Source organism: Papaver somniferum, chromosome 10 (assembly GCF_003573695.1).
Source record: "Papaver somniferum cultivar HN1 chromosome 10, ASM357369v1, whole genome shotgun sequence".
NCBI classification, from domain to species: domain Eukaryota; kingdom Viridiplantae; phylum Streptophyta; class Magnoliopsida; order Ranunculales; family Papaveraceae; genus Papaver; species Papaver somniferum.
In genome coordinates, this window is record NC_039367.1 from 122,702,195 (window position 1) to 122,774,283 (window position 72,089).

General features: G+C 37.7%; 4 protein-coding genes and 1 pseudogene across 6 annotated transcripts; 2 read left to right on the forward strand and 3 right to left on the reverse strand.

Annotated features, from left to right (window-relative positions):
• Nucleotides 1–19,124: 19,124 nt before the first annotated feature.
• Nucleotides 19,125–20,807, reverse strand: LOC113317374 (annotated as a pseudogene).
• A 7,089-nt stretch (nt 20,808–27,896) lies between these two features.
• LOC113315266 (photosynthetic NDH subunit of subcomplex B 5, chloroplastic-like) lies at nt 27,897–29,626 on the reverse strand. Its single transcript, XM_026563571.1, has 5 exons — nt 29,292–29,626; nt 29,131–29,194; nt 28,661–28,723; nt 28,508–28,566; nt 27,897–28,367 (listed from the first exon to the last, which is right to left on the reverse strand). The coding sequence occupies exons 1-5, from the start codon at nt 29,541–29,543 to the stop codon at nt 28,134–28,136; spliced, it is 672 nt and encodes a 223-aa protein (XP_026419356.1). The 5' UTR covers nt 29,544–29,626; the 3' UTR covers nt 27,897–28,133.
• A 521-nt stretch (nt 29,627–30,147) lies between these two features.
• LOC113315267 (sec-independent protein translocase protein TATA, chloroplastic-like) lies at nt 30,148–34,978 on the reverse strand. The gene is made up of 2 exons (XM_026563572.1): nt 34,609–34,978; nt 30,148–30,472 (listed from the first exon to the last, which is right to left on the reverse strand). Exons 1-2 carry the CDS (start codon nt 34,933–34,935, stop codon nt 30,323–30,325), a joined length of 477 nt encoding a protein of 158 aa, XP_026419357.1. The 5' UTR covers nt 34,936–34,978; the 3' UTR covers nt 30,148–30,322.
• Nucleotides 34,979–35,194: 216 nt separating this feature from the next.
• LOC113318688 (tryptophan synthase alpha chain, chloroplastic-like) lies at nt 35,195–38,201 on the forward strand. Of its 3 annotated transcripts, none has more exons than XM_026566905.1 (10): nt 35,195–35,332; nt 35,418–35,543; nt 36,081–36,227; nt 36,325–36,390; nt 36,510–36,618; nt 36,813–36,889; nt 37,042–37,119; nt 37,401–37,478; nt 37,757–37,816; nt 37,925–38,201. In XM_026566905.1, exons 2-10 carry the CDS (start codon nt 35,466–35,468, stop codon nt 38,057–38,059), a joined length of 828 nt encoding a protein of 275 aa, XP_026422690.1. In that variant the 5' UTR covers nt 35,195–35,332; nt 35,418–35,465; the 3' UTR covers nt 38,060–38,201. The 3 variants fall into 3 exon arrangements, with proteins under 3 accessions (XP_026422690.1, XP_026422689.1, XP_026422691.1); XM_026566906.1 differs by having other exon boundaries at nt 35,309–35,327; XM_026566904.1 differs by having other exon boundaries at nt 35,269–35,543.
• Nucleotides 38,202–70,258: 32,057 nt separating this feature from the next.
• LOC113315224 lies at nt 70,259–71,720 on the forward strand. Its single transcript, XM_026563530.1, has 3 exons — nt 70,259–70,447; nt 70,587–70,940; nt 71,315–71,720. The coding sequence occupies exons 2-3, from the start codon at nt 70,697–70,699 to the stop codon at nt 71,515–71,517; spliced, it is 447 nt and encodes a 148-aa protein (XP_026419315.1). The 5' UTR covers nt 70,259–70,447; nt 70,587–70,696; the 3' UTR covers nt 71,518–71,720.
• The last annotated feature ends 369 nt before the right edge of the window (nt 71,721–72,089 follow it).

Below are 72,089 nucleotides of genomic sequence, written 5' to 3' on the forward strand. Positions count from 1 at the left end.
GAGTTGCTAGGAAATCAGCATGCCTATTGTTAGTCCGTCCAGTATGGACGATCGTTGCGTCAGCAAAATAGGTCAACAGTCGCTGAGCTTCGGTTCTGAATGGAGCAAGTGTGATTTCTTTGAGATAATACGTTCCATTCATCTGGTTTACCAATAATTTTGAATCTCCCCTTATCTCGAGGTGTGTTGCTCCTGCTTGCTTGGCCAAAGATAATCCTAACAGGAAGGCTTCATATTCCGCTGAGTTGTTGGTGCAGTGGAAATCCAACTTGAACGAATGTGAGAAAACTTCACCAGATGGAGACACCAGCACTACGCCCGCTCCTTCGGTGTCACTATTAGGGGTGGCAGATCCATCAAAGTATAGAAGCCATGTTTCTTACTTGATGACCAAGATGTATGGGAATTCGCCGGGCACTTCTTCATGTAGTGTTGTTGTGTCTTTCCCTGGAAAAGCAGCGAGCAAGTCTGCGACCGCTTGACCTTTGATGGATTTAGGTGGCGTGCAAGCTATGTCAAATTCTGACATCTGGCGTAGCCACTTCACTGGTCTCCCTATCAAGGCTGGTTTTGATAGCAAGAACTTTATGGGATCAGCTTTGGAGATGAGTACGACCCTGTCGGATAGCAAGTAATGCCTGAACGTCTGTATTCCATGTACCAATGCCAGGCATTCCCTTTTGTCTTTTGGATATCGGAGTTGAGCATCTCTCATTGTGCGGCTGAAGTAGTAAATTGGTCGTTCGACGACTTCGTCGTCTTCCTGAGCGAGGAGTGCGTCGATGACGACGTCACTGGAGGCTGTGTAAAGAATCATGGGTCGTCCCTGCACTGGAGACCTCATGACGGACGGTGACAATAATATCTGTTGTATTTTATGGAAAGCTTCTTGTTGAACAACTGTCCAGGTGAAGCTTGCTCCTTTCTTCAGCAGAGGTGTGAACGAAGCAATGAGTTGAGCTAATCCAAGAATGAAGCGTCGAATATAATTTACCTTACCCATAAAGCTCTGTAGTTCCTTCACGGTACGTGGAGGAGGCATGGTGGTAATAGCTTTTGACTTGTCTGGGTCGATTTTGATCCCTTCAGCCGTGACCAGGAATCCTAAGAATTTTCCGGAAGAAACTCCGAATGCGCACTTTAAAGGATTCATTTTTAATTTGTATTCTCTGCATCTTTCAAACACCTTCCTTAGAACTTCGAGATGAGATGCTCGAGTCTTCGATTTTACCACCACATCATCAATATAGTCTTCTACTTGCTTGTGCATCATGTCGTGGAATATGGCAGTCATGGCTCGTTGATAGGTGGCACCAACATTCTTTAATCCTAAGGGCATCACAGTGTAGTGAAAATTCCCAATGGGAGTACGGAACCCAGTCTTGTCGGCGTCATGTTCATACATCTTGATCTAGTTGTACCCACTATAGCCGTCCATGAATGAGAACATACCGTGACCACTGGTTGGATCGACGAGCATGTCAATGTTGGGTAGAGGAAAATCATCCTTTGGACAACATTTATTCAAGTTCCTGAAGTCGACACAACATCTGATTTGACCATTTTTCTTCTTAACAGGTACCACATTTGCTAGCCACGTTGGATGAAGAATAGGCTTGATGAACCCTGTTGCCAACAGTTTCTGGATTTCGACCTTGATTTGCTCCTCCACTTCGTGTCTAAATTGTCTGGGCGGTTGTTTGACAGCTTTGGAACCAGGGACGATGTGCAGGTGATGGGTGATGAGTTTGTCATCCAGACCCGGCATTTCTTCGTACGTCCAGGCGAAGACATCTTGATATTCTTTCAACAATTTTACCAGCTCGGTCCGCTCCTCTGATGATAGCGCTGAACTGATCAGGATTGACCTTGGATCGTCTTCAGTCAAAATGTTGATTATTTCAAGATCGTCAGCGGTAGAGTCAGTGTCGTCCTGTAGTTGTCGTGGGGCATCTTGGACTTCTTATTCAAGTGATATCTCATTCTGACACGATTCTTCATGGTGGGGAGACTTTTCATCGTTCTCCCCGATTAATTGCTAATCTTTCCGTAGGCGATAAATGACTCTTCCTTCTATGTCTCGATCGGTCGTGAAGTTTGTCCCTGGAGTTGAGACTTGATCATTATGGCGTTTAGTCGGTGTAATAGGTGACTTGATCACTTTAGCAGCTGAGGATGACGGATCGTTATCAGCCTTCTCGATAGTCTTCCATCTTGGAAGTATTATACTGCGAATCCTGTTTGGAGGTTCCGGGACGTCTTTTTGAGATTCAAGGAACTCAGTATCATAGAAGGGAGCATAAGGAGATGATGAAGCTGGAATGCGAACAATCTTGTTGTCGAGAAGGGCCTTCATGCATTGATGGTATGTTGAAGGAACCACCTTGTTATCATGGAGCCATGGGCGTCCCAGTATTATGTGGTAGTTAGGTTCTTGCTCGATCACATGAAACTTTGCTTTCGATCGAATCGGCCCCACCCTCAAATCTATGTATGCGTATCCATATGTATGGCTTTGACTTCCTTCAAATCCTGTCATTAGGATGGGATAGCGAACGATTTTACCTTGTGGGAATCTGGCCATCCTGAGAGTCTTCATAGTGACAATGTTGGTGGAAGCACCGGTGTCAACAAGAGCTCTTCTAAATTCGGTGCCTTTGATGAAACTAGTGACATACAATGCTCGGTTGTGTCCCTCATCCGTCATGCGATCTTCTTCTCCAAAAGAGATGTTGTCGATCAAATACCCATGCACTAGGGAGACTTCTTCAACTGATGGTGTTGGTGGCGTTATTTGCACGCTGGATGATATCTGGTTGAGTGCTGAAAATGTGTCTGTGCGCTGATCCCTGGAGAAGTGCAGGAGTTCACATAGATTTTCAATCAAATGTGTGACCTCTTGTTCCACCGGCTTCTCGTATGTGGTGAAGCTATTTATTTGAGGGCCAGATGACGCTTCAGTCCCCGGTGTTGAGGCTTCTGGAGCGGAGATACCGCCTAACTCGGACGTTAATCTGATGAGAAAGTCGAGGATGTGATTTATCGTCTCCTTCATCAGGTCCATGTTCCTGGTATGAACCTCTAGGATTTGAGCCAACTCTGCCAAAGTCGGGATCCCTCTTCTTTCCATGCCGCCAGGTGTAACATGAGGAATATTGTCGTTTGAAATATTCTGATCTGAATTAGTTGAATTAGTTCTGAGACCAACCATCTTGTGAGACTGTTAGATTGCAACTGAGAGAATGATCTCCCACAGTGGTCGCCAATCTGTAGATGGGAAAAAACGATTTGCTGGTTTTTAAGGAATTGAGGAGACGAACGTACGGAGGAGACTCCTCGAACCGAGCTAAATGTTAAACCTCACACAGATGCACCGCTGCAAAGGGGGTGCTTTAGATTCGAGAGATCAATCTGTAGTGCTTCGGCCAAAATCAAGACAATGACCGTTCCAGAGTAAATTCGGTCACAAGAGAGGATGGGTTGATCTGTAGGAGGGAAGCTGAGAAATATGTGGAATCAATGGTAATCAAAGATTGTGGGTGTGTGAATTCTGAATACGATAAGCTCTGAGTGATAGAAATTGCTTAATTGAGAGTAGTTGCTCAATTGATGAGTTGATGATCTCGTGTTGTCGGTTTGACGTGAGATTGATGATACTGATGATGATGCCGATGATTCAATCATGATTCAGAGACTTATTTATATTGTTGGAATTTTAGACACCATGATTCCATGATGTGTGACAGTTGATGGAATTAAGGAGTGGGGAAGTGGAGATCGTGTTTGAAACCAGTTGCTCAACGTGTGGAGACTTGGTCGATTTTCCACCCACTACCTCGTGAATTCCTTCAAATGATTGCACAACTTTCTCACATTCCATCGTGTGTTTGAACACACGTGCCGTAGACCGCCAGACCAAAACCCTAAGTGATATCCCCCCAAACTGACATGATTGACGTCTCGTGGTATGTTAGTCAATTGATGACTTCGTGGTTTGATGGGACGATGAGTCCATGTAGTTGCTGAGTTGAACATGTCATGAGACAGAGGTATAGTTCTTACGATGAAGTGAGCAAGTATTGCTCATTCAGTGGATCGTTGAATATTGATTTTTGAACCAATATTCCTTGGTTTGAGAAAATATTTATCATCTGAGCAAGTGTTTCTCATGTGATGAATTGTTGAATATTTGATCGTCTGAGCATGTGTTGCTCGTCTGATGGATTATTGGCAGCGTACCAAAAATATTAATTAGAATACTGGTCGTTGAACCGAGCATAATTAATAAAATTAATGACCATGAGGTCGTCGTAAAATTATTAAGGTTAGAATCTGGAATGATGATCCTTGGATTCAGAAACCCTGATTTGATCAATTGATGATCAATTCATGGTTCGTCAGAATTTCAACCATGGGACGAAGGAGGGAGCGACTACATGGGACCGTGGATAAACCATGTAGTGTCCATATGCTCATGTGAGAAAATACGAAGAAATCCTAAAGAGTTGACGATTTATTGGTGGAAGAATGATTAAATGCTGGCTTAATCATTTATTCAAAAATGCTCGTCTGAGCCTTAGGTGAGAAAACCTAATTAATTATGACGAGGAGAGGGACCGACCATAGGAGTCATGAAACCGGCCCTGGGTTGTCCCGGGACCGCCTGACGATCACTTCATGAAAATCCAAAGTGTTTGGGAGAGTTTTGGACCTAATACGAGCAATTGTGCAAATTAGGTCAAAACTGTGAAAATTGATGGGACCGGCTTCCGTGAGCCAAAGAGCCAATCTTGGTCGGTCAAGATAGCGTGCTCGTGTCCCCAAGGCGTCCGCGTCTCGGTTCTGAGAATTTTGATATTTTCTGGCGTGCAATTGAGCATCTATTCGAGAAAATATGCCAAAATTAGGGTTTCGACGAAACTGAGGAAAACACCATGAGATGATGAAAAATAATTATAAAATAAGGAATGAGGAGGCGTGGGACCGCCGTGGTCAAGGCATGGTCGGCTGGTCGTGACCACGGTCCCGTGGTGCCTTTTCATTAATTTTATAATATTTTGATGATTTTATGAAAAATTCATGAATTTTGAGAAATTTGATGAATTTAGGGAGTTTCCATGAATTCAAGGAGTTTTCATGAGTTCAAGGAAGCAAAAAATATTAAAATAATAAAAACAAGGGCGTGTGGGATCGTGGAAGGCATGGCCAGCCGGCTTGGGCCGGTCCCACGAGTTTCCATAATTTTTGTGTATTTTTCATGTATTTTTGATGAATTGAGGGAATTTTTCCTAATTTGAGAGAAATACCATGAAATCAAGGAATTTGATGAATTCAAGGAAAACTAATAATAAAATAATAAAACAAAGGGGCGTGTGGGACCGGCTAGGGCATGGCCGGCCGGCCAAGGCCCGGTCCCACAAGTTTTCATAATTTATTTTATTATTATTTGATGATTTGTGCAAAAAAAACCATGAAATCAAGGAGTTTTTTCATGAAATTAGATAAATAATAATAATAATAATAAAATAATAAGGAACCATGGGGTGTGGGGCCGGTTGGGACCAAGGCATGGCCGGTTGGCCAATGGTCACGCCCCACACTCCTTTCCTTAATTTTATATTATTTTTTATGGATTTATGGAAGTACCATGAAACCGAGGAGTTTCCTCGAGACGAAGGAGATTTGATAAAATGAGAGAATTTTCATCAAATCATGGAAAATAATAACAATGCATTAAAAATATAAAACTGGCGTGAGATTGACCACGACACGGTCGGTCGGTCGTGTGTCCGTGCTCCCAGCACCCTGATCAATATTTTTAATTATTTATTATTTTCCTCTCTATTTTGCTTAGGTTCATCGTTTCGTTGTATTTTTGAAATACTCGTTCGTGCGGTGACTGTTAGTGTATCCTCGTTGAATACACCTTCACCATTTGAATTGGGGCTTACTTAGAGGTAGCTCAGACGCCCAGTTGTTGATTGTTTATTACTAATGTGGAATTCGGTGGAGAATAATTCACAAAACTAAGTAATAAGATGTTTATTATTAATTCATAAGATCAGCTGAGGATTCGACTACGAATTCATAATAATAAAGTGAGCATTACCATTCCATGGGATCGTAGATTCGACCATATAATCAGAGTAATTAAGATTTATCTATTACCATTTATGAGACCAGTTGTGGATTCGATCATGAAATCGGAGTAATGAGATAATATAGTTATTGCTATTCTATGAGATCAAGCCGTGGATTCGATCATAGAATCATAACAATTGTTATTGCCATTCCATGGGACCAGTCGTGGATTCGACCAAGGAATAGGAGCAATTGTTATTGCCATTCCATGGGACCAGTCGTGGATTCGACCATGGAATAAGAGCAATTGTAATTAGGAATAATTAACTTTGTGGCTCTATACTAGCAGAGCAAGCTGTCTAGGAGCATTAATTATCCCGATATGAGCTTGTCGGTAAGTCATATCCTTTATATAGTCAGGGTAAACTCGTTGTTTGTTCCTGAAGACGTTATCTCTCTATACTAGCAGAGCAAGCTGTCTAGGAGCCGTCCATATCGTGATACTATATAGAAATAATCACTGAAAGTATTCAGTATTCATGAGATATGCCGTTGTCCAGTCGTGAGATTACATATCTACATGTACTCTGAGAGAAAGTACTCTCCGTTGAGAATTCGATGAGAGACCCATGTCTCGATACTCACGTCTGATTGTTGGATCAGAGCTTCTATAATTATGAGTTTACGATTTTAGCGTTTGTTGAAAATCCACCATCTACAATGTTCTTCAGATATGCAGCAACAGAAAAGAATTTTCCTGCAACTTGATTTTTCGACTCTGTGATGCTCTGTAATCTCCCAAAATCTCTGTCCCATTCCTAAAACTCCTCAGCGCTATATATATCCTCTCGTGTACAAGAAATATCCTCCATAACTCCAAATAATTCTCCATTACTCGGCAGTAAAGAGGAAATAATATTCGGATATTTTCTTCCCTGAATTAACAATTCACGCGTTGGCATGATGCATAAACACTCCAAACATGATAGTACACGCTGTAGGATTGATTCAACACGCTTCAGACACAAATAATCTTTCCAAAACAACAAGAAATCCCGTGAATATCTCTCGCCTGAACGTGTTACCCTGTTTTCTTCTCGCGGAATATCCAGCCAAACTGGATCGAACCGAAGGCCTTTACCAAGCCTGTTAGGCTAGTTCAAGCCATCCCAATGAATATCAGCCATTGAATCTCCTTCTAGCATGCTAAAAAGTCCAACCCTAATTCTGCCTGCGTCTGAATTATTTTCCCGCCAAATTTGAAATTCAAAATGTAGATGATGACCTCCCCGTAACAGAGACGGGGGTGCGAATAGCAGTTGGCCAACTGAGGTGCCCCTTAGTAATTGAGGTACCCCTTAACCAAAATGAGAGTCCGCATAGCACCTGTCCTCCGGGGGTGCTCCGCATAATTTTTCGAGCCGAATTTTCCAACAATATTTATTTCCAAAAAATACCTACAAACACACAAAACACCATAATAAGGACGAAAACGAGTACTAACAACCGAAACATTGAGGACAAATTAGACACATAAATGCGTCCATCAGCAATGTCTCGAGATGATTTATATGAAACTCGTACATGTTTGCCTTTTTGACAAGCTCCACAAACACCACCGATATTAGAATTGATTTTGGGTACACCTCTAACAAGTTCTTTGTTAATGATCTTGCCAAGGAGGCGAAAATTGATGTGACTAAAACGCTCATGCCAAAGATGTGTAGTTTCCACCTTTGTCAGATTGCAACAAAGATTAGACTGTATATCTAAAAGATAACAATTATTCTTACCACGTATTCCTCGAAAAATTACTTTTCCGGATTTATCCTCAATATCACATCTTTCAGCACTGAAGATAACTTTATGGCCTTTGTCGCAAATTTGACTAACAGAAAGAAGATTTGCATTCATACCTTTGACGTAAACAACATCATGGATTTCAGGTACACCTGGCAGCTTGATCGTTCACTTTTTGCTAATGTAGCAACAACTTCCGTCTCCGAATGTCATGGGACCTCCATCAAAGTCGCTCGAGTTCACGAACCACGAAATCGCCTGTCATATGCCGGCTACATCCACTGTCAAGAAACCACTAAAATAGTGAGGATGACTTCAAAGCGAAAGCTCCCATACTAACACCATTTTTCCCAGAGGAATAATTTGTTAGTTTTTTAGAACTCATAAAATTAGAGAAAAGTTTTCTAGCTTTCTTATTAAGATTACTAGCAACCTTTAATTTCTTTCTAAAGAGTTTAAAAGTATGTTGATAATGATTGAAAGCACCACAAAATATACATGAGCCTATAGCCGTTGTGGCAACACCATTAGATTCTTTTAAAATATTCTGAATCGTAATGTTTTTATTGAAGCCCAACCCTCGTTTATCGCCATACTGACGACAATTCATGAGACATGAATTAATAGAATTTCTCACATCCATAGATAGATTGGGAGATTTTTCAACAAAGTTCATTATCCCAAGAGTTTTGTTGACTGAGGAGATAGAATGTCATGCACCTACAACTTTCTCTTTATTAATTTGAATCTTTTCATCCAATTATCTTGGAGAGTCTTTTCCCTTTCAGATCATTCTCGAAGATCAGAATCTTTGGTGTAGATATCACAGTGAAATCCATCGATAACCCTTTTCAATCAGTGTTTCTCATGACAAAGTTTATCGATCATCTTCTTTAGATCAGTACCAAAATCAGCATCGATGGTTTCTAGAACACACCCGTGTTTTGGCATGATCTGTGCTGGTGATATGTTTTTTGAGATTTCATCTCTATCCATAAAATCATACTGCTTCAAACAAATACTTATTAGGTCTTAACGTGTTTGCCTGCTCTGATACCAACTGAAAACACTTGGGCTACCAGAATACACCATCAACTTTTCCGTAAGCAATCTGTATGGACAAACTCAACACAAATTTGAGAGTAAAAACTCAATCAAGGAAAATGTCTAGAGTTATATCTCTCTTTATCTCTTGTTGTTAGAACGTCTACAGAATTGAACCCGTGAACCTAACTAAAAAGAGAGTTCTTATCCAACAAACTAGGTCGGACCTATCTACTGTTATTGATCAATACACAACCTGTGATATTTAAATTATAAAGATAAATAATATAATACAGAAAAAGAAATAACACAAACACCAGAAATTTTGTTAACGAGGAAACCGCAAATGCAGAAAACCCCCCGGACCTAGTCCAGATTGAACACCAAACTGTATTAAGCCGCTACAGACACTAGCCTACTACCAATTAACTTCGGTCTGGAATGTCCTTGAGCCCTAACTCAGTCTCCCACTGATTCAGGTACAGTCGCGCTCCTTACGCCTCTTGAATCCCAGCAAGACTCTACGCAATTGATTCCCTTAGAAGGATTTCCACCAACTAAGAATTGCTTCAACTAAATTGAAGACTTTAAACTAAACCTGGCTTCCACAAATTAAGCCTATAATTGATTTCCTGATTTACGATCGAAACGGATGATCAGATCAAACGTAGGATCAAGGTGATGAAAATCGATAACAACTTGACAGAAGTATGCCTATCCTCAAAATCCGGACTTATGCAACCCGAAGTGCAGCCTAGATTATTATTCACCTCAAAAGTATAAAACTTGCGGAATCACAAAGCTTGAGACGAAGAGAACTTTGTGATTTCTACCTATCTTGTTCAAGTGATAAATCAACAATCGAACAATTTTAGGCTACTCAAGTTATTGATAAGTGCTTAATTTACATGATTTTAGTGCTCATTCCATACTTGTTGTAGCTATATTTCTTGCATTTTATGTTGTATTGCTCTTCTTTTCTTTCTTATTTGTTTATTTAGGTGAATCATCCAAAAGAAGTGGAAATTGCTACGAAAGTGCTAAGGAATGGAGTTTTCAAATGAAGACCATAATAAATGCGTTTAAATCCAAACTTTTTCACCTCTATCTTGAATAGAATTCAATTACGAAAAGAACGCAAAAATAATGAGGTCATTCCGACATCGGATGAAGAAGTTGTGGGCAAAACAAGATTAGAAGATTTGAAGTTACAGAGAAAGGTTCGGCTGATAACTTCATCAGCTCGAGTCAGCCGAACCTAGAGCCTAAAAATTTAAGTGTTTGGAAGATTTTAATGAGTAATGTGCGGCTATAATATGATCCAATGACCTAAGAAGAACCTACAAATGAGTTTTGAACAAAGTATTCAGGAGAATGTTCGGCTAATAAAAGAAACCAAGAAGTGAGCCGAACTTTGGAGCAATTTTTGGACGAAAATACAAGAAGTTACAGGAGATTGTTCGGCTGATAAACTTCCACCACATTTGAGCCGAACCTGACACTCATATGGAGCAAAATTAACTTCTCAGGTTCGTCCGAAGAAGTCCATACGCGTTTGAGCCGAACCTGACAACTTCCAGGGATACCTTTGACGCGTTTTTGACCCCATTTTCGATAATACACGGGCCCAGAAGGATTTTTAAGACCTAATTCCGTGAGCACTTTATAAAGACACCTCCCAAATATTAAGAAGACATCTTTGACATTTCTTCGCAAGCTTGGAGAGGAGAAACAACAACGGAGGCAAAAGCTAGGGTTTCAGAGCTGTTCTCATCAATCGTAATGATATCTCTTTACTTTCCTATATGTTTAACATGGATGCTTCTACATCCATGAGTAGCTAAACTCATACTTGATTGAGGATGAATTCTAAGTACTATATATGATTTGATTTAGTATATGAATCTGTTTTGATTTCTTCATATGATTATTGTTTGTGTTTATTATTAAGAATGAATATGATTGATTAATAGATTGTTTAGGCGGCCAACTGAATGTATTTGTTAACTCAATCTAATGCTATTAAGGGTTAGGATATCCGTAATTGTTGAGTAATTCCTTACACAAGTAGAGAACGTGAGACCTTGCGGAGGGATTCCGTAAAGCAATCGCATGTAAACACAACACTAGCAAGTAGACCGAGTGCACTGAGTCTAACTACTAGGATTAAACCTAAATTCACAGATCATAAAGCATTCGACTGAATTACATCTTGTAAGCGTACCTCGAGGTGGTTCAGACGGATAGACTCTGGCAACTAAGCGTACCCATTGTTCAATGGCTTAAGGGATTTTGTAGATAGCTAAGCGTACTTGTTATCTTACGGTTGGTGATAATATATGATTAATGATGAATGGATGAATATGATACTTTTATGAGTATTTATTTACGAACAAGGAGTCCTGGATCATCTCTTTCTCTATTGCTTACAACTTAATCTTTCAATTGCTTTGTTTATTTACTTTAAAATCTAAAACCAAACCCCCCCTTTTGTGACCATTTTGACAACTAAAACTCCCTGTTCTTCGTGGGAACGACCTTGACTTCCATTATATTATTTATAATTGAGTGGGAATAAGATCACTAATTTGATTTCACACACGACACGCATCAGTTATCAAGATAAAAGATAATTGGACCTGGCTTCACGAATCCCAAAGAAGTCTTTGATAGTCGCTAAACCCTAAAAGGGTTTCTGGAAAGGACGACTCTAGATACAACTAGGACATACCAAAAAGTAGTGTCGGGATTCAAAGATCCCAGTTTCCAAAATTTCCCTTATATAGACATTCAAAACATAGGTTGCTTTAGGTTTAAGCTAAGATAACTTTGGAACCAAGCAAACAATATTCACAGTTAGATGAAAATTTTGAGTCTTATTCACATAAACAAGATATACACTCTGGTTAGGTAAAACGTCACCGAACCGTGTATAAATACTATGTACAACATGGTTGAACGAAACTAGCCGATTTGAAATTATAGGCTTAACACTCATTTTCATGAACACGAAGACATTGATCTTGCGTCACAATTATGTAATCAAATAAGTCTAGTATATTTGTAGAGAATTGATCAAATGCAGATCATCTCATAAAAATAATTTAATCGCAATTGAATCATAATCGACATAGTTGGTAAATGCACAAAGTACAAATACTTGATTCGTTCGTGAGACGGCTGAGTCAAGGTACGCGAACCGGTTTGCAAACTTATAAAAAAAACGAGTTCCGGAGTTGACATAACTTTTTCAGTTCACGTACCGGTTTGCAAACTTAGGTGCAACACGAAGTTTCGGAATCGACAGAACTTCTTCAGTTCATGTACAGGTTTGCAAGCTTAAGACTTTTACCGGTTCCAGAGTTCACAGAACTTTTTCAGTTTGCATGTCGGTTTGGGTACTAAACTGGTTCTAGAACATAGAACTGTATTGGCTCGCATACCTGTTTGAATACTTTAACCCGGTTCCCTTACCGCAGTTCCAAAATGGTTTGCATAAGAATATGCATACCTATTCGGATCACGAAACAAACAGATTTTCCCATGATGTGCATACGAGTATGCGTATCACACAAATCTAAAAGTCGATATATATCTACTCCGCTACGTGTAAGTACATGTAATACGGCTTCAAACATATATCAGTTTTCTCAGTTTGTAAGACTGATAATACTGTCTTGTATTCTGAATATAGTAGTTCTATATTTTTCTAAATCAATTCAAAACATTCCTAGATAACATCAATGACACATATCACTGTTCGAGGCTATTTTTGAATGATAAACTTGAATCATGATTTGGTTCCGGACAATAAATTGTTCTCCACTGAAATTGATCAAGTATGAACAAATGTTCATTAAGCTTAGTCATTATATTTTTAGAAATTCGTAAACTAAATAATTAGTTATCGACTCGAATTTCTTGTCTATGCAAGCTAGTCTAATTAGTTATGCAACAAACTTCTCATGGATAAAAAGGTAAATATAACTTGAGAAATAGGTGGTCCAGTCTTCACTTACCTTTTGTTGATGAAGTTCTCCAAAAGCTTCGATTGATCTTCGCCTTCAAACGGTAGAACGAAAATGATGACTGACTCGTTTCTCAACTACCCTTATCATAGACCGAGACTTACCCAATTGTAGACTAGAAATCAAGATATAGTTTTGACAACTAAACTTGACAACAAACTCAATATAACAACATTTGTGAGTTCGACCGATCAATGCTCTAATAGAAAGTTTATGTAATTACCTTGAGAAGAAGATACAAGACACACTTTGGATCTTGCATCAGATCTGATTGTATCATTGCATTTAGAAATGATGATTTCTTTACTTAAAAGAAGACTGCGAGGGTCACCAAAAGAGACTGGGGGAGATCTAATCCTGATTGGTACTGCAAAAGCATGATAATCTGGTCCAAGCCCACCAAGAATTGTAACTAAAAAGGTCATCGTCAAAAATTCTCGATCCACACTTAGCTAATTGATTTGAGATTTTCTCAATATCATAAATATAGGTAAATACCTTGGAGGATCACATTTTCATGTTTTTTAGGTGAGTTTTCAATTGAATGGTGTGAGCTGAAGAAGAAGCACCAAATCTATTCTTTAAATTATCCCATAATTCCTTAGAGGTTGTGGAATCCGAGACAAAAACAACGAACTAGCAGAAATTGAAGCATTGAGAAGTAAAAGAACACTTGCATCTTCATTTTGACAGATAGAATGATTTAGATTCACTGTTGGAGCATATCTGGTTCCAGTTGCAATGAATTGAGCAGGACATGGATTTGATCCATCAACATAACCAAGAACATAAAATTTACGAAGAACTGGAGTAGGTAAAGACTTCCACCTTAAGTAATTATCCTCCCGAAGTTTAATAGGAATAATAATATGAAGGGGGGACTAAAGTAATTAAAAACTTTGTAGATTCAATACGACGAGACATTGTTGTTGAAGATCAATAACAAATGAAAATTAACAAGGTTTGAATTTGTGAAAGGTAAAAAACTTGATCAACGGAAGAAAATTAAAACTTGAAAACCAGAAATTAGGTTTTCATCCTGATAATTGTGGTGGGAGAATCAAATCAATTTCATTAAGCAGTAAAGATGAGTTACAATTATTTTTAATACTATAACGTTGAGAGAGACAAAGATAACAATATTATCAGCTGTCATACACTCACTGGACAAAGACAGAAGCCCAGTACACACTAAACACGTGGACTCTATCAGTTACATTTAACTAACTGACTCAGGTAAACATAGTGTAAGAAAAAAAAAGTGAAGTTTCTATTACAACATTATCTCCATTGGCATGAAGCTTGTTCCATACTAAGGATGTAAGTACCCTCTTATATAACTTACACCTCATCACCCGTAATAAATTTTATTATGTAAACAATTATGAATAATTTGTTTCTTTCTAATGAGTCCATGTTAAATGTTTCTTTTTTTTTCCTTTTTTTCATGAAAGCCTACATAAGTGACGAAGTACCATCATATCGATGGGACTCATGCCCAAAGTTTCCTGGCGTCGTTAGGGGAGACCATGAAAGAATTAGGGGCGACTAATAAGACAAAATAGGGTCATCCAAACCTAAAATGAAGCTATCCCTTTATCTCCAATTTTTTGAAATGCCAAATATACCATCCACGATCGGTAGATAATACAACAATCGATAGTTTAATTTTTTAATCGGTAGATGTTATAGGATAATCGTAGGGTATTGTGTACATATGTGGTTTGAAAGTTTTGTTATTTTGAAGAAAAAACTACAATCGGAGGGTATTTATTTACCATGTCTCCCGATTATGAAGTTGCCCCAAAATTGATATTTGAAAAAATCTCAAGTTTTTCGAATTTGGGAACTACCATAATCGGTAGACTTGGAGTTAACATGTCTCCCGATTATGAAGTTGCCCCAAATATGAAACTTGAAAAAATCCCAAGTCTTTCGAATTTGGGAACTACCATAATCGGTAGCTTATGAAGTTCACCTAATCTACCGATTTTGAACCCCACGTTAATCGATAGACAATGAGAAAAATATTGTGTCCGATCATAAGGTTTTTTGGTTCAGAAGAACTGTAAAAATGAAACCACGATAATCGGTAGAAATGGTTAATATTTTTACTTCCGATTGTGGACCTGTCTGACAAATTTTTGGAAAAGCCACCAGAATCGGTAGTTAAGGTTGATAACATTACTACTGATTCTGCACATATCTGACAATTTTTTGAAAATCTACCAGAATCGGTAGGTAAGGTTGATATTTATCCTCCGATTGTTGTGAAAAATTCAGCAGTTTCAGACAATCAAGTAATAAACATAACTCAAAATACATTCATAAACCATAAACTTAAGAACATATAATCCAAAACAAGTATTTAAAACACCATAATCCGAAAGAAACTGTTAAAACAACATAATCCATAACATCAAACAACACATGATCACCTAGTTTTCTTCCTAGTATTGTTAGCTAAAGTTTTAGAACGTTTAACACGACCCGAACGACCCGCATTATCACCAACATCACCTTCATCTCCCTCAATATTTCCTTCAGCAAGATAGCTTGATGAATCCTGAGATCTTTTGTTCGTCTTTGATGTTTTTTCTTGGGAGGGTTCTTCGTCACTTTCTCCCCAAACTCAGCTGCATAATATTCATTATCAACATTATCAATCATCTCCCTGTGCTTTTTTTATTTTCTCAATTGGCACAGGCTGTCCAGCCGTTATGCAATCAGCGCACCATTTGGACAAAAACTTGAACCTATTCACCTGTTTTTTGAATTGACAAAACATCAAATGGAGTTTACCTAAAAAATTGAATCGTAATATTAAAGGGAAAAGTCATAACCATACGCACCAGTATATCATAACCTGGGGGTTTTTCTTTGACGATACATCTGTAAATGGAAGCCGCCAAGGTCATCTTTGCTTTAAGTTCACGGATTACACGAAGATGTGAATGCTCCTGGTACCACTCCATATAGCCTGAAGAATTTTCATCACCTCGGTTGACAACTATCCCAGTGTTCACCAAGTGGTACAGCCTATTATCACAATGTTCAGTAACATATGGTGTACCCGAGTAAACTACCTTGATGGTGTCCTTGTTAGACTCGCTATGCTCCACGTCCGACTTAAACTTTCCATTTATGTGATGCCATGGTACTGTTTGGCAATAACCATGTTGTCGCATCACCCTAGAGCCATTGTACATCACATAACATGTGGGGTGTCACAACGGTCCAAAATAATGGGACAACTCGAAACGACCCCTATATGTCCACTAGCTCGGTCTTCCTTGTATGGATCGAAGCATATCTCTGAGGCCTTGATTGAGTCTAATTTCTCCCTCAAGCTAACCAACTGATGCTCATTTGTCCTTGAACGATTCTTTGTGAACTTGTATTTGTTCCTCTCGGTGTACCTTTCACCCAATCCGGGTTTTCTAATGCCAATTTCAGACTAGGGTAGTGGTCATAGATCCATGTCTATATAGATATGAAACCAAGTATTAGAAATTGATTCTTAAATTAAGAAAGAAAAACATAACGATCAATGGATTAATAGAGTTGAGAAAATACCTGGAATAAACTCACATTCCCGGCAATTTGTCTACTCGGTTGCCACTGCATTGGGGAATATGATACATCCCAATACACACAAGAATAGGCGGCGACCGTGACATCCACTTCGGCATCACTTAATAGTCCTTGCTTTTCTTTCTCGGCAGTGCCTTTGAACATCTTGATCAACTGACTCATGTTAAACTGTCTAGTTTTGTAAGAGAAGCACATGTTGAACTCAATGTCTGATGTCTCTTTATCCCAACCAAATTTTTTTTTACACAAATCATAAAGTTTTTCCTAAGTTAACTGCTTTGTGTACTCATACTTGACAGCTACACCATGGTCATTGAGATTAAGAATCTGCTTCGCATCATCTGGAGTAATGGTCATCTCCCCAAAGGGCATATGAAAGGTGTCAGTCTCGGGATACTTTCTCTCCACAAAATCCAATATCGCGACCCGATCATGTTTCAACATTGTGTTCTCGACAGAGTAGATAATCCCAAGTTGGCTATAGTTGTCTTGAACCTTTCACATTCACCGGATAAAGGCCAATCTTTCAATACTTTTGATGTTGCGGCAGTGGGTTTGAGTATATGAATCACATCAGAATGATACTATTAAATACACAACACATTAGAAAATTAATAGAGTATTATTACGAATAAAACGACAATACGTTAGTAAAAAAGAATATGATTATTACCTCGGTTTCGTAGATTCTCTGACCCAGGAGTCTTTGTAGCCAAATGACAATGCTCCTCCATCTCTAGGCAGCCCCAGGATTTCTTCTTCAAAATCCGTCTTCTTCAACTCAATGGGGACAAGGTGTGATGCTTTCTTCGCGATTGTCTTCCTTGTAACTACTCTTTCTCCTTGTGTACCACTTGGTTGTCCTTTTTCTTGAGTGATTTCTGGAACACTTTGTCCAACTTCATCTTGAGTGATTTCTGGAGCCTTGGTTGTACTTATTTTTGAGTTCCTTGTAGAGTCCTTGGTTCTACTTCTTTTCGACTCCTTTCTCTCTGCGCACTAGCGCTTAGTTTCTTACCCCCTTTTTGACGAGGCCCTGTAACAGTTGTACCTTGGTCTTTCTTACCTCGCCTGTCCCTAAACAATAAAATTGGTTCGTAAGAATTACACCACAAACTACACAATTGGAAGTCATAATTAAAATATAAACTTCCGATTATGAACAATCGAAGCACGGGTAAAAGATTTTCTTCCCGATTACACACAATCGAAAGTCATATTCTAGTTTTATCTCCTGAATATGCATCAATTTGGGTTCAGAAATTGATAATGTCATGAGACATATATAATCGGAACAAAACAATCTAACATATCCACCGATTGCGTATACTCGGAAGTAAAGAATAGCCTTTGGCTTCCGATTAAAATGTAACCCCGAAATTGGATTTTGCCAAAATCCAAAAATTTTCAAATTTTACAACTTACATAATCGGTAGTGGGTTGAATTCGTCTAACCTACGATTACACACAATCGGAAGAAAATACTATATAGTATCTTCCGATTCTGGGTACCAATTGTGTGTCCATACATGTTCTACTTCTCTGTTAAAATCGCAAGGCAACATATAACCTAGCTACCGATTATGTCAATTTTAGGGTTCAGTGGCAAACAACTATGTATAATCGAAGTAAGCTATAAAAATTAACTCCCGATTCTGGTCGATGTAACCGAAAACCCTAGAAAATGGACACAATCGGGGTGATAAAATGAAGATCTAACTACCGATTCTGGGAAAAACCGAAAACCCTAGAACTTATTTTCATGGATCGTCAAATTGAAGCAACATAAACACATAAAACGATAGAAACTTACCTAATTGGGGCCATTTGCTGGAGAGTTGATTATCAGAATCACCACCACCACCACCTACATGAGCGGCGTCATCTTCTTCATGTTCTTCGTGTTCGTCGTCTTCTTCGTCGTTTGCAGCAGTTACAATCACTTTGTTCTTTAATTTTTCTCCAATTTTTGGATCGTCACCACGGTAGACGTTTTTTACTCGACCTCTCGTGGGTTTTATATATCAGTCATCGTTGTATAGATGAATCGACGATGTTTTTGATTCGGCGATGAACGACGATGATGAATTGAAGTTTGAAAGGAGGGAATATTGTTTTTACTCTCCACAATCGGAAGGAAGAAAGATGAGAAGAAGAGTTGAAAAGAAAGAAAAAAAATGAAATGAAATTCCTAGGCTAGGTTTTGGGTGGTTTAATCGTCCAAAAGGTTGTGTCGGCAATTATACAATCGGTAGTCATTGATGTTCATTTGCTACCGATTATAGACGGTTGCCCCAAATTCATTTTTTTACAAAACTGATAAAATTGAGTTTTCTACTTTAACAATCGGTAGATATGATATGTTATTATTCTACCGATTATGAAATACCCCATTCTTAAACAAACTAGTAATCGGTAGACAAACTCTATACTAAACTACCGATTATAGAAGGGTATTCTCCGAAATTTGGACATCCCATAGCCGTGTCTATGGGTTGGGAATAAAAAAGTCGCCCCATTCTTTTAGATCGCCCTAATGACGCCACACAAAGTTTGAAAAAGGTTTACATACTCTTATAAAAATAAAATAAAATTTGGGGGTTCATTTGCGTTTGATAATGTGCACCGTGTTTGGGAACAGAGTCCGTACCCTTCGCTATTTTTGGCTGTTACAATGAGATACACCAAAACGACAGAGAAAGAAAATATATATACACGCAAGTATAACAAGGAAAATCAAACTACGAACCAATAAACACAAGAAGAAAAAACGTAAATGAAGAACAAATTCATCGAGGATTGACCGTGCTTATATCACTTATATTTGACGATGTCTTCATTGTTTACGGTGAAATCCCAAAGCTCGCCATATTTTTCGTTGAAGTCCCATATATCCATGGTGTTGTAATCAGCTATAAGCTTGTCTCTAGCTCCTCTCTCCATATTGTAAATTTGGGGTTCAAAGTTATGGGGTTGATCTGGTTTATCCATCTCTATTATGCAAAATATCACCACAAATATGCCTGCTCCAATGTACAAGTATTCCCCCTAAAAGAAGTGAAAATAGATTAACTGGTATGAATCTGATGGAATAAGAGAATTTCATTTATTTTGGTCTAGCAACTTAATTTTTTGTATGATATTTTTGTTTAATTTTTGTACGATATTTAGTTATGAGAGTTATTTACCGGGACATTAAAAGCTAAACCAGCCGTTACTGCCGGAAGGAACAGCCACGAAATCAAACCTGCACAATAAACGATGGACAAAATATTTAAGACCAATTTATGAGATTTGAGACTATCCTTTGTTATGTAAAGATAGGTAAGGCAATATACCCTGGAAGCCAGTGGGAGGTTCTGCTGCATTATACTCTTCCGATAGTGATTCAAAAAATGTGGCTGCATTGCGAAAACAAAAACAAGTTTAGATTAACCAAGTTCCTCATCGATGGAATACTCTTGGAACTTTGAATATTGAAAAAGAGATAGATAAACAGAACTTTGAACCAAATGCGAGGGATCTTGTAAAAATATATTCGTTTTGAAGATTGTTTTTCTTTCTAAAAACGAAAATAGTGATCAGAAGGAATCATACTAACACACATATTTTTACAATAAATACTGTTAATCATGTGAGTTTCTACAGATTACACTTATAATAGTCGACCAATTAAAGATACAACCGATGTCACTGAAGTATAACGGTAAAGTCCTGAGTGAGCCACCAAATTCTCTATCGCAAGAGGGGAAAAAAAGAAGAAGAAAAAAACACAGAAGAAGCGAAAGGCACGCGGCATCTCACCTTTCGATTTTTCACCTTCAAAATACGTATGGTGCCCATCATACTTCCCAATACAAAATCCTCCTAAAAAAACCAAATAGCGAACGAAAAATTTATGTTATAACAAAATAAGTTAAATTATAGTTGCTTGAAGAAGGAGAGAGAGAATTTTAATTACGATATCAATTCCGTTGGTTGACCAAGGGTCACGTTTGTCTTCATTAAGATCAGGCTCAATGTCAGTCAATCCAGCATTCAGTCTTATAGAGGAACTTGGATTTCTACTAGACTTGTGATGTAGAAAACCTAGGGAAGCTACTGGTTTTGGGTTGGAAGCAATCTTAATTACTCTAGTTTCAGAACCCTTAGAGATGATTTTGGGGACTGAACTAAATGAAAGAACAGACGGGGTTGCTGAAGAAGCTGCCATATTTCAGCCGACTTATTTTACCTACTTAATCTTGTAACATAAAAAAAAAATCGAAATCGTTTCATACGATTTTCAGTTAGTTATTTTGAGTGAACACAGTGCATCAACGGACACCCTTATCTGGTCATCTGCTTAGAGTTCCTTGTGTTGGTGCAATAAAATGTCACGTGCGAATTTTTGTCTGGTGATGCAAGGGGTGCTGTGCGTAGAGAGTTAATTTTGCCCATGATCCGCCTTCGATAAGCTTAAAGAACCAATCAGTCTCTTGCTATGTCAAAATCCAATCAGTTCTTATCTTACTATGTTAATCACGAACTAGAGCCGTTCACTAAATTTGAACTTTGCACTCATCATTCATCCCTCAACTCTATCATGTGTTTCCCAAGTGTTATCTAGCACCAAACTGTTGGAACTTCAATCTCGGATTCCTTAGCTAGCAAGTGGCAACAAAACTGAGTAACAAACTCCTCTGAAGTGGAATCAAGAGTTTACAAGAATTCGGCAGCTGTATTGGCAAATTCTGTTCGAGGCAAACTTGGCCTAGTGAGATCTCGGAGAAAGTCAAACAGAAGCATCACTCAGATAGTCAATCACATATCAGAATCACAAAACCATATGAACATAATACCGTGATTATTGTGATAATACATAGCCATCTTGCACAAAAATCCACGAAAATGCTCTTCTACATTGGTTTGTATTTCACACTACAACATGAATAAATGCATGGGTTGGCTTGGCAGGGGAAAATTATCACATAGTTGAATTAAGATAATGTTATAAATTTTTCTCTGTGCTGGATGGAATCTTGTTATCTTGTTTTTCATCAACAATTTCACTGACTGCTTTGGGTTTTTCTGCTGGGGCTTCTTCTTCCTTGAGAGGTTCCGGATCTTTTTTCAACTCTGTTTCGAACTCCTTTGCTGCCTGCAACATTAATACCAAATTATCAGTGTAAAGAAGTCCTGAAGCCAAGACATGGTTATGAATGATGATAAGACATTCATGCACGGTGCTTTAAGAGCTTTTACACAATTATCACTACGAAAAATTGCCAACCGACCAAGTGAACTGTGTTCCTAAAACTCATCCTATATCATGCCATCATTCACCAAAACAACTTCCTAGAAGGCTAGAAATATAAGGGAGAGACACAACTAAGGCCAATGAATCATAAGACTCCAAGTAGACTAGCAGTGTTAGAAAATCCAAGAGCTATCCTAATAGGCTCATTCCATAAACCCCCCAAGATGTGATAAAGAGAAAGATCCCGTCTCTACGACGCAATGTAGCACCTTCCCCCACACAGTGTTTTCACCGAATTTGGAGGTTCAACTGTAAACCTTCGCGAACAACAGACCCATTAAGTCAAGGGAAAACAAGATAAAAGGTGCCACATACACTAAGATATACATCACATTATGTATCCCAACACCATTATTATCTTCTTTTCACTTTTCAAGGATACTGAGAAGAGTATGCGTAAGTTGAGTTACATATTTGCCTTCGAAAAATTTGCTTAAGGTACATAACCAAACGCCTACATTTTCTGCTCAAAGAAATAGCTTTGGAAGGATCCAATAATGGATCGACTGCCGAATACCAAAACCAAGATTTGCATGTTAAGATCCTCAAGGATCAAGGCCTTATCGCAGACTATGTTGTATTAGGCGCTAGGCGAGGCGAGGCGCCAGGCCCCTCGCCTAGCTGCCTAGGCGCGCCGTGGAAAAAATAGAAAACAACATAAATATGCTGACTTTGGCGCCTTTTTTCCTAGGCGCCTCGCGCGCCTAGGTCGCCTTTTACAACATAGATCGCAGATACAACTTAGCTACGTATCTCTTTTGTTTGGACTCTTTTTACGGGTATATCTTTAGCTAAGATGTGAACATACTATATTCCACCGCCAATCTCCATGCCATTGTTACATCAGTTCTCACCCTTTGGGTGCTTTTAACTTGCACCCAGTGTTTTATGTTTTTAAGCACGAAAGTTCCTGCCCAGATTGATATCTCAAGCACCCTAAATCAAAACATAGACCTTCTTCCTTCACTACTCGAACATACAAAATGATGGGACCAACTCTGGCTCCTTCAATACAACACTTCAGCGTATTGACATTCAGCCTGCAACATCCAAAACCTATGATAAATTGTAATCAGCATACCCTTTACATGAACTAGGGTAGTTCAATCTGATTATAGTTTTTCAAAATTACGCAAAAACCAAATCATATACTGTTTTACAACAATTGTGAGGCAATTGATAGATCACAAAATCGAACATTTTCATCTTAGCATAAGTAATACATACATACTCATTAAGTATACAATGGAGGAAACAAAAGATTCAACGCCATCCGAAGACAGAAATAATAGGACAAGGGAGACAGTGATCTAAACAAGAAACAGGTTGCAGCTTATACTTGGATAAGCGTCGTAATGAATAAATAGGCATGTTATATAACTTCATTTATTATCAATTTTCAAGCATGATGAAAAAAGTTTACTGACCATGAATTACATTTCTGGCAGCAACACATGTTCTTACGTTTAAGGTACCAAACCAAAATGCATGCTCAAGCAAATAGCTTCTAAAGCTAGGACCCAGCAAAACATTCTAAGTTCTAAATATTAAAACCAAGAGTTGCATAATATGCTGACTTTGGCGCCTTTTTTCCTAGGCGCCTCGCGCGCCTAGGTCGCCTTTTACAACATAGATCGCAGATACAACTTAGCTACGTATCTCTTTTGTTTGGACTCTTTTTACGGGTATATCTTTAGCTAAGATGTGAACATACATATTCCACCGCCAATCTCCATGCCATTGTTACATCAGTTCTCACCCTTTGGGTGCTTTTAACTTGCACCCAGTGTTTTATGTTTTTAAGCACGAAAGTTCCTGCCCAGATTGATATCTCAAGCACCCTAAATCAAAACATAGACCTTCTTCCTTCACTACTCGAACATACAAAATGATGGGACCAACTCTGGCTCCTTCAATACAACACTTCAGCGTATTGACATTCAGCCTGCAACATCCAAAACCTATGATAAATTGTAATCAGCATACCCTTTACATGAACTAGGGTAGTTCAATCTGATTATAGTTTTTCAAAATTACGCAAAAACCAAATCATATACTGTTTTACAACAATTGTGAGGCAATTGATAGATCACAAAATCGAACATTTTCATCTTAGCATAAGTAATACATACATACTCATTAAGTATACAATGGAGGAAACAAAAGATTCAACGCCATCCGAAGACAGAAATAATAGGACAAGGGAGACAGTGATCTAAACAAGAAACAGGTTGCAGCTTATACTTGGATAAGCGTCGTAATGAATAAATAGGCATGTTATATAACTTTCATTTATTATCAATTTTCAAGCATGATGAAAAAAGAGTTTACTGACCATGAATTACATTTCTGGCAGCAACACATGTTCTTACGTTTAAGGTACCAAACCAAAATGCATGCTCAAGCAAATAGCTTCTAAAGCTAGGACCCAGCAAAACATTCTAAGTTCTAAATATTAAAACCAAGAGTTGCATAATAACCCAAACTCAGCTGCATAATATTCATTATCAACATTATCAATCATCTCCCTGTGCTTTTTTTATTTTCTCAATTGGCACAGGCTGTCCAGCCGTTATGCAATCAGCGCACCATTTGGACAAAAACTTGAACCTATTCACCTGTTTTTTGAATTGACAAAACATCAAATGGAGTTTACCTAAAAAATTGAATCGTAATATTAAAGGGAAAAGTCATAACCATACGCACCAGTATATCATAACCTGGGGGTTTTTCTTTGACGATACATCTGTAAATGGAAGCCGCCAAGGTCATCTTTGCTTTAAGTTCACGGATTACACGAAGATGTGAATGCTCCTGGTACCACTCCATATAGCCTGAAGAATTTTCATCACCTCGGTTGACAACTATCCCAGTGTTCACCAAGTGGTACAGCCTATTATCACAATGTTCAGTAACATATGGTGTACCCGAGTAAACTACCTTGATGGTGTCCTTGTTAGACTCGCTATGCTCCACGTCCGACTTAAACTTTCCATTTATGTGATGCCATGGTACTGTTTGGCAATAACCATGTTGTCGCATCACCCTAGAGCCATTGTACATCACATAACATGTGGGGTGTCACAACGGTCCAAAATAATGGGACAACTCGAAACGACCCGCTATATGTCCACTAGCTCGGTCTTCCTTGTATGGATCGAAGCATATCTCTGAGGCCTTGATTGAGTCTAATTTCTCCCTCAAGCTAACCAACTGATGCTCATTTGTCCTTGAACGATTCTTTGTGAACTTGTATTTTGTTCCTCTCGGTGTACCTTTCACCCAATCCGGGTTTTCTAATGCCAATTTCAGACTAGGGTAGTGGTCATAGATCCATGTCTATATAGATATGAAACCAAGTATTAGAAATTGATTCTTAAATTAAAGAAAGAAAAACATAACGATCAATGGATTAATAGAGTTGAGAAAATACCTGGAATAAACTCACATTCCCGGCAATTTGTCTACTCGGTTGCCACTAGCATTGGGGAATATGATACATCCCAATACACACAAGAAATAGGCGGCGACCGTGACATCCACTTCGGCATCACTTAATAGTCCTTGCTTTTCTTTCTCGGCAGTGCCTTTGAACATCTTGATCAACTGACTCATGTTAAACTGTCTAGTTTTGTAAGAGAAGCACATGTTGAACTCAATGTCTGATGTCTCTTTATCCCAACCAAATTTTTTTTTACACAAATCATAAAGTTTTTCCTAAGTTAACTGCTTTGTGTACTCATACTTGACAGCTACACCATGGTCATTGAGATTAAGAATCTGCTTCGCATCATCTGGAGTAATGGTCATCTCCCCAAAGGGCATATGAAAGGTGTCAGTCTCGGGATACTTTCTCTCCACAAAATCCAATATCGCGACCCGATCATGTTTCAACATTGTGTTCTCGACAGCAGTAGATAATCCCAAGTTGGCTATAGTTGTCTTGAACCTTTCACATTCACCGGATAAAGGCCAATCTTTCAATACTTTTGATGTTGCGGCAGTGGGTTTGAGTATATGAATCACATCAGAATGATACTATTAAATACACAACACATTAGAAAATTAATAGAGTATTATTACGAATAAAACGACAATACGTTAGTAAAAAAGAATATGATTATTACCTCGGTTTCGTAGATTCTCTGACCCAGGAGTCTTTGTAGCCAAATGACAATGCTCCTCCATCTCTAGGCAGCCCCAGGATTTCTTCTTCAAAATCCGTCTTCTTCAACTCAATGGGGACAAGGTGTGATGCTTTCTTCGCGATTGTCTTCCTTGTAACTACTCTTTCTCCTTGTGTACCACTTGGTTGTCCTTTTTCTTGAGTGATTTCTGGAACACTTTGTCCAACTTCATCTTGAGTGATTTCTGGAGCCTTGGTTGTACTTATTTTTGAGTTCCTTGTAGAGTCCTTGGTTCTACTTCTTTTCGACTCCTTTCTCTCTGCGCACTAGCGCTTAGTTTCTTACCCCCTTTTTGACGAGGCCCTGTAACAGTTGTACCTTGGTCTTTCTTACCTCGCCTGTCCCTAAACAATAAAATTGGTTCGTAAGAATTACACCACAAACTACACAATTGGAAGTCATAATTAAAATATAAACTTCCGATTATGAACAATCGGAAGCACGGGTAAAAGATTTTCTTCCGATTACACACAATCGAAAGTCATATTCTAGTTTTATCTCCTGAATATGCATCAATTTGGGTTCAGAAATTGATAATGTCATGAGACATATATAATCGGAACAAAACAATCTAACATATCCACCGATTGCGTATACTCGGAAGTAAAGAAATAGCCTTTGGCTTCCGATTAAAATGTAACCCCGAAATTGGATTTTGCCAAAATCATAAAATTTTCAAATTTTACAACTTACATAATCGGTAGTGGGTTGAATTCATCTAACCTACGATTACACACAATCGGAAGAAAAATACTATATAGTATCTTCCGATTCTGGGTACCAATTGTGTGTCCATACATGTTCTACTTCTCTGTTAAAATCGCAAGGCAACATATAACCTAGCTACCGATTATGTCAATTTTAGGGTTTAGTGGCAAACAACTATGTATAATCAGAAGTAAGCTATAAAAATTAACTCCCGATTCTGGTCGATGTAACCGAAAACCCTAGAAAATGGACACAATCGGGGTGATAAAATGAAGGTCTAACTACCGATTCTGGGAAAAACCGAAAACCCTAGAACTTATTTTCATGGAATCGTCAAGTTGAAGCAACATAAACACATAAAACGATAGAAACTTACCTAATTGGGGCCATTTGCTGGAGAGTCTGATTATCAGAATCACCACCACCACCACCTACATGAGCGGCGTCATCTTCTTCATGTTCTTCGTGTTCGTCGTCTTCTTCGTCGTTTGCAGCAGTTACAATCACTTTGTTCTTTAATTTTTCTCCAATTTTTGGATCGTCACCACGGTAGACGTTTTTTACTCGACCTCTCGTGGGTTTATTAGTATCAGTCATCGTTGTATAGATGAATCGACGATGTTTTTGATTCGGCGATGAACGACGATGATGAATTGAAGTTTGAAAAGGAGGGAATATTGTTTTTACTCTCCACAATCGGAAGGGAAGAAGAAGATGAGAAGAAGAGTTGAAAAGAGAAGAAAAAAAAATGAAATGAAATTCCTAGGCTAGGTTTTGGGTGGTTAATCGTCCAAAAAGGTTGTGTCGGCAATTATACAATTGGTAGTCATATGATGTTCATTTGCTACCGATTATAGACGGTTGCCCCAAATTCATTTTTTTACAAAACTGATAAAATTGAGTTTTCTACTTTAACAATCGGTAGATATGATATGTTATTATTCTACCGATTATGAAAATACCCCATTCTTAAACAAACTAGTAATCGGTAGACAAAACTCTATACTAAACTACCGATTATAGAAGGGTATTCTCCGGAAATTTGGACATCCCATAGCCGTGTCTATGGGTTGGGAATAAAAAAGTCGCCCCTAATTCTTTTAGGATCGCCCTAATGACGCCACACAAAGTTTGAAAAAGGTTTACATACTCTTATAAAAATAAAATAAAATTTGGGGGTTCATTTGCGTTTGATAATGTGCACCGTGTTTGGGAACAGAGTCCGTACCCTTCGCTATTTTTGGCTGTTACAATGAGATACACCAAAACGACAGAGAAAGAAAATATATATACACGCAAGTATAACAAGGAAAATCAAACTACGAACCAATAAACACAAGAAGAAAAAACGTAAATGAAGAACAAATTCATCGAGGATTGACCGTGCTTATATCACTTATATTTGACGATGTCTTCATTGTTTACGGTGAAATCCCAAAGCTCGCCATATTTTTCGTTGAAGTCCCATATATCCATGGTGTTGTAATCAGCTATAAGCTTGTCTCTAGCTCCTCTCTCCATATTGTAAATTTGGGGTTCAAAGTTATGGGGTTGATCTGGTTTATCCATCTCTATTATGCAAAATATCACCACAAATATGCCTGCTCCAATGTACAAGTATTCCCCCTAAAAGAAGTGAAAATAGATTAACTGGTATGAATCTGATGGAATAAGAGAATTTCATTTATTTTGGTCTAGCAACTTAATTTTTTGTATGATATTTTTGTTTAATTTTTGTACGATATTTAGTTATGAGAGTTATTTACCGGGACATTAAAAGCTAAACCAGCCGTTACTGCCGGAAGGAACAGCCACGAAATCAAACCTGCACAATAAACGATGGACAAAATATTTAAGACCAATTTTATTGAGATTTGAGACTATCCTTTTGTTATGTAAAGATAGGTAAGGCAATATACCCTGGAAGCCAGTGGGAGGTTCTGCTGCATTATACTCTTCCGATAGTGATTCAAAAAATGTGGCTGCATTGCGAAAACAAAAACAAGTTTAGATTAACCAAGTTCCTCATCGATGGAATACTCTTGGAACTTTGAATATTGAAAAAGAGATAGATAAACAGAACTTTGAACCAAATGCGAGGGATCTTGTAAAAATATATATTCGTTTTGAAGATTGTTTTTCTTTCTAAAAACGAAAATAGTGATCAGAAGGAATCATACTAACACACATATTTTTACAATAAATACTGTTAATCATGTGAGTTTCTACAGATTACACTTATAATAGTCGACCAATTAAAGATACAAACCGATGTCACTGAAGTATAACGGTAAAGTCCTGAGTGAGCCACCAAATTCTCTATCGCAAGAGGGGAAAAAAAAGAAGAAGAAAAAAACACAGAAGAAGCGAAAGGCACGCGGCATCTCACCTTTCGATTTTTCACCTTCAAAATACGTATGGTGCCCATCATACTTCCCAAATACAAAATCCTCCTAAAAAAAACCCAAATAGCGAACGAAAAATTTATGTTATAACAAAATAAGTTAAATTATAGTTGCTTGAAGAAAGGAGAGAGAGAATTTTAATTACGATATCAATTCCGTTGGTTGACCAAGGGTCACGTTTGTCTTCATTAAGATCAGGCTCAATGTCAGTCAATCCAGCATTCAGTCTTATAGAGGAACTTGGATTTCTACTAGACTTGTGATGTAGAAAACCTAGGGAAGCTACTGGTTTTGGGTTGGAAGCAATCTTAATTACTCTAGTTTCAGAACCCTTAGAGATGATTTTGGGGACTGAACTAAATGAAAGAACAGACGGGGTTGCTGAAGAAGCTGCCATATTTCAGCCGACTTATTTTACCTACTTAATCTTGTAACATAAAAAAAAAAATCGAAATCGTTTCATACGATTTTCAGTTAGTTATTTTGAGTGAACACAGTGCATCAACGGACACCCTTATCTGGTCATCTGCTTAGAGTTCCTTGTGTTGGTGCAATAAAATGTCACGTGCGAATTTTTGTCTGGTGATGCAAGGGGTGCTGTGCGTAGAGAGTTAATTTTGCCCATGATCCGCCTTCGATAAGCTTAAAGAACCAATCAGTCTCTTGCTATGTCAAAATCCAATCAGTTCTTATCTTACTATGTTAATCACGAACTAGAGCCGTTCACTAAATTTGAACTTTGCACTCATCATTCATCCCTCAACTCTATCATGTGTTTCCCAAGTGTTATCTAGCACCAAACTGTTGGAACTTCAATCTCGGATTCCTTAGCTAGCAAGTGGCAACAAAACTGAGTAACAAACTCCTCTGAAGTGGAATCAAGAGTTTACAAGAATTCGGCAGCTGTATTGGCAAATTCTGTTCGAGGCAAACTTGGCCTAGTGAGATCTCGGAGAAAGTCAAACAGAAGCATCACTCAGATAGTCAGATCACATATCAGAATCACAAAACCATATGAACATAATACCGTGATTATTGTGATAATACATAGCCATCTTGCACAAAAATCCACGAAAATGCTCTTCTACATTGGTTTGTATTTCACACTACAACATGAATAAATGCATGGGTTGGCTTGGCAGGGGAAAATTATCACATAGTTGAATTAAGATAATGTTATAAATTTTTCTCTGTGCTGGATGGAATCTTGTTATCTTGTTTTTCATCAACAATTTCACTGACTGCTTTGGGTTTTTCTGCTGGGGCTTCTTCTTCCTTGAGAGGTTCCGGATCTTTTTTCAACTCTGTTTCGAACTCCTTTGCTGCCTGCAACATTAATACCAAATTATCAGTGTAAAGAAGTCCTGAAGCCAAGACATGGTTATGAATGATGATAAGACATTCATGCACGGTGCTTTAAGAGCTTTTACACAATTATCACTACGAAAAATTGCCAACCGACCAAGTGAACTGTGTTCCTAAAACTCATCCTATATCATGCCATCATTCACCAAAACAACTTCCTAGAAGGCTAGAAATATAAGGGAGAGACACAACTAAGGCCAATGAATCATAAGACTCCAAGTAGACTAGCAGTGTTAGAAAATCCAAGAGCTATCCTAATAGGCTCATTCCATAAACCCCCCAAGATGTGATAAAGAGAAAGATCCCGTCTCTACGACGCAATGTAGCACCTTCCCCCACACAGTGTTTTCACCGAATTTGGAGGTTCAACTGTAAACCTTCGCGAACAACAGACCCATTAAGTCAAGGGAGAAAACAAGATAAAAGGTGCCACATACACTAAGATATACATCACATTATGTATCCCAACACCATTATTATCTTCTTTTCACTTTTCAAGGATACTGAGAAGAGTATGCGTAAGTTGAGTTACATATTTGCCTTCGAAAAATATTGCTTAAGGTACATAACCAAACGCCTACATTTTCTGCTCAAAGAAATAGCTTTGGAAGGATCCAATAAATGGATCGACTGCCGAATACCAAAACCAAGATTTGCATGTTAAGATCCTCAAGGATCAAGGCCTTATCGCAGACTATGTTGTATTAGGCGCTAGGCGAGGCGAGGCGCCAGGCCCCTCGCCTAGCTGCCTAGGCGCGCCGTGGAAAAAATAGAAAACAACATAAATATGCTGACTTTGGCGCCTTTTTTCCTAGGCGCCTCGCGCGCCTAGGTCGCCTTTTACAACATAGATCGCAGATACAACTTAGCTACGTATCTCTTTTGTTTGGACTCTTTTTACGGGTATATCTTTAGCTAAGATGTGAACATACATATTCCACCGCCAATCTCCATGCCATTGTTACATCAGTTCTCACCCTTTGGGTGCTTTTAACTTGCACCCAGTGTTTTATGTTTTTAAGCACGAAAGTTCCTGCCCAGATTGATATCTCAAGCACCCTAAATCAAAACATAGACCTTCTTCCTTCACTACTCGAACATACAAAATGATGGGACCAACTCTGGCTCCTTCAATACAACACTTCAGCGTATTGACATTCAGCCTGCAACATCCAAAACCTATGATAAATTGTAATCAGCATACCCTTTACATGAACTAGGGTAGTTCAATCTGATTATAGTTTTTCAAAATTACGCAAAAACCAAATCATATACTGTTTTACAACAATTGTGAGGCAATTGATAGATCACAAAATCGAACATTTTCATCTTAGCATAAGTAATACATACATACTCATTAAGTATACAATGGAGGAAACAAAAGATTCAACGCCATCCGAAGACAGAAATAATAGGACAAGGGAGACAGTGATCTAAACAAGAAACAGGTTGCAGCTTATACTTGGATAAGCGTCGTAATGAATAAATAGGCATGTTATATAACTTTCATTTATTATCAATTTTCAAGCATGATGAAAAAAGAGTTTACTGACCATGAATTACATTTCTGGCAGCAACACATGTTCTTACGTTTAAGGTACCAAACCAAAATGCATGCTCAAGCAAATAGCTTCTAAAGCTAGGACCCAGCAAAACATTCTAAGTTCTAAATATTAAAACCAAGAGTTGCATAATATGCTGACTTTGGCGCCTTTTTTCCTAGGCGCCTCGCGCGCCTAGGTCGCCTTTTACAACATAGATCGCAGATACAACTTAGCTACGTATCTCTTTTGTTTGGACTCTTTTTACGGGTATATCTTTAGCTAAGATGTGAACATACATATTCCACCGCCAATCTCCATGCCATTGTTACATCAGTTCTCACCCTTTGGGTGCTTTTAACTTGCACCCAGTGTTTTATGTTTTTAAGCACGAAAGTTCCTGCCCAGATTGATATCTCAAGCACCCTAAATCAAAACATAGACCTTCTTCCTTCACTACTCGAACATACAAAATGATGGGACCAACTCTGGCTCCTTCAATACAACACTTCAGCGTATTGACATTCAGCCTGCAACATCCAAAACCTATGATAAATTGTAATCAGCATACCCTTTACATGAACTAGGGTAGTTCAATCTGATTATAGTTTTTCAAAATTACGCAAAAACCAAATCATATACTGTTTTACAACAATTGTGAGGCAATTGATAGATCACAAAATCGAACATTTTCATCTTAGCATAAGTAATACATACATACTCATTAAGTATACAATGGAGGAAACAAAAGATTCAACGCCATCCGAAGACAGAAATAATAGGACAAGGGAGACAGTGATCTAAACAAGAAACAGGTTGCAGCTTATACTTGGATAAGCGTCGTAATGAATAAATAGGCATGTTATATAACTTTCATTTATTATCAATTTTCAAGCATGATGAAAAAAGAGTTTACTGACCATGAATTACATTTCTGGCAGCAACACATGTTCTTACTTACGTTTAAGGTACCAAACCAAAATGCATGCTCAAGCAAATAGCTTCTAAAGCTAGGACCCAGCAAAACATTCTAAGTTCTAAATATTAAAACCAAGAGTTGCATAATATGCTGACTTTGGCGCCTTTTTTCCTAGGCGCCTCGCGCGCCTAGGTCGCCTTTTACAACATAGATCGCAGATACAACTTAGCTACGTATCTCTTTTGTTTGGACTCTTTTTACGGGTATATCTTTAGCTAAGATGTGAACATACATATTCCACCGCCAATCTCCATGCCATTGTTACATCAGTTCTCACCCTTTGGGTGCTTTTAACTTGCACCCAGTGTTTTATGTTTTTAAGCACGAAAGTTCCTGCCCAGATTGATATCTCAAGCACCCTAAATCAAAACATAGACCTTCTTCCTTCACTACTCGAACATACAAAATGATGGGACCAACTCTGGCTCCTTCAATACAACACTTCAGCGTATTGACATTCAGCCTGCAACATCCAAAACCTATGATAAATTGTAATCAGCATACCCTTTACATGAACTAGGGTAGTTCAATCTGATTATAGTTTTTCAAAATTACGCAAAAACCAAATCATATACTGTTTTACAACAATTGTGAGGCAATTGATAGATCACAAAATCGAACATTTTCATCTTAGCATAAGTAATACATACATACTCATTAAGTATACAATGGAGGAAACAAAAGATTCAACGCCATCCGAAGACAGAAATAATAGGACAAGGGAGACAGTGATCTAAACAAGAAACAGGTTGCAGCTTATACTTGGATAAGCGTCGTAATGAATAAATAGGCATGTTATATAACTTTCATTTATTATCAATTTTCAAGCATGATGAAAAAAGAGTTTACTGACCATGAATTACATTTCTGGCAGCAACACATGTTCTTACGTTTAAGGTACCAAACCAAAATGCATGCTCAAGCAAATAGCTTCTAAAGCTAGGACCCAGCAAAACATTCTAAGTTCTAAATATTAAAACCAAGAGTTGCATAATAACCCCCCCCCCCCCGAAGGATCAAGGTCTTACCCCAGATACAATTTAGCAACATCCGCCAACATATCTATTTCGATTGACTCTTTCTAGGGGTATACCTTTAGCTAAGATGTGAACATGAATATTCTCCCACCAGTGTCCATGCCATTTCTATATTCCATCTCACTCTTCTAGAGCTTTTAAGGTGCACCTAGTGAACCTTGTTTTTAAAATATAGAGATTCCTCTCTATATGATATCCCAAGCACCCTACATGAAACTATACAGATGTTTTTTCTTTGCTACTGGAACATACAAAACGAGAAAGCGCCAACTCATGGTACTTCGATTGAACAATTTTGCTTATTGACCTTGAGCCCTCAACAATAAATAGTAATCAGGATGCCTTTCACATGAACTAGCCCAAGTATAACTGGCATGTACTTGAGTTGATTACAACTACTCAAAAAAACACAACAACACATACATACTCATGAAGATTACACATAAGCATCTACAACAGCATTTCAAAATTCTACCAAATTTATCACATATTAGCTACAGAAATCAAAACCCAAACCCAGTAAAATAATCAATTACTGACCTGTTGAAAACTTTTAACAGTTTTCCCAATACTTCTCCCAACTTCAGGTAACTTCTTAGGACCAAAAACCAGAGCTACAACACCAGCGATAACAGCTAGTTCTGGAACACCAAGACCAAACAAACATTTAACGTTCATGCCCGCTTGACCATTATTATTATTTCTGCTCAAAACCATACAATTTGTATTCTTCATCATAAACAAAGATCTACTTCCATTATTGAAGAAAACAGAATTCCTTGAACATATTTTTAGTGATGATGATGGTGGTGATGATAGTCTTGTAATTGAGATATTTGGTGAGGATAAAGTTAATGAGATCTCCATTTTTCTTTCTTTCTTTCTCTTTTCAGATTTTTTTTTCAGAACTCCAGAAAAATAAAGATAACACAATCAGATAGAAACGTGCTAACGTGCGCGGATAGCGTAATGCCCATCGTACAGAGATATTGTCCACGTGGAAATTCCCGCCTTAGTTAAATAACATACACGCTTGCTGATAGGATGTAATTCATGAAGTCAGCATCTGGCTTCTTAATATGTTTTATCCGTTGATGTTAAAGAATTTAACAGTCAAGATTGTTTCATAAAGTTGGTAGGATTTTAGTTGGGATTGGATAATCTTGCCCAATATAATAAACCCTGGTGTTTTAAAACCTTGCTCAAATCATCATCTTCTTCTTCTTCTTAATCAGATTTGTTGTGAGAGATTGGGAAAAGTAAGGTAAATGGCAATTGCAGCCCTAAAAACGAGTTGTTTTCTTAGACAATCAAAGGGAACTGAAGAGAATTTATTTGTTCGTTTTCAGATTCAGAAGAAATCAGTTGTTTCAATTAAATCTTCTTCTACTCCAGTAATGGCTTCCCTTAGTGTTTCTTCACCTGCTACTATTGGTTTATCTGAAACATTTGCTAAACTCAAAAAACAAGGCAAAGTAAGCACCCTTTTGATCTCTCATTTATGGGTTTCGTAATTTGTTATAATCACTCTTCAATATAGATCTACAATTTTTTTAATTTTTTGTTTCTAATTTGATTTTCATGTCTAAGTTATTAAGGGGTTTTTCCTTTTTCTTTTCTGGAAGGTTTATTCATATGAATTAATGAGGTTCATGATAGTATTATACTGCTCTAATGAAATGTAAATCCTCTGGCCTCTGGGTTTGACTCATATGAATTAATAAGTTGTTTTATTAAGTCAGTGTAAGAAAAATAATCTACTTTTATATACCTTTCCAGTTGCCACCTAACTGGGTAATTCGAATTTAAAAGAACATAAATTGCGATTGGTTTTGAAGTCAATTGGGCAAATTGGTACTCTACAATGTTTAGGTCTAATGGTAGGATTTGATTTTCTTGGTCATTTGTTGTTTCTTACTAGGTGAATAGGGGAGCTTCTAATAGCTATTTCTTTTCGAAACTTTGATTCAGCATTTCTTGTTGGATTAACGAACGCTGTTTTTACTGAAAAGGTGGCATTTATTCCTTACATCACTGCTGGTGATCCTGATCTATCAACAACTGCTGAAGCACTAAAAGTGCTTGATTCATGTGGCTCGGACATTATCGAGTTGGGAGTTCCATATTCTGACCCTTTGGCCGATGGTCCTGTTATTCAGGTATCATAAGTAATTTCTCATTTCTTTTATGGTTTTTTACATCTTGTTTTTTATTTCAGTGATTTCAGATTCTTGACTCTTATTGTTTCATTTATAGGCTGCTGCTACACGTTCATTAGCAAGGGGAACCAATTTTGATGCCATCCTTTCCATGCTAGAAGAGGTTAGTTTTTAGCTATCAAAGATTTGCACATGCGGTTTACCCTGGCATTCTGTTAAACAATGATTTAGAGAGATAGGTGCTGGATAGAATTCTAATATAAATTTTTTTTGACTGAGTAGGTGGTTCCGCAATTATCTTGTCCAATCGCTTTGTTCACTTATTACAACCCTATACTTAAGCGTGGTGTTGGGAAGTTCATGACTACCATAAAGGATGTTGGTGTTCATGGTAATATACAGCTCAATTTCAAACAAAATGTTGACAGTTTTTGGTTAAGTGAGATAATGTTTCATCTGTTCTGATGTATGTTTGTTAACATTGTTCTGTTCTACGATCAAAACTAAAATAACTTCAGAAGCGAAGGTGTCTCATGGTATCACCTAGTAACCGTTTAAATATTATTCATTCCCGGTTCTTTTCAGGTCTTGTGGTTCCAGATGTTCCTCTGGAGGAAACTGAAATCTTGAGAAAAGAAGCTTTAAGCAACAACATTGAACTGGTAATGTCTCTTATTTGGATATTCTGTTTCCATCTCTACACATTACTTATTTACGTGACTGAAAGAATAATTTTAAGTAAAGTGACTTTTGGCTTATGATATTTGTTTACGTGTTAACGGAACATACTCACATGATTTGTTCGTGATTGGAGGTCCTGCTCACAACACCCACTACTCCGACCGAGAGAATGAAATCAATCGTTGATGCTTCAGAAGGATTTGTTTATCTTGTAAGTGTTTTTCTCGTTGCCTGTAGTTCAATCTTTTAATGATGTTTTTTCTTTTTTGTTGAATGCATTTATAAGCTCAAACAGATAAGGGTATTTCTAATGGATTCCCGTTGTGTGCAAACTTTGAAAACCTTTGTTTTGCCTTCCTGTATGTTAATCATTTATTTTTTTTGGTCTTTTTGATTGAAGGTGGTTAACATAGTTTAAAGCTTTATGTTGTCTTTTGCTTTTTGCTTCATTATTTTACTTCAACTTATGCAATCATAAATGTGTTTCACTAGGTAAGCTCAATTGGTGTTACTGGTGCTCGTTCATCCGTCAGTTTGCGAGTTGAATCACTGCTCCAGGATATCAAGAAGGTTTGTTTCTCAAAAAATGCTTATAGTTGCTTCATTAAGTCTATCAATAGTTGGGCTCTCTACCATAGTAGCAACTCTGACCTACTTAGTACCAGATATTTATATTATTAGAAGATTGGAAGCAGTATTTTGGACGATAACACGTACAGTTTTTATAGATGATATTGCTCGTTTGGTCCAACCATACGATAATCCTTGAACTCTAACGACTATGGTAACTTTCGATGATTTGACTATTTTCTTGGTCGATTTAATAAATTTAGTCTGTTCGTAAACAGGCATCCGGTAAACCTGTGGCTGTTGGCTTCGGAATATCGAAACCGGAGCACGTGAAACTGGTTAGTGATCGGTTCTTCAAATCCAATGCTAGTTTAAATTTCCAGCTTTAACCAGTTATCTAGAAAAATCAAGCTGACAGTCCACTTCTCCTAATATACGAATATTAGGTAGCTGGATGGGGAGCAGATGGTGTGATTGTTGGCAGTGCTATGGTAAAGATATTAGGAGAAGCTAAGTCACCAGAGGAAGGTTTGAAGGAACTAGAAGCCTTCACCAAATCCCTTAAGGCGGCACTGCCTTAACAATTTTTTATTGATTTGCAAACGTCTGTAGTTCTTGTTAAAATCCACAAGAAGCTGATGGAACAAATAGCTTTGAAGTTGAAGAGAAGATGTGTAATCCGACAGTTTAAATATTAATAAAATTCTTTCGTGATTTTGACAATTGCTATTCATCGTGGCCTTACAGGCAAACTTCCTAAATTTGATAGGCCCCGTGGATATACAAAACTGGTTTTCCACTGCAGGAGAATATAAGCAAACAAGTCATAGGAGGATTCTAATCTTCACTCCATTATATTGTCTTAAAGATTGTTTGATTATCTTTTATGCTTTCCCCTTTTTCATTTATTCTTGTATGTTCTAGTTTGGCGCATCCTTCGATCTTCTATCTTCTCTTTTTTGTTATTTTGTTTTATTTTATTTTATCTTTTTAAATTTTGGTTCCATGTATTCATGTATTACTATTTCTGCTTTGTTTCATCATATCCTAATGAGCACCTAATTCCTTCTTGCAGGGCCTCGTCCTGTTTTATACCATGGGGGCATTCATTATTGGACCTGGAATATTCTCTTCCTCATTGCACCTCTATTTTCTATTTCTTCGGCAGTATGCATCTCGTCTCCTTCAGCAGTTTTGCAGCCCATCATTCCAATGATGGATTTACATAGTATGTCCCAGTATTTTGCTAGAAATCATTTTTATGATTTCACAGTTTTATCAGTCTTGTTCTCAAGCTGCTATCCTTGCTCTTCAAACCCGAGTCAACACTCTCAAAATTTTGGAGCCAGGAAATTTTCAAAATTTGAAATCCCTTGATTGGCGGCGCTACAGTTGCTGTGCGAACTTTCAGCAAGAATCTTCTAGAATATTTACTGCTTCCTTTAGTCATCGAAAAGAAGTCACTACTGATTTCTCGTTTAAAGGGTCAACATTATACTCTTTCAGTGCCAATTATTCGCCAGCTGTTTTGGTTGTTATTCTCCTCCCGAGAATAAAAGATTTTCCTTATTTTCTCATAACAAACTTTGGTAATTCTGCAACTACTTCTTTCACTTTTAACCAAACAAGGTGGAAGTCAAATTCTCAGTTTATTATATCAACCCTTTCTCACCTCACCTTAAGGAAAAAAATGTCTTCCTCTTCGAAAAACCCTGTTACTTCCATTACCAATCAACTTCAGAATGCAAACATACGTAACATCTCAGCTATGAAACTTAGGCAGTCTGTTGGTTCAGTGAAGGCTCTGTCAGCAGCCAAGGAGGAGAGAGGCCATACTCTCATTGGATAGGTTTTCAATGAAGATTCATTAGAAACAGATCTAGTAAGGAAGGAGCTAAAGCCGTTGTGGAAGCCTTACAAGTTTAGAGAAATCCGTGCCCTTGACAGAAACATATTTCTCTTCAAGTTTCACACCCAGGATAAAATGGAAGCGGTGCTCAAAAGGAATCCCTGGAATGTTTGTAAGTCGCATCTCAATCTCCTTCCCTATGACGATGCCGTGCCTCTAAATGACTGGAAATTCACTCACTGTGAATGGACTATACAGTTCAAGAATTTATTACTTGAACATCATTCTATTCAGGTAATTGACGAAGCTTTGATCGAACTCGGTCCAAAGATTTGGACAGACCCTGTTAACTGTCATCCTACTTATGGAAGAATGATATCTGCGAGGGTTAAAATAGACCTAACTAAGCCTCTTTTTAGAGGTGGTTGTTGGAATACTAGAGCTGGAGGAGTTATTTGGGTGAGATACCACTGGGAGCGTCAACCCCATAATCTTTGTCCTCATTTCCTGACAATTGATCATAATAAGGAAGAGTGTGCAAACGTGGCACATGATCTGCAGATTCGCCGTTATACTAATGAGGAATACATCAACTACATTCATGGTTTGACGATTACGTATGGTGTTGAAATATGTGAAGACCTGGATCTTTTAATTCAAAAAATTTGTGAAGCTAGCACACAACAAATGGCTGCACAAGAAGAAGACCAAGAGGAACCGAGAAGGGCTAAGAGATCTAGAAGTATTGAAGATGAGAATGTTGACCTTGGTTTGGACTCGGAGAGCAATGATTCAGCTTTTCCTAGTGAGCAAAATTCTGTTAAAAATTCATCATGTATCGAGTTTGATGGAATGGAGCACGACTTAATAGAGGAGGGAGAGAATACTTCTAAGGAGTACCCCCAGGTAATGGATGAGGCTGCTGCTGCTCAAAACGATTTGGTATTGTTTTCTTCTCTTTCTTGTTTATTTTTTCATTGTCTTCCTCTGCAAGTTTTTAGTACCGACTTCCCTTTCAATTACTTTTCTGTTACCTACAGTTTTTCAACTTTTTTCAGTATGAAGATAATAAGTTGGAACTGTCAGGGATTTTTAGGCAAGGATACTAGAGATCATCTTTCTTATCTTAATAATTTACACCATCCTGATATTATATTCATCTGTGAGACTAAAATCAATGATATTAGAATTATCAGATTATCAAATTTCGTAGGAATGCCTAATACAACTTTTGTTCCTTCGGTTGGCTTAGCTGGAGGTATTCTTCTCCTCTGGAAGGATGGGTTCTCCCTAGACATAACTCACCAAGATGATAAGATCTTTCATATGTGTATCGCTAATGACCCTAGCAGAGGGGAATGGTACTTAACCTGTATGTATGGTACTCCATACAATTCTGAAAAAGAAGATCAATGGTCATTCATTAAGAATCTTAGTTTGTCCATTACTAAACCGTGGGTACTCATTGGTGATTTAAACATCACTTTTACTGCTGATTATAGGAATGCTGGTTACAATAACCTATCTTCTGATGATGTCCTAGAGCTCATTAGGGATGTCGACCTTACATATTTAGGGGTTAGTGGCAAGCCTTATACCTGGACAAGCAACAAACATGGCACAGGCCGGTACAAATCTAGATTAGACATAGCAATGGGTAATATTGAGTGGTTTCTAGCCTACCCTGAATCCGTCCTTAGGCACCTCCAGCACTATGGCTCAGACCACACCCCTATAATGTTAGACATTTCTAATCAAAATAGGGTTCCTGGTAGAAATTGGAAGTTCTTTGAGCATTGGCTCAAACATGATTCTTTTTCTGAGAATTTTAAAGAGGCTTGGTCTACTAACTTCTCTGGCTCTAATGCTTTTGTCCTTACTAATAAATTGTCTAATACTCGACATATACTGTCTCTTTGGAGTAAAAGTAATTTTGGTGACTTCAACAAGAAGCTGCAACAACTTCAAGCTAATTTAAATGAGTTGCAAGCTACCGATGTTAATGGTTCAAATACAGAAGCAATCATTAATCTGGAGAGAAAAATCAGACAATTAAATGAAGTTCAAGCAAGCTCTAACAGGTAGAAGTCTCGTGACCATTTTTATAATGATATGGACATGAATTCAAGGTACTTTCACATCATAGTAAACCGTAGAAGATGTCGAAATAGAATTGATTCTTTCTTGGCTCCAGATGGGACTTGGTGTAATGATAGAGATTCACTTTCTAATCTTCTCCAACGACACTTCCAAGACATCATGACTTCTTCCAATCCCCCGAGCAGCCAGAGTTTCCTTAAACACATACCTCAGTGCATCTCTTTACAAGACAATGAAAAACTGGAAGCTATCCCCTTAGATGAAGAAATCTATAAAGCACTCATGACAATGGAGCCATGGACTTCCCCTGGACCGGACGGTTTCCCGCTAGGTTTCTACCAAACTCAATGGCAGGTGGTGAAAGAGGATGTTTGCAGGATGATTAAGTCATTTTTTCACTCGGGTTTTCTTCTTCAGCAACTAAACAATACTAGAGTTTCTTTAATTCCCAAGGTTCAGATTGCCAACAAATCGCCAGACTTTCGGCCTATAGCATTATGCAACACAATATACAAGATCATCTCAAAGATTATTGCTTTGAGAATGAAGAAACACATAACAAGAATCATCTCTCCAATGCAGTCGTCTTATGTACCTGACAGACTAATTTCTGAGAATATTTGTCTAGTGTAGGAAATTGTGCAAGCTGTTAAGAAAAAAGAAGGAGTTAGTGGCCATCTTGCTCTCAAAATGGATATGTCCAAGGCGTTTGACAGACTCGAATGGATTTTTCTTCTAGACATTCTCAAGAAATTTGGCTTCTCGTAAAAATTTCCGCAATTAATTGGTCAATGTATCTCTACAACTCAAATCGAAGTTATGTTAAATGGTTCTCCCACACACGCTTTTAAACCAACTCGAGGGATTAGACAGGGTGATCCGTTATCACCCTATCTTTTCATTCTAGCTATGGAGTCGTTCTCAAGGTATCCAGCTTATTGTGAATCCACTGGAAAACTCACAGGTATGAAAATTTCACGCTCAACTCCGAAGATCAACTATCTCTTTTTTGCGGATGATTGTCTTCTTTTCTGCAAAGCTAATGTTGTTCAAGTTCAGAATTTGTTGAGTGCAATTCAGCAGTTTTCTTTATATTCTGGGCAGTTGATAAATTTTAACAAATCAGCTGTGTACTTCAGCTCCAATCTGTCGCCTGAAGCTTGCCAAACTATCAGTGGAGAACTGCAGGTTAGGTATCTAAATATATCAGATGAGAAGTATCTTGGCCTTCCCTTCTTTGTGGGTATGACAAAACGAATCCCATTTTCAGTTCTCTGCGAAAAAATGGATTATAGATTCTTAAACTGGAATGGAAGTAATATGTCGGAAGCAGCGAGATCTGTTATGGTCAAAAATGTCTCCAATGCAATCCCAATCCACCACATGACCAGTTTCAGACTTCCTGATGTTACCATTAAGAGGATGAGCTCAAAACAGCAGCAATTCTGGAGAAACAAGAAAAGTTGCAGGGGTAATCATATCATCACCTGGAGACGAGTGCAAAAACCTAAAGAGGAAGGGGGTCTGGGCTTTCGTGATATGCAGATCTTTAATAGGGATTTACTTGCAAAGTCTTCCTGGAGACTCAGTTCTGACACGGAATCCATGATGGCTAAATCTCTTCAGGCAAAATATTTTCAAGACGGAGACCTATTCAACTTGAAAAAGAAAACCAATACAACTTGGTCTTGGAGAAGCCTGAGTTCTGAGTTACAGTTTGTACAAGCTAACAGTATTTGGTGTCTTGGAGATGGAAAGAAGATATTAATCTGGAAGCACAGATGGATACATGATCTACCGCATCCCCCAGTTCCGAAACAAGGATCAGTGTCTCACCAGAACTATAAATTTGTGTCTCAACTATTCTCTCATAATGACAGTTCATGGAATATGGAGACTCTGCAAGCTTTATTTGAACCTAACACTGTCAATCTTATTACGAGAATTCAGATCCACAATAGATGTGAAGACAGACTGATCTGGCTCTTGGAAAAGAATGGATGTTTTTCAATGAAATCCACCTATAGAAAGATGTATGAAGAACAATGCGATTCAGCTCCGTTGGGTGCAAGGATGAATAAGATATATAAGACCTTGTGGAAACTTCCATTACTCCCCAGGATAAGGCAGTTTTTATGGAAATCTGTCTCAACTCTCCTCCCTACAAGAGATATCATGCAAACCAAGATTCCTGGTATTTCTTCAGTCTGCCCATTCTGTAAACTGGTTCAGGAAACTCCATCTCATGTTCTGATGGAGTGTAATCTGGCTCGAGCTGTGTGGTTCTCCATTACGGGTTGGACTACAGATGACACTATATCTTTTACAGCCTGGTCGCAAAGCTGGTTTGATGACTTCCATGCCAAGAGAATAACAAAAAACAAAATCTGCAGTAGAGCAATCATAGCATGGTGTTTATGGTCAGATCTTCGTGATAAAGCTTTTCAGAATTCTAACCCTAATCCAGAAAGAACTATTCTAAAAGCTCGTAGTTTCATTCGAGATCACTTAGAACAATATTCTATACAACATGCCTCTTCTTCTAGGGTTTGTCGTTCCAATATATTATGGATACCACCACCTGTTGATGTTTTTACCATTAGTATTGATGGTTCTTATTTGCATTTTAACAATACAAGAGGAATTGGATTAATCTGTCGAAACTTTGCAGGTGAACAACAAGCAACGAAATGTATCTACTTAACTGAAGTGAAGAATGCAGCACAAGCGAAATGTTTGGGTTTGTGGGAAGCTGTAAACTTGGCAGAAAGATTAAAGCTGGAGAAAGCGCATTTCCAACTTGATGCAAAGATTGTAGTGGAAGCAGTCAACAACAAAGCTTCTATTGATTGGCAATTGCTTAATTTAGTACAAGATATTCAAGTTTTTTTTAGTAGATTCACTTTTGGAAATGTTCTTACATTCCAAAAGAAGGTAATAAGGTTGCAGATATCCTCTCTAAACTAGCTAGAGAATCTGCACTATCAGTTGCATGGTTTTGTTATTCCCCTGTAGAAATTAGATCTCAGCTTATGCGAGACAAAACACATGTACGTATCTAATTCCCCTTTAATATATTACTTCTTGCTTCAAAAAAAAAAACAATTCATAGGATAGCCGACTGCTACATTTTTATCCAAGGTGCTATTCACAACTCTAAAACAACTTTCTACTCACGACTCAACAACATCTAAGCACTACATCTTACTCACAGCTCAGCAACATCTAAACCCTACATTTCCCAAATGGTGAATCCTTTTCTCAGTGCAGGATATCAGCTGAACAACCTTGAACCAGTTCCCTTGCGACACTTAGCACTCAGTGCTGAACAACACAGTGAATGGAGAGATGAATATCATTTCCGATTAACGAATGCTATCAATACTTCATATTCCTATCACTCTCAACTCATGCCTTTGATATTTTTTTTCTACTACCAGTTTCTTTTTACTAAATTTTGTAATTCTTCTTCTACTTTGCCAAGAATCACTAAGTGGCTCAACCCATAGGAAACTAACAATCAAAACCCGCCTTCATTCGCTCGAGATTTTAGCTAGGATGACAATGATGATGACGAGTATGCTCAACCTAAAGTTCTGTTATGTGTAGAAATAAACAATGGTCACGTATCTCAAATTCAAGAGCGAAATCACTATAATTTTTTTTAAGAGATCTTAATAGAATCTAAACGGGTTTACCTCTTTGTACTTATGGTTGTCCAATAGAAAATTCAAAGATTTCATTCGCATATTTTATATTTTGAAGATCATAGGAAACTCAAGAACCAATCATTGTTGGTATTAGTTGAACGTTGGTGGCCTACACTTGTTAATATTCTGATTTGATTTTATTTTCATATGCAAAAAGTGCAGTCTGTCCACGAATTGCTAGTATAACAAGTTGTGAGCCAGGAGCCACGAGCGAAGACTTAAGGGAAAGATGTATACGAACTGCTAGTACAATAAGTTAATGCAGTAATGGTATAGAAAGCTTCAGATATATGAAGCTTCAAACTTACATTGCCATGCTTCCTTTTGACACTAATCTTAGTCACCATCAATATTCCTTTTAGTATTTTTCAGTTTCAAAAGAAAAACTTTGGCAACCCAAAAAGTTGAACCCTAAACTTCATCGAGTGTAAAAAAATAACTCTGCTCCGTCATTTTGACATAAGCCTGTTTTCTCAAATTTTCTTTATGTATCTTCAATGCCCTCTATTAATAGGGTCTACAATCACATTACTAGTAGTGTCAAGCAATTCATTTACTGGTTTCTTTCCAACATCATACTTCTAATTCAGTTATACAAAAATTTGAGTATAAGCATAACAAAAAACCCTTCATTGGTTACTAGATTCTGTTTACAAGCAAAAGATAGAACACATAGAAGTAATTAAATCCATTACGACCAATATCAATACCTACAAGCATGCTAATCTCCTATTTGATCCCCCTGTAAATCCTTTAAGCCACTACATCATTCAGAACCACAGTCACATTGTTCATCCCCATAATTACATCACTTCCAAGCAAAATACCAACAAGAACATCTTTCAACATGCTGAAAAAAAACAAACAAACAATCAAGAACTTCCTAAAACTAACATAACAAACTTACCAGCCGTCCGCGTATCTCACAAGAGAAAAAAAATAACCAAATACCACAACCAGCGAGCAGATTTTCAGAAAGATCTACTCAGGAAAAACTAGTTAATAATCTTCAAACTCTTTTCAAGCAGAAGACTTTCGGTCTTTCTGAATCCTCGATGGCCACTCGGAATCATCATCCTCATGCTGGTTACAAAACCTTCCTCTTCAACTGCCTCACTATCTTCATCACCACTTGAGTTGCAGTACCATAACCATCAGATGCGTCTTCACAATCTTCACATTATTCATCCATCTCTTCATGGTCCTCCTCAGCATGCCCAGCACTATCCTCAACTTGATCATCATATGACTCTCCAACTAGTCGCTCCCTCATGGTTCTTGCCAAAAAGGGTGGATTGTCCTTTTAGCCAAATACCTTTCATACCATGCATCTTCTTCTCTCCTTGCTCTCTTTCTCTTCTTCTCGTCATTATCACTTTCAATTTCCTCTTCTTCCATCTCTTCCTCTTCCTCATATTCACTTTCTGTTGCACTTCCACTCTTCACCCAGACTTTTGAATATTCCTTCTCATATCTCTTTTGTTGCTTTCTCTCATCCCTTGCTATCCTCCTTTCCTTCCATTGAGCATACTCAGGAGCATTTTCTTGTCTTATCCTCTCATACTCAGCCTTTTAGTTTCTCTTATTTATCTCTCATTCTAGAAAATTCTTTAGATAAGCCAGATCATTGGTTTCCAGAGAAAAGGCTACTCTTTTTGCAAAGCTATAGGTTTCTGAAGTTTGTAATGCTCTATTGTTCACCCCACCCTGGTTTTCCATGCCTAATTCTTTCTGACTGTTTTATTAATTTTTCTATTTTTATTTAATTCTGTATTTCTGAATTTATCTCTCTAATCCCCTTTTATAAACCTCTAAAAACTACCATTAGTAGCCATTCATGGCGTTGGTTGGAACTTCTCGTCTCTTGGAAAGTCACGCATACTCAAAGCCATCCGCAACCCTTTCATAAGCATCATTATTTCCCTAAACCAAAAATTCAAAGTCTAAGTCTAGACGCTTCATTATCCTTAATTCATTTCAGAACTGCCATTATGAGATGCACTGGTAAGTCACCTAATCTTATTGGGTTCATTTGGGCACTAATTGTAATCCTTGATTCTTTGCAGATTCAAATAATGTAGCACCTGTTGGGAGGAAACACTGCTAGTTGTAGCACATCAACCAGGTTGCATGATACCACTAATGTCATTTGTCCGTCTCACAAAAGCCATAATTTCTCCAAGCCATCTCTCACCAAACCCTTAACCGTTCGTTGCACCCATATATCTTTTCCCACCCAAATACACCTTTTTAATATTATTTCAAATTGCCATCTATACCTCCCTTTAAAACATAGATTTCAACCCATTTCTAAACCAGCAAAACAACATTAATCTCATTTGGATATATCCATGAACAATATTCATTATTACTCAACAATCATAGTCTTTTGGGTGATGACGTAACTGTTAGGTGACATGATAAGTTGGTGTAGTAATAGTATCAACAAATCTGTCATATTTTAACTAGGTTATATTGTTCACGTGCAAAAGTTGGTCGTCTCTCATAAAGACCAGGAGAGGAGAACTACAAAAGATGTTAGATCTAAGATCGACAGGAATTTGGACCACATACATGATAGATAGGTTTCCATACTTTCACAAAATTTTATCCCTCTTTGTTGTACTAATCAGTTTCAACGTTCAAATATTTCCAAGTTTAAGGTTCTATCCTTCAGAGTATCTCAACCTTATATTTCTCTCAAAGTTATAGTGCATAGTCGCATTCATATCACATGCTCTTTTTTCATTTGGTAGAGTTGTATTCAGATACAATTGTATAAACACTCCACAACCACTCGTTTCAAAACCCATTCCACACCCATTTTCTCATTCCACATTTATCTGTTTATTTATATGGAGTCATTTGTAACCCATCAAGAGATTAATCCTACAGTTTCCGATATACAAGATTTAACATCTCAAATGGCAGAAAAACTTACTTTACCCACAAACCTCCCCTAAACCCTTACTGAACCAGTTTTCATTGATAAAATAGTGGTTTTAGCTGAACATGATAATAACTGGAAGTGGTTTATGGTTGGATACATTTTCAATGAGACTTTGATTTCACCTTCTTTGATCAGACACCATATCTTTTCTCAATAGCCTCTAGCTCAAGTTCCCACTGTCACAACTTTTAGTGGTTTGAGAAGCAAAATTTTGATATGTTTTCGTGCGGAAGCTGATTTCAACAAGGTTGATGAACAACTCCCTTGGTTTGCTTGTGGGTACCTTATAGTACTCGGAGTTGTTCCTCCTTGGTTTGATCTGTGAATAGATGTTGCTAACCCACAATTAAAAACTTAAATGGATCAATATCAATTACATGATTGTTTGAATATCGAAACTGTAGAAGACTAACTAGGGACAATAAGCAATGTATGATCTAGATGTGCATGCAGGGATGACTATGAAAGCCTGGCAAGAACAAATATGGGTTCATATATATTTCTCCCATATTAAACTTGTGATGAATTGAGTTTAATCGTTACAATTTAATAGACGTGCATGCATTTTACTTTTTAGGGAGGTTATGCAACGAACATAAAATGTCAAAGGCTTAGATAATGAAAAGACGAGGGTACCCAAATATACCTCAATCTAAACTTTTCCACCTATAAGTCCTTTCTCCGAAAGTGATTGTCTACGGACTGAGTCGAGACAATACAACTAATCGGTTCACACTTCGTGTGATCATCTATGGATACGAGATCGAGACAATACGACAACAAGATAACTTGTGTGATTGAATATGGATACAAGATCAAGACAATACAACAACGAAGTATGATTACTTGATAATAGGTTCGGACTTAACCAAACACAATAGGATTGCTATCAAGTAATTAGGAATTAACGTTTGTGTATGTTACTTCTAATTATAATAAAAACAATTACAATTGCGGAAATAGAAAAGTAAAAGACACAACAAGATTTTGTTAACGAGGAAACCGAAAATGTATAACGACCTTGTCCATAATTGAATACTCTCAGGATTAAGCCGTTATACAAAATCTAAACCAACTTCGTATAGTTGAGACCAAGCAACTAAACCTATAGTTCACCTAGTTCCATCTGTATCCTTGCGCCTCCAACTTGCAACAAGTCACGCACTTGGAACAATTCTTTTGGTTCATATTCCAAATAGTAAAGAAACAACAAATCTGTTCGGTAACAACTCTTTTCAAACAAGTGATATGAGTTTGACAAAAGGCTCTTCCTTTTATCCCAATAAACTCCTTTGTCAGGTTCTTAGATCTATCTAAAAATACAAATACCAAAGTAGTTGGGTCTAGATTTTGCGATCAATACTCTTAGTCACAAAGACAATATATCTATGACGATCTACTCAACTAATCAATCAAGGTTATCACAAAGATATACCGATTATAGTTGGATCCCCAACCGATCAAGTTTTGTGCACAACAAAGATTATGAACTCAAACAAACAATCTTCTTTGTCTTTAAATCTTCTTAGATCTTCAATAAACACCAGCACACAATCAACTTGAATCTCTTGTGATCAATCACACACAGAACGGAATCTGTTAACAATGGGTTATCACAAGACGTATTTAGATCTACAAACAGTCTAAAGATCCACGTCGATACTTCGATCTAGTTTGAGTGAATCTTATATCAGAAGAGAAGATTCTCAAGCATAAAAAAACTAGGTGCAATCAAAGTTCGATAACCGTTAGTCAATTAAATCAATCGAAAACTAATAATAAACTGCAATTATCTAGTTTCCCACCAGCGGTACTCGTAGAGCTTCCCAATCCCAAAGAAGTTTTTAAAACGAGCGGTCGTAAGAGATTTCGCCTAATTAGGGTACTTTCCTCTCCGAATAGACGACTCCACCAGTAACAACACAACTAGGTAGTTTTGCTGGCTCTGAGGATTAGTTTGCTTGAAATGCAAACTTCAATATTTATAGACCAAGGAAGTTTGGACACCAAGGAATTTCCAAAACCGAAAATATTCTCAAGATATGCAATATATTTCCAAATTAGGTTTTCATAATTCCTGGAAATTCTTTGTCCAAATATTGACCGAAATCTCAGTAGAATTCTCCAATTAGTAAATGCACATTGCCAATTTTTATTTTCTAAAGATATGCATTTTAATTGCTGGAAATTAAAAGCATATAAAACTAAAAACCTTAATTAAAAGATTCTCAAATTATTTCGATCAGGGATTCTCTTTTAGTTATTAAGGAATATCTTTGAACAATAAAAGATAAGAATTGCTGCACGTGTTCAAAGTATGTCGACATCTTTACTTGGTAAATACTTTTTCATATTTACCATCTTGGAACCGATTTGCCACACTTCCAAACAAGTTTAGAATTGGTCCATCCGATTTCCAAGAACTATGTGATTGATTATCCTATCAAATCACCATTAATGGGTTTCACGGTTCTACCAAAACACAAAGCTTCGGTTCTACCTCCATGAGGGTACTAGGATCGGTCACACTAGCTTTCCAAAAATTGGTTGACTAGGTACTAGGATCGGTTACCACATAATTATGGTATTTACTCATAATTGGTTGCACAAGTCATAGAATCGGTCACCAATTACTAAGAATTGGTTGCACCTCTTACAAGGATCGATTCCACAAACTTGTGATCGGTTGCACCTCTTACTAGGATCGGTTCCCCAATGTCTAGAGTTGGTCATACCAATTACAATATATCAATCATACCATCTCAGGTGATTACTTAAGATCGATTTCACTAATAAAAGTCATTCCAATACAAAAGTCAGGCCTTGTGAATATTTTTACCAAGATACGTAAACAAGTTATGAGGGGTTATACTAAACACACATATTGGTAATCCAAAGATTTGCAATGAATAACAATACCAATAATCCTAGCAATTTCCCTTTCGATTCACAAAACAAGTTTATGAGTTGTACTTCATTTAAACAAATGTAAAACATTGTTTCATAGGACAAAATCTTCACCCATACCCATACACATAATCACAATAGAATTCATACGATTATGCCGATGTCTTATATACGAAGTTCAAAAGATAGACGTTATACTTCGTATTCTAATTCTTTAATACTATGTATAACTAGAGTGTAATCATTCACAGCTTCGCAGTTATGTTTTCAATATGCACGACTTGAAAGATACGTTAGGAATGAAATAGTTCAAGTCTGAAATTTACTAACCTCAAGAGGAAGGATGATGTCGTCGTTGTATATCTTTACTTCTTCACATTCTTCAACTCTTCACGTGATACTTGTAAGTCTCGTATCCTAGTAACTATCTAGCTAACCTATACGAAGTTGACTCTAGTAAATAATCAAGCGACTCTCTAAATGAGTTTTAATTCACTAAAATATGACAACCAAACTTGACATACCAACGCTTGGAGGGTTCAACCGAGCAATGATCTAACAATCTCCCCCTTGTCAATTTTAGTGACAAAACTCTTACATCATATGGATAAATAAATTACAAGAATTCATTACATATACGCTTGACTCCAAATTTCAACAACACAATAACCTATATACATTCAATCCATAAATGTCGTTGTTAACATTATAATAATGTTTGAGGGTAAAAACTGGTTCTGCTGTTTTTGGTAAATTCGGGTGTGTTTATGAGAAACGAATTCAAACCCTAAACAATGCACTGCACGGGAGTACTTTTAGATTCGAGAGATCAATCTGTAAGACTCTGGCCTAAACCGAGAAATGGCCATTCCAGATTCAATTCGGTCACAAAGTGAAGGAGAAGGGGTTGATCTTTGGGAGGAAAGCAAAGAAGGTGTTTGAGATCAGAATGTTGAATTATGAAGGTGCGGCTGTTTATGACTTGTATCAGAATATGGAACTGGCTTGCAGAATGTAAGCTATCAGTTCTTGGTGTTTTCTGGATACTGTGTTGATAATACTTGTGTTGTTATTGTCGAAATAGGTTGAAAACCTATTTATAGAAGTCATTTAAGCGCACCCCTGATTTCGTAGGAAGTGGAGGAGATTAAGTAGTGGAGTAGTGGGGTTGTGTAAGAGGTGGTGATCATCATGTTGTCACACCTTCACCCACTACTCTCATCGTTGTTAGCTGTCCATTCTTTCCTGACATTTTCTCGTAGTGGGCGCGTTGCACGCCGCACGCTGTAAACCGCCAGACCAATACCCCAATGAGCAGCCCCCAGTTTGTGACACGTTTGATGTCTCGAGTAAATGGGTCAAGTCGTGGGACTTTCCGCAAATAATAGCATGCGGCGCTATTAGGTTAAATAATTAAGTTATTTGGGAAGCCGATATTCATAAAACATTGTATGTATTCGATGAATGTAAAGCATCGCTTTTAAGTTAGCAGCTCAAAGTAATCGATGTTCATGGAGCATCGTTGTTTTAGAGCTTGTCTAAATTAGTCGCGATTCGATCGTCTAAAAAATAAGAGCGTGACCGGACATCTTTGGGCGATCGCTTGGTAGCTCTAGGGGTGAGCTACTACTTGGTCGATCGCTCCCTGTAGGCGAGTGGCGGATGGTAGCCATTCTAAAATGCTATCGGTCGATCTTGGTTAGATCTAAACCGTTTAAATCGGCTAGCCAAGTTGAATGGTAGAGACGGTTTGCGGCTGTTAATGACTGTTGTTAATGCAGCTTGCAGGACCATCTTTGGGCGATCGTTTGGGATCGCACGGGCAAGCTGTAGCTCGACCGATAGCTCCTTACAGGAGAGGGGTGGCTGGTGATCCTAGCATCACCCTATCGATCATCAAGTATCTAATCTAAGCCGTCCGACCATGATACGAAGTCGGACAAGCGAGATAATTTTGCGGCAGATGCTTTCCGTCATTGTTTTAGGGTTTGTAAACCGTGTGGCCAACCCTAGTTTGGTTAATCGAACCAAAACGTCGGGCACTGCTTTGAACAGGCCGATCGGCCATGTGTGAAGACGAGCCGCTAGTGAGTATGCTGATATCTCCTAGGTCGTCTAAATTTAGATCTAAGCCACTCGATTCGGCTGGAGAAGATGGGTGGTCATGATCGATTTGCGACAGTAGCATACTGCCGCGAGTACAAATTAGGGTTTTAAAATGGCCATGTCTATCCTAGTTCGATCGAAAGACTTGACGCATTATAGACTTGCTGCGGGTAGGTCGATCGATCAAGGGAGGAGTTGGGCCGCCAATGAACACATTGGTACTTGTTCGATCGTTCGAGACGCGATCTAGTTTGTCCAACTAGGTTGGCTAAGTTGGAAGGATGCAATGTATTTTGAGACCGTTTTTGCCGGTCTCAACTCGTTTGAACTTGTTTTGCCAACAATGCGATCACCCACATTGGGGTTAATCGTTCGAAGCGTTGCGAGTGTACTAGGTGGAATCCGTTCGGCCAGGGAATTAGTTGGCCCACCAGTGGTCACCATGATGATCACCTAGTTCTGCTAGGAGTAGGCCAGGCTTGTTGGATTGCGTGGCCAAATTGTGTGGCCGCTATTATTTTTGAGACTGGCATGGACAGTCTAGATTTTCCATAAGGAATTTAAACGTGTTTAATCGAGCTATCTCTTAATTAAAAGTGCGTCGATACGAAAATCTCTTTGTCAGAGAACGATGTAGCCTGTGTGAGTACTTTCATGCTGATCTCAATACTGACACTTCGGTAGATTCGCGCTACTCTGCTGAGAGTGAACATTTAATCATCATGTCATGTCAATATTGAGAGTTCGGCTGGGAACATAGCATAGGAAAATACTAGGCAAGTCATGCATTAGTGAATAATGCTGGTGGAAGATAAAATTCACAGAATATTTTGGGATTGCTGTTACACGCACCATTCTGAGTAAATTTCATATATACATATATATTGAATTGATACATATGTGAGCAAAGAGGCTTAAGCACTCATTGATTTTAAATGGATTATGTTCCTTTGCAGGATGACAACGCATTAAATACAGGATTTACGATTTTAACCGTTGAACTAAAAACCACCATCAACAAATAACAAAGCTAATACTTCCCCTAAAGGTAAGATAGGTAGATTTTTAATCCACACGTCTTTGTTATTCCCTTTGTAGTCCATATAACTACAGGTATCAGTATGATATGTTACTCCCCCTTAGTCTATGCTTTACTCTTTCGTTAGATATAACGTTTAAGCACCATTGTCCTTTCCTTAGTGATACCAAATCACTTGTTTACTCCATATATTTCTTCCCCTTTTTGTCACAAAATGACAAAGGTACAAGCAAATAAAGGACAAACCGAAAGGATCTTACGAATCTCAAAAGACTTGCAACCTATAAGAGTTAAGCACGAGGGTTCCACACACCATCTTAGATAACCAATATCAAGACCGAAACTACAAAGTAATTTTGTTTTGATATGTTACCAAGGAAACAATTGTCCTAAGCAATTTTCCGTAATAGTTTAGCAAATCAAAAAATTGACTAAGCACCTTAGTTCTTTTGCTAAACCGATTGCACAAATACAATCGCTTGTTCGATAAGACCAAAATAAAGATCAGAATTAAATTTATTTTTCTCATCAGGTTCTAATTATTCAAATAAACATGAATACCCTATTCATGACGACGTCATAATCCTCGACTCTGATGTGGAAGAGCCCCATCATGAGGAATATCCTTAAAAGGCTGTTGAAGCAATTTCTGAAAAGGATGTTAAAGCAGCTCGAGAGGATGTTGAAGCGACTTCCGGAGAGGCTGTTGAAGAAGCCCTTGGAGAGGACTCTAGTGAAGGCGCAACTGGTCCTGGCATTGATGACACTTCTTTGATGTTTGGTAGTCTTTGTTTCATGCGGCTGGAGCCAGGGCTTGATCAAATAATAATCACTCATTCATGTTGCTTTTATGATTTTATGATTCCATTTGGATGAATGAATGAAATCTCCCAACTAAGAAATCCAAATTCTTAGAGAGATCTCGCAATATCTTGAAACTTTAGACGTAGAGCTCTTCGGTAAGGTTAGAGTAGAGCCTGTGTACATGATTTTGCAATCTGAGCTCTCCCATTCTTTTGTTTGATATTTCCCTTGCAGACTACACGCTTCTTGAAGATTTGTGGCGTGCTGGATAGGTATGTAGAAGGATGGACGCCGTGCCGCGAATCTTCAAGGACTTCGTTCCAAGCGACATCTTTTGAACCGTCTTCTGAATCTTGGATGGTTGTATGGAATGGTATGCGATGAGAAGTCCCCAGTAACACTTCAGATTCGATGGCGTGGCTGGATATATGAAAATATCTCCGATTTGTACTTTTGGAGTCTTTGATGCACATGTACGTCTTCATGTTGAGAAATTTCTGCGGCTCGTAACGTTTCAATAGTGATGATGTTGATATTATGAATAAACCGGTTGAGGGACGTGAAGGAATACTGTACTGGCAGTCCCCAGGTGTAATTATCCCGAGCTTATTTTCTCTTGAACGACGTACTTCCACTGTATTTGCCGGTAAGGTGATAGACGATGAAGGCGACAATCTTTTGGATTCGTCATTTTTTGATCAATGGGAGGGAGTCGCTCTTGATAGATCTGTATTGTATCCAAACTTTGGCAGCCCATGTACCCCTCCCATAGGAAATTGGAAATCTAGAAACACCGAATCTGACTTTTTCAGCGATGTGGTTGTTGATGCGCAATTTCGTGCAGGCCTTGGGTAGGCGTCACTGAGCTCCATGGAAGGTATGATTCGGCCGGTCTGGCTTGCTGAGGCGCGACTTTCCTCTTCGATTCTTCATTGATAACAATGCTTGTGGATGGTTGAACCAAATACTGCTTGTCGGTCAGGCGCCTCCCAAACAGGGAGGTGATGATACTCTTACGCTGCATCTTTGAAAAATTGTAACCTTGTCACGGTTATGACTTCTTGGTTGACCATGTCTTCTGGGTTGAAAAGGTCCTTGATAGTGAAGGGATTCCGTGTTGAGCCTCAGTCCCCAAGCGTGATTTACATGGTTCTATCTTGTATAGTCGGTGGGTTTACCATAATAAAGATATCGCCATCTCGCCTCCGTGACTCTATTACTTCTCCATGGGAAAATAAAATATGCAGAAGTTCGGATTACCTTTGTCCTTAGTGGTTGTTTCTATGGTGAAGCTCAGGCTGGTATCAACAAAAGAACACCAACGGTTCTTGACAGCAACTATGATCAGAAGAGACTGGCAGGGAGAGGCGTGATAGCTACATGCACGAACTTGGAAGTCTTCATATAGTGGTAGAGCTTGTCTCGTTATTAGAGGGAGAAGCTAATGATGGAGCCGATAGTTTCTTTGATATTACCCCATGGAATGGAAAAGAGCGAGACATTCCCCTGCCCACGAGTATCCACTGAGCTTTCGACTTGATAGATGTTGTCACGCTGGGTTTCTGAGGAAATAATTTGGATGAGAGTAGGATTTGAACCCTATGTTGATGAGGATCGTACGAGTTACTGATCATGAGGCCGTCTGTGCGTCTACGTTGCGTTTCATAGACGTCCAGGAATATCGCTGGTCTTTGACAATACGTCTGCTCTCTTGAGTATGTCCTCGTCTTTGAACATCTTGGAATCATAATGATAGCGTGCTTGCGTCTCTCTAAATTAATCATCTTTGAGATGGGTAGCGCTGAGAAGTCCCCAGCCACACTCCTTTGCCTTTTTCATCTTTGGATCGTGTCTTTGAGGAGTAGAGAAGTTCCCTCATGCGAATGACGTAACTAACAGGTTGTGAAAATATGATGAATCTCTTGACATGGAGAGTCTGTATGTACCTCTTAAGTCCCAGGTGCAATCTCCTTTGGTAACGTAACTACTTCTTCTACGGGACACGAAATTCTGAAAGCGTCTCTCATTGATGTTGTTGCCGTCGAGCCAGATATGAAATATCTTGGCGTTGTTTTATCATTGTGGCAGTCGTGCATGTGTTACTGAAGTTGGAGTAGGCAATTTTGGACGCGAAGGATGTTGTATCTCGGTGGTTTTCTTCTTGCTGCTTCATTGAAACTGCTTACAGAAGGTTGAAGGTTGTATTGCTTGTTGGTGAGATGTATGCAATATCATGAGGCTCTTCATTCCTGGAAGGTCTGGTTCTTTTTAGCAGGACAGGTGTTGTTGTTCAATCACATTTGGATCGTGACTCTCCAGTGCCTGAATTATGGACCTCTTGACATAATTATTTGGATGTTTGTTGGTTCGCTGAAATATTCTTCCTAAGTCTGACAGAGTGATTCTCCCAAGTTGCGGATTCTTTCTCGGCATGATGACGCGGGCATCGTAATATTATTAAGGCTGCTCTCTTGAGGCGTCGGCTCCAGTAGATCTGAAGATGTCTCGGGATTTCTCTTGTCCGGGTTGACATAATAGGCGAACCCCTTTATGATGATTTGAAGATGTTCCAAGCCTCCTTTGTTATTATAGATGTACGAACCCTCGGAATTACGCCATGTTTTGGATCTACACGTTTTGCTGATAAAGTGATAGCGGGTACTCCTGACAATTAATTAGTAGCAGTGGTGGAATAGAGATAGACCTTTTCTTGTGTGATCTCTGCAGGTGTCTTTCTAGGACTCCATTAGTGTTGAGATTTGTTGTCGTCTATCTACATACTGGAACAACGGCTATGTGAATCCTCCCTTTATCTATTTGGGTGTGGATCCTGGTGATGTTAATATCAATGATAGATTTGAGGCATTTCTGGTTTGCTCCATATAACACTCGTGGTGTTACAGAGAAGGCGGTTTCTCCATCTGGACCTTCGAGAGACGCCGCTGTGCTCTTCTAAGTAGTAGTCACGTCTTCTTGTGTCTCCACGCGGCTTTCTGATCCTTTCAAATGGGAGATTTACTAGTGCTCAGCTATCCGAGGCATTTCCAGTAGCGTTGCTTGAAAAGCATTTTTTGTGAAGCTTCTTAGCGAATGGAACACCATAATTGAAATTGGTTGTTGAACCTAAATTGAATTTAATGATTGAATTGGATCTAAGATCTACCATTTTGAAATTGAGAAAACTGGAATGAATATTGAGAAACTGATTTTTCAATCGATAATTAATCTCCCACTGTGGTCGCCAATTGTTTGAGGGTAAAAACTGTTTCTGCTGTTTTTGGTAAATTTGGGTATGTTGATGAGAAACGAATTCAAACCCTAAACAATGCACTGCACGGGAGTACTTTTAGATTCGAGATATCAATCTGTAAGACTCTGTCCTAAACCAAGAAATGACCGTTCCAGATTCAATTCGGTCAAAAAGTGAAGGAGAAGGGGTTGATCTTAGGGAGGGAAGCGAAAAAGGTGTTTGAGATCATAATGTTGAATTATGAAGGTGCGGTTGTTTATGACTTGTATCAGAATGTGGAACTGGCTTGCAGAATGTAAGCTATCAGTTCTTGGTGTTTTCTGGATACTATGTTGATAATACTTGTGTTTTTATTGTCGAAATAGGTTGAAAACCTATTTATACAAGTCATTTGAGCGCACCCCAGATCTCGTAGGAAGTGGAGGAGATTAAGTAGTGGAGTAGTGGGGTTGTGTAAGAGGTGGTGATCATCATGTTGTCACACCTTCACCCACTACTCTCATCGTTGTTAGCCGTCCATTCTTTCCTGACACTTTCTCAAAGTGGGCGCGTTGCACGCCGCACACTGTAAACCGCCAGACCAATACCCCAGTGAGCATCCCCCAGTTTGTGACACGTTTGATGTCTCGGGTAAATGGGTCAAGTCGTGGGACTTGCCGCAAAGAATAGCATGCAACACTATTAGGTTAAATAACTAAGTTATTTGGGAAGCCGATATTCATAAAAAATCGTATGTATTCGATGCATGTAAGCATCACTTTTAAGTAAGAAACTCAAATTAATCAATGTTCATGGAGCATCGTTGTTTTAGAGCTTGTCTAAATTAGTCGCGAGTCGATCGTCTTAAAAAGAAGGGCATGACCGGACATCTTTGGGCGACCGCTTGGTATCTCTAGGGGTGAGCTACTACTTGGTCGATCGCTCCCTGTAGGCGAGTGGCGGATGGTAGCCATTCTAAAATCCTATCGGTCGATCTTGGTTAGATCTAAACCGTTCAAATCGGCTAGCCAAGTTGAATGTTCGAGACGATTTGCGGCACTTAATGACTGTTGTTAAAGCAGCATGCAGGACCATCTTTGGTGGATCGTTCGGGATCACATGGGCAAGCTGTAGCTTGACCGATCGCTCCTTACAGGAGGGGGGTGGCCGGTGATCATAGCATCACCCCATCGATCATCAAGTATCTAATCTAAGTCGTCCGACCAGGAGAGCGAAATCGGACGGATGAGATAATTTTGCTGCAATTGCTTTCCGTCATTGTTTTAGGGTTTGGAAATCATGTGGCCAATCCTAGTTTGGTTAATCGAACCAAAACGCCGGGCGCTGCTTTGAACAGGTCGATCGGCCATGTGTGAAGACGAGCCGCTAATGAGTATACTAACATCTCCTGGGTCGTCTAAAATTAGATCTAAGCCACTCGATTCGGCTGGCGAAGATGGGTGGTCATGATCGATTTGCGACAGTAGCATACTTCCACGAGTACAAATTAGGGTTTTAAAACGGCCACGTCTATCGTAGTTCGATTGAACGACTTGATGCATTATAGACTTGCCGCGGGTAGGTCGATCGACCAAGGGAGGAGTTGGGCCGCCAATGAACACATTGGTACTTCTTCGATCGTTCGAGACGCGATCTAGGCCGTCCAACTAGGCTGGCCTAGTTGGACGGATGCAATGGATTTTGAGACCGTTTTTTCCGGTCTCAACTCGTTTGAACTTGTTTTTCCAACAACGCGATCACCCACATTGGGGTTAATCTTTCGAAGCGCTGCGGGTGTACTAGGTGGAATCCGTCCAAGGCATTAGTAGGCCTGCCAGTGGTCACCATAATGATCGCCTAGTTTTGATAGGAGTAGGCCAGGCTTATTGGATTGCATGGCCAAATTGTGTGGCCGCAATTATTTTTGAGACTGTCATGGACAGTCTAAAATTTCCCTTAGGAATTTAAACGTGTTTGATCGAGCTATTTCTTAATTAAAAGTGCGTCGATACGAAAATCTCTTTGTCAGAGAACGATGCAGCCTGTGTGAGTACTTTCATGCAGATCTCAATACTGACACTTCGGGAGATTCGCGCTACTCTGCTGAGAGTGAACATTTAATCGTCATGTCATATCAATATTGAGAGTTCGGCTGGGAACATAGCATAGAAAAATACTAGGCAAGTCATGCATTAGTGAATAATGCTGGTGGAAGATAAAATTCACAGAATATTTTGGGATTGCTGTTGCACGCACCATTCTGAGTGAATTTCATATATACGGATATATTGAATTGCCCAATACATATGTGAACGAAGAGGCTTAAGCACTCATTGCTTTTAAATGGTGTCTGTTCCTTTGCAGGATGACAACGCATTAAATACAAGATTTACGATTTTAGCCCTTGAACTAAAAACCACCATCAAAAAATAACAAAGCTAATACTCCCCCTAAAGGTATGATGGGTAGATTTTCAATCTGCACGTCTTTGTTATTCCCTTTGTTGTCCGTATAACTACAAAGTATGATATGTTACTCCCCTTAGTCTATGCTTTACTCTTTCGTTAGATATAATGTTTAACCACCATTGTCCTTTCCTTAGTGATACCAAATCACTTGTTTACTCCATATATTTCTTCCCCTTTTTGTCACAAAATGACAAAGGTACGAGCAAATAAAGGACAAACCGAAAGGATCTTACAAATCTCAAAAGACTTGCAACCTATAAGAGTTAAGCACGAGGGTTCCACACACCATTTTAGATAACCAATATCAAGACCGAAACTACAAAATAATTTTATTTTGATATGTTACCAAGGAAACAATTGCCCGAAGCAATTTTCCCTAATAGTTTAGCAAATCAAAAAATTGACTAAGCACCTTAGTTCTTTTGCTAAACCGATTGCACAAATACAATCGCTTGTTCGATAAGACCATAATAAAGATCAGAATTAAATTTATTTTTCTCATCAGGTTCTAAGTATTCAAATAATAACTTAGACCTTTCACTTTTAAACAAGACAAGTACTAGGTTAGTTAACTAGCATTTCTTGTTAAGGCATTCGATTATACTTGAATAACTGAAACCTCCACTTTGATAAGTCTAACTAAGATCAGAATTAACTTAGTTTCTCTTATCCGGAATCGAGTTGGACTAAAAATTCATCCCGAAAACCTTTTTGTTAAGCCATAAACAATTCATACAAACCAAATAAATCAACTTGCATAATTATTTACCTCAACCCTGAAGCAATTGAAACAAACATAGACATTATAGTACCGCAATTAATTGCACCGAATTTGTAAGCCTAAACAATTGATACCAAACCATAAAGAAAAATAACAACAGTTTTTCTTAACCGGAAACAATTGAATCACACACACATCCATACACAAATAATGGAATAAACATCAATTGTACCGAAATTTTGGTAAGCAAAAGCAATAAATATATGCAATAAAATCAGCCTTTTCTTAAACAGGAAAATGATTAACTAACAAATTCGTTACCTCAAGTTCCGCATCCTCTTCACCCCCAAAAGATATGTCATTAAGCGCAACTTCACATTAGAACTCTCCCCTGTTGTGTTGTCATCCTCTCGCCAAAACAAAAGAACAACAACAAGGACCAAACTTTACCAGAGAAAGGTTGAAAAACGGTTTTAGCTAATGCAATGCAAAAGTTGAAACCCCGAAACACATATGCTTTTATGCTAAACCAAACGATTCAACATATTGTGACTTTTTCACACATGAGTTTCAATCGGAACCCCTTATGATCCTTTGATAAAGCCTACCAACATGGGCTAGAACTTAATCCTGCTAAACCAAAAAGTCACCCAAACCATAAGGGTTCACACTTATGAGATCGAATATCAAGGTTATGAAAACCGAAATCAAACATCCCATAAACATACATAGCAATAATATAAAGCATTCAAGCACATGCTATGTAATCGAAAACTATCACAATTTTTTTTATAAAATAATAATTTTATTCATAAATAATAGATAGTTTTATTCATAATATACTTTATTGAAATAATCAAAAACTAATTTCTATTTTTCTGAACAAGAGTTTAAGATTATTCATTCTTGTTATCCTCTGTTTCCATGATCTCATCAAGGTTTTCTTCAAACAGTTCCAGATTGGTAGAGTGAAAATTAATCATTTGAATATCACGAAAGTCTCTATAAGATGCCCAGCAAACAACATGGAAAATAATTTCGTTTCGAGCAATTGAGGATAATTCCTTCAGATGTTCCTTTCTTCCGATCATTTCTAGAACTCCTTCACACAGATTTGTAGCTCTTACTTCCGTAAGAGGGCATGATCTGATATGAGCAAAAATCAGAACAAAGTTCGAATCTTCCTTTATTAGAGGAATCCAAAACACTTTCCACTTCTTTGATACAATATTCTCCCACAAACTCACTGTATGATCTCTTATTTTTAGTGAAAAGAATTATGTGAATTTTTCTAGTTAATAAATCATGAAATCTACAGGAGTATATCAAATCAGATATAGCATTCTTTAGGTCTTTCATTATTGAAAACCATGAAAGATTCGAAAATGAATTAAGCTCTTATACGATTTTTAACCTCTTATAAAAAGAAACCTTTTTATTTAAGTCATTTGAAGATTTTCAGGAAATCTTACTTAAGAGGAAATAACTGGAATTACCCATTTTAAACAGATTTCTATAACACAAGGAGTGTTTGGGTACGAAGAAATCTATTCTTACGAAACAGTGCATTATTTTTGACTGTTTTTCCTCTTCCATTTCTTGAGATATGATATATCATCATAATCGAAGAATGGCTCAGAGACTGTTCCTTTTAAAGGATGAGAGACAAATCTTGCCCATTTAAAATCATTTTTCTTATGCCTTTTTTTAAATGATTTTGGTATATACTGGGTAGACCAGGAATTAGCATAGTAGTCCTTTACTCTGTTTGTTAAGAGTCGAGAATCAAAGTTTATCTTTCCCAATTCCTTGGAAACAAAACGAAGAGACTTTTGCATTTTACGAATTTTGCACATCTTTTGAGCATGTTTTTTACTACCACAAGAATAACAACGTCTGGAATTACAAGAGTTATAATGTTTTTTGTTACCTGTTTGTGCAAGGTTGTTGGGGGTTCCTTTGTTCATCTTTACTCTTCGTAGCTTCGATTTCTCCCTTTCTTTGTCATCCTTATTTTTCTGGTTTGAAAGATCATCAATTGTTTGTTTGCCCTCATTAGTTTCTCCACAGTGATATTGAGTATTTTCATTTAGAAAGTCCTATGTTTGTGCACACAGGGATTTGAAAAACTTTATTTCATTGTTGGGCATAACGATATTACTACCTTCATAACCTAAGCCACGAGTGTCTCCATGACTTCTCCTTGTTTCCAACAAAGAGGATAAGTTGTTTGAGCTCTCATTAAGTTTTCTCAGCATAGAGATTTCCTCTTTTAATGAATTATTTTCATCAAGAGCAGAATTAAGAGTTTCCTCTTAACGCTTTATGTTGGAAAGAAGACTATTTTTATTTTCCTTGAAGTACTCTTGTTGAAAGTTTGATTCCATTTTAGAGTCATCAAACTCTTTTTCTAAAAGACAAACCTTTTCAAGGCTTTTATCCAAATTCTTTTCACACGATTTTATGTGATGACGTTCGGTATTTATATTCTCTTTGAAGTCACGAACTTGTTGTGAGAATTTTCCTTTTAGCAAGTTATGCTCTTCATCGAGTTTTTTAAACTTTAGAGTTAAATCTCGTTCTCTTTCAAGTGTTGAAAGAATTTCATTAGAACAGAAAAGAAATTGTTTACTTAATTCCTTTAGTTCAGATGTTTTCACACTTGATCTTTCATCAGAGATTTCCAGTAAGGAACTCAAAAGTATCTCGGAAGAAGTCTCATCTATTGAGCAACAAGAGTTTGAACTTCTATCTCCTTTTGAGCATATATCCTGTGATACGTTAAATGAGTCCTTTTTTAGTTTTCGCTCTCGCTTAACTTTCTTTTGACTCATGTCTTATAGGTTGGATTGCACCAAACACAGATTGTTAGATCTTTTCGTGTTTGCCTGCTCTGATACCAATTGAAAAGACGAGGGTACCCAAATATACCTCAATCTAAAAAATTTCCACCTATAAGTCCTTTCTCCGAAAGTGATTATCTATGGACTGAGTCGAGACAATACAACTAATCAGTTCACACTTCGTGTGATTGTCTATGGATACGAGAACGAGACAATACGACAAACACATAACTTGTGTGATTGACTATGGATACAAGATCGAGACAATACAACAACAAAGTATGATTACTTGATAATAGGTCGGACTTAACCAAACACAATAGGATTGTTATCAAGTAATTAGGAATTAACATATGTGTATTTTACTTCTAATTATAATAAAAACAATTATAATTGCGGAAATAGAAAAGTAAAAGACACAACGAGATTTTGTTAACGAGGAAACCGCAAATGCAGAAAACCGCCGGGACCTTGTACAGAATTGAATACTCTCAGGATTAAGCCGCTATACAAAATCTAAACCAACTTCGTATAGTTGAGACCAAACAACTAAACCTATAGTTCACCTAGTTCCGTCTGTATCCCTGCGCCTCCAACTTTCAATAAGTCACGTACTTGGAACAATTCCTTTGGTTCGTATTCCAAACAGTAAAGGAACAACAAATCTGTTCGGTAACAACTCTTTTCAAACAAGTGATATGAGTTTGACAAAAGTCTCTTTTGTTTATCCCAATAAACTCCTTTGTCAGGTTCTTGGATCTATCTAAAAATACAACTACCAAAGTAGTTGGGTCTAGATTTTGCAATCAATACTCTTAGTCATAAAGACATATATTGATGCCGATCTACTTAAGTAATCAATCAAGGTTGTCACAAAGATAAACCGATTATAGTTGGATCCACAACCGATCAAGTTTTGTGCACACCAAAGATTATGAACTCAAACAAGCAATCTTCTTTGTCTTCAAATCTTCTTAGATCTTCAATAAACACCTGCACACAATCAACTTGAATCTCTTGTAATCAATCATACACAGAACGGAGTCTGTTAACAATGGATTATCACAAGACGTCTTTATATATACAAACAGTCTAAAGATCCCCGTCGATACTTCGATCTAGTTTGAGTGAATCTTATATCAGAAGAGAAGATTCTCAAGCATAAACAAAGTAGGTGCAATCAAAGTTCAACAAGTCAATCAAATCAATCAAAAACTAGTAATAAACTTCAATTATCTAGTTTCCCACCAACGGTACTCGTAGAGCTTCCCAATCTCAAAGAAGTATTTAAAACGAGCGATCGTAAGAGATTTTTCCTAATTAGGGTACTTTCCTATCCGAATAGACGGCTCCACCAGTAACAACACAACTAGGTCGTTTTGCTGGCTCTGAGGATTAGTTTGTTTGAAATGCAAACTTCAATATTTATTGACCAAGGAAGTATGGACACCAAGGAATTTCCAAACCCGAAAATGTTCTCAAGATATGCAATATATTTCCAAATTCGGTTTTCATAATTCCTGGAAATGCTCTGTCCAAACATTGACCGAAATCTCAGTAGAAAATCTCCAATTAGTAAATGCACATTACCAATTTTTATTTTCTAAAGATATGCATTTTAATTGCTGGAAATTAAAAGCATATAAACTAAAAACCTTAATTAAAAGATTCTCAATTTATTTCGATCCGAGATTCTTTTTTAGTTATTAAGGATAAGAAATATTTTTGAACAATAAAAGATAAGAATTACTGCACGTGTTCAAAGTATGTCGACATCTTTACTTGGTAAGTCCTTTTTCATATTTACCATCTTGGAACCGATTTGCCACACTTCCAAACAAGTTTAGAATTGGTTCATACGATTTCCAAGAACTATGTGATTGATTATCCTATCAAATCACCATTAATGGGTTTCACGGTTCTACCAAAACGCAAAGCTTCGGTTTTACCTCCATGTGGGTACTAGGATCGGTCACACTAGCTTTCCAAAAATTGGTTGACTAGGTACTAGGATCGGTTACCACATAATTATGGTATTTACTCATAATTGGTTGCACAAGTCATAGGATCGGTCACCAATTACTAAGACTTGTGGCACGTCTTACAAGGATCGATTCCACAAACTTGTGATCGGTTGCACCTCTTTCTAGGATTGGTTCCCCAATGTCTATAATTGGTCATACCAATTACAGTATATCGATCATATCATCTCAGGTGATTACTTAAGATCGGTTTCACTAATAAAAGTCATACCAATACAAAAGTCAGGCCTTGTGAATAGTTTTACCAAGATACATAAACAAGTTATGAGCGGTCATACTAAACACACATATTGGTAATACAAAGATTTGCAATGAATAGCAATACCAATAAGCCTAGCGATTTCCCTTTCGATTCACAAAACAAGTTTATGAATTGTATTTCCTTTAAACGAATGTAAAACATTGTTTCCTAGGACGAAATATTCACCCATACCCGTACACATAATCACAATAGCATTCACACGATTATGTCGATGTCTTATATACGAAGTTCAAAAGATAGACGTTATACTTCGAATTGTAATTCCTTAATACTATGTTTAACTAGAGTATAATCATTTACAGCTTCGCAATTATGTTTTCAATATGCACGAATTGAAAGATACGTTAGGAATGAAACCGTTCAAGTCAAATATTACCAACCCCAAGAGGAAGGATGATGTCGTCGTTGTAGCTCTTTACTTCTTCACATTCTTCAAGTCTTCACATAATACTTGTAAGTCTCATATCCTAGTAACTTTCTAGCTAACCTATACGAAGTTGACTCTAGTAAATAATCAAGCGACTCTTTAAATGAGTTTTGATTCACTAAAATATGACAACCAAACTTGACATACCAACGCTTAGTGGGTTCAACCGAGCAATTCTCTAACATGTACGACTAGAAGTGTTAAATCATCCGCTTGACTCGTAAGATGTTATTCCCTATTGGTGGCTCAAAACCACAAGCACTTTTATAATATAGACAAAAAGTATGACACGTAAGGAGAATACAAATATTAGTGAGTTATGTCATAATTTTCTCTAAATATGATTCAATAAAGTTAGAAAAGCATATTGTGTACACACATATATATACATTATATTTATATAGAAGCTTTCTAAAGCGAAGGTCAAAACAAATGTCTAGATAAGACATATTCTCTTAAATGTGAACTCTAAACTATTTCTAAATTTATTTATATATAAGCATATTTAGTTGTAGTAAAAAATAGAATAACTGAAGTTACATGTTTTAATATTTTCCATTCGTGTTACTCTTATTTCAATAAATTATTTAAGACCTCCGCTTTGTATTAGAGATGCTCTAAACAGTTAGGAATTTTAGACCAGCCACATGAAGTCGACAAACTTTTGTTTTGTCAATTTTCACCCATTACGGAGTAGGCTAATCGGCAAATTCGATGTGCAAACACGAAAAATTGCTTGTTTGCCTATCGAGGTCAGTCTTTACCAAGAAATTGAGACTAAATAAGCCACCTAATGACTTTATCATCTAATGGCCGAAATTTGATCTTCTATATATATTCTATTCCAGATTCTTTTCAACTCACACATTCTCAATACGTCTCACACATTTTTTATAATCCCTAACAAAACTATTCTAATTTTATTTAATATGGATGCGGGTTCCCAACCATGAAAAAGTATCCATAAATCTCTTGGTTTAAGATTCAAATTAAATGAAGATGAATACATTTGCAAAATCTACGTTCATTTTACACAAGCTAATATCAATGGTTCTCAAGAATAAGCCAACAACCTTTGGGAAAATAATTTCAGAATTTTCAAAAATAAACAATGAACTTCAACCATCGTTATCCAACAAGGTTGACAAGTTGTTCTGTATAATCAATAGTCAAGTGGCATTATATGTTGGTGTGATCATGCGAGCCAACCGAGCAAGAAAGAGCGGTGAAACCAAGGTTGTTGTGGTAAGAAAAACTATACATATTTGTTCAATTTTTAAAATTTATATTTTAATTTGTTGTGACTTTAAATAAATTTGTATCTATAAATTTTATGAACGAAAGCATAGAGAGGATTTCCAACGAAAATACGACAAACAATTCCATTCGATAGTTGTTATAATATCTTAACTTAATTGAACAAATATAGCTCATTAATTTATGAATTTCACGAGGATTAAAACCATGATATGATCCACAAATGATAGGGAACATCTTCGTTAAATTCCAAATGCCCGCCTAACATTCTTTCTCAAATCCAATTGTTTTCTGTTAAAATACCTCATTGAACGACCCTCTTTATCATGGGGGGGCTGATTGTACGTTGGAATTATGGTTGACCAATTCAGATAGATTCCATTATCCAAATAGTATCCATGGGTATAGTGCTTCATATTAATTGTGAATTTTACTTTGGGTAAATTCCATACTTTAGGTCTTCAAACAGAGGCGATTTGCGCTAAACATTTATGTCATTTTTGAATCGAAAAAAAAAGGGTGTCTTCCAACAATCATAAGTAACAACAACTTCTAAAATAACAGTTGGTTTTAGGTAATGACCCGTTGACATGCCCAAAAGGTAGGGAAAAATTGCCACACCCAATGCATGCAATCAAGACTACCTAGCATGTCTGGAAAGCCCGTATAATCATTTTGCAGTAGAATTTCTCTAACATTTGCTTAGGTTGGTTTTCGCAAAAATGTTGGACCAAAATGATTAATTATTGTTTCACGGGACAATGACAATTACTCACATGCAATTGTGTTTCCCATACAAATATACTCATCGGTGGAATCTGTTGGACACCCATGACCTAAAACCCTTAATCAGCGTTGCAATAACCTTTTGTTCAGGACCACGACCTCTAATATTTAGTGCATCCTACTGATAATGAAATAAAGATTCTATCTGACAAAGCTGATAATTAATCGTTATCACGAATTGCCAGGGCAAGCAGAATCGACTCTGAAGATTTAGATAGAGTACATACAGTTGGAAACAAAATAATAGTGCATCAGTTTCCGATGGTAAAATTTCTGTCCTTGAAACGTTTGGTACCTACCGTGAATGTAATTTTAGTTGTCAGTTGTCTATCCTCATCCGACTCATCATCAAGTTGTTGCAATAGCCGAATACATGTTTGTAGTTCTCATTAAACCAATTGATAATTATTTGCATATCTTCATCAGAAAAATTCATTAATTATGATTTTTTTCAGAGATAGGTAGATAATTGTGAAATTTGTGTTAAAAAGGTTGAGTTAGTTGAATGTGAAGTTGGTTGTATATATGGTATGAGAATTTAACAGTCGGCGGTAGAAACTATGCCGAACATCCCTCACTATGTCGCTCAACCATGAAACTCCAATTTCCATAGTGGACTGGCTAGGAAAATGGGCACTTTTGCGAGTGCTAATAGAAACCGGCTGCAAGACTAGCAAAATCTCTTCGTATTTTGGCCAGATTGTAATTTCTTTACAAATTTGCACGTATGTGCGCTTGGAATCGTAAGGGGTAGCTTTTCCAAACCGTTATTTTCGTTCCTAATTTCTCGGATTTTAATTTCGACGCAGTTTCAAAAACCATTACAAACGTTTCAGACTAAAAAACTATGGCTATGTGGTACACAAAAATTTCATACGCAGGACACCATGTCCTGCTTCCCGATATGACAGTCCAGTTTTGCTAGTAAGCTGATCAGACGAACAGAATCACCCCCGAATCAGAATTTTCACCTGCTTCGCAGTTCGTTACTGCTTCACCGTTCGTTAAGTAAGAGCTAATTTTCTGTTCCTAAAACATTCGGCAACAGCTGTTTCGTCTCAGCCGTTTGGAACGGATACCACGGATTTTATAAATCGCGAGTGTTTGGTCAGGGGACCAAACAACCGTGGCCGTTTGGTGAACCTTGACCTGCTTCCCGATCCAACGGCTCACTTTTGTTGATAATCTCATCGACGGCCAGGATCATTCCCGGGCCAAAATCAACGCCTACTTCTCTGTTCCTTTCCTTCTGCCTTTTAAAGTTTGAAGTGTAAGATTTACCGAGTCCCACATGAGAAATCTGAATAACGGTCCACGGGGACTCGAGTTTTGAACTCAAAATTAGGATGTAGGACATCATCTTCATCTGCAATCTCTCTACTCGTCATAGTACACCCTGATCCTTTTTCTTTCTCTCTTCAATCGCTTGATCTAATGAAGAAAAACAAAGAAACTATTCAGTAAATGAGGTTCGCTTTCTTTTCCGGTGTTTAATTAGGTTTAATTTATACATGTAGGATTTCTTTCATTTTTGTTTTGCAGAAGTTAGGGTTAGTTAACTCTTCCTCAGTTCTAACAAATTTCGATTTTTTTTTTTACTTTCCGCAGAAATTGATCTTCAAAAAAAGAAAATCCAATGCCCGGGAAAGAAGTTACACTCAAAGCAACTAGTAAACCTGTTAAATATGTTTGCAGGAGGAAACGTGAAAAATTAGGGAATGAAAATGAAATTTCTGCCTGAAGGAGAAGTAGGGAAAGAAACTGTGAACCCTATTGAAAGACCGATGCTAGAAAAACTGACACCTGTTTTATCTGCTCACAGGAGGAAAATAGAAGTATTTCTAGCAGATTCTAGTGATCCTTTTGTCCCAGTTGAACCTCCTGTAGATTGGGATACAATCTCTATTGAGGTACAGGATACTGTACCTAACACTAAGCGACTCCGTCATGATGCAAAATCTGGTAATCTGAGCACATTCCGAGTATCTCTATGTTTATGTATAATCATTTTGTTCATTTACAATGATCCAGCTGCGGAATTCGTGGGTCGCATTGGGTTTAGGAGTCTGATTATATATCTGTGTTAGTTACACAGTTAACATATATCTGGTGTCATAGGTGGGGGTTTAGGAATCAAACTATTCATAGGTTGGGGTTGCGAATCAAATTAATATGTGCTAGCTCATGTGGAATATTTCTAATATGTGCATTGTACATTTCTTACTGCTAATATTTTCAACATTGTAGAATGCACTTATTAATTTGATATCCAATTGTAATTTTTTACACTAAATAGTAAAATGATTCTGAAGTCAATTTGTTATTTATTGTTATAGATAGTGATCATGATAATGGGGGTCTCCAACAACCATTTCTTGGGAATAATCAGATGAATGAAGGTGATGATTCCTCGGTAGGCAGAGATTCTTCTGCAGGAGATATTTCTTCTGGAGAACAACAGTTATGTGAGGATTGGACAAAAATAGGGGTTCTTGATTGTAACGTGAGTTATGAAATTTTTCGCTTAGCTGTAATATAAATTTATTATGATTAAAACAGTTTTGTTTTGCTTTATTTGTTGTTTTATTATAATGGGGGTCTCCAACAACCATTTCTTCGGAATAATCAGATGAATGAAGGTGATGATTCCTTGGTAGGCAGAGATTCTTCTGCAGGAGATATTTCTTCCGGAGAACAACAGTTATGTGAGGGTTGGACAAAAATAGGGGTTCTTGATTGTAACGTGAGTTATGAAATCTTTCGTTTAGCTATAATATAAATTTGTTGGTTTTTATTATGATTAAAACAGTTGTGTTTTGCTTTACTTGTTAAAGTTATGATTGGAGATTTGTAATTATTTTCTTTGTATTTTGCTTCTAGGAAATCTCAAGTTCTTTCTTGACATAGTGGTTTCATTAATTTGAGAAAGTAGGATACTAACATGCACTATGTGCATATGCTATTCGTTTATTTGTAGTTAATTCGCAAAGTATAGATTGCGAATATAGGTGTATTAGATATAGATCAATGTCTTTTCACCGTGTTTGAAAAAAATTACTATCCCAATTGCAATCTAAGAATAACTCAAATCTAGTCTAACAATCTATTTAA

Bases quoted from the DNA above. Each gene is read 5' to 3' on its own strand.
- LOC113315266 (XM_026563571.1), bottom strand. From the start codon at position 29,543: ATGGCAGCTTCTTCAGCAACCCCGTCTGTTCTTTCATTTAGTTCAGTC. The intron at 29,195-29,291 runs GTAATTAAAATT...GGTTTTTTTTAG, and splicing joins CAACCAACGGAATTGATATC to GAGGATTTTGTATTTGGGAA. The intron at 28,724-29,130 runs GTGAGATGCCGC...TTCGCAATGCAG, and splicing joins TGAAGGTGAAAAATCGAAAG to CCACATTTTTTGAATCACTA.
- LOC113315267 (XM_026563572.1), bottom strand. From the start codon at position 34,935: ATGGAGATCTCATTAACTTTATCCTCACCAAATATCTCAATTACAAGA. The intron at 30,473-34,608 runs GTCAGTAATTGA...TTAATGTTGCAG, and splicing joins CTGTTAAAAGTTTTCAACAG to GCAGCAAAGGAGTTCGAAAC.
- LOC113318688 (XM_026566904.1), top strand. From the start codon at position 35,337: ATGGCAATTGCAGCCCTAAAAACGAGTTGTTTTCTTAGACAATCAAAG. The intron at 36,228-36,324 runs GTATCATAAGTA...TTTCATTTATAG, and splicing joins CCGATGGTCCTGTTATTCAG to GCTGCTGCTACACGTTCATT. The intron at 37,817-37,924 runs GTTAGTGATCGG...TACGAATATTAG, and splicing joins AACCGGAGCACGTGAAACTG to GTAGCTGGATGGGGAGCAGA.
- LOC113315224 (XM_026563530.1), top strand. From the start codon at position 70,697: ATGAAAATGAAATTTCTGCCTGAAGGAGAAGTAGGGAAAGAAACTGTG. The intron at 70,941-71,314 runs GTAATCTGAGCA...TTATTGTTATAG, and splicing joins CCGTCATGATGCAAAATCTG to ATAGTGATCATGATAATGGG.